General features: G+C 41.2%; 2 protein-coding genes across 2 annotated transcripts in view; both read right to left on the bottom strand.

Moving 5' to 3' along the window:
- Nucleotides 1-8,048: 8,048 nt before the first annotated feature.
- Nucleotides 8,049-38,380, bottom strand: pcp4b (Purkinje cell protein 4b). Its single transcript, XM_018662091.2, has 3 exons — nt 38,077-38,380; nt 18,709-18,760; nt 8,049-8,781 (listed from the first exon to the last, which is right to left on the bottom strand). Exons 1-3 carry the CDS (start codon nt 38,083-38,085, stop codon nt 8,651-8,653), a joined length of 192 nt encoding a protein of 63 aa, XP_018517607.1. The 5' UTR covers nt 38,086-38,380; the 3' UTR covers nt 8,049-8,650.
- A 21,442-nt stretch (nt 38,381-59,822) lies between these two features.
- The window catches only part of igsf5b (immunoglobulin superfamily, member 5b), a 15,338-nt gene continuing 6,993 nt past the window's right edge, over nt 59,823-68,167 (bottom strand). Inside the window, 7 exon segments of the mRNA XM_018662066.2 lie at nt 59,823-60,563; nt 61,559-61,623; nt 62,594-62,682; nt 63,429-63,453; nt 66,394-66,466; nt 66,468-66,517; nt 67,090-67,255. Coding sequence (XP_018517582.1) covers nt 60,453-60,563; nt 61,559-61,623; nt 62,594-62,682; nt 63,429-63,453; nt 66,394-66,466; nt 66,468-66,517; nt 67,090-67,255 — 579 coding nt within the window. The 3' untranslated portion in view covers nt 59,823-60,452.

The raw sequence follows: 68,167 nt of genomic DNA, 5'->3' as shown, positions 1-68,167 counted from the left end.
AAAATGCAGTGCCCCTCCAAATATATGGATATATTCTATGATAATACTGTATAATTTCTCCCTCAAAAATACATTCAGTTCAATTCAGTGGTAAGAAGATACAGTACCCTCTGTAGGTTCCAGTTTTGCATTCTGTATTCTTTGACAATATATTCAGCAGTGTGTTGGATGTATTCCTGGGGGATTTTAGTCCACAGTGGCTCAGCAGCATCATGCAGTTCCTGTAATGTTTTTTTTTAGCCCAGGCTGCTCTGTTGGGTTAGGATCTGTGCAGGCCACTGGAGTAAACAGCACCCTTGTGGTCCTGGAGCCATGCTGAGTTGATGACATGGTGTATTATGTGTACAGTAATATAACTTTAAACAGAATATCTCCATACAGCACAGCTTTACAAGTCATCAGAATAAAACTGTCTGTATCATATTCTAACTAACATCACAGCAGTCTCTGGAGAAACAGTTTGACTGAGAAGATTTTTCCAGGCTTCAGTCACGTGGTTTGGGATCGACTGACTGTCTTTTTGTCTTTTCGTCAGCTGATAGAAGTTGAAGCTGACCTGCAGCTTTAACTCATCTGCTTTGAGGTTTGAAAGGTTGTGCAGTCAGAAATGTCATATTGAGTTGTTAGTGAGTACTTTTCCATCTACTGGCCTGAACCAAGCTGGCCATTCTCCTCTGACCTTTGTCATGCTTTTTTTAAACAACATTCACAGACTGTATGTTTTTTGCTTAAAGCAAGATTCTCTGAAAACATGATGTGAGTTATCGCCACGGGCCTCGGGTCTGTATAACTCTGAACGGAAGATGTGAGTGGACCTGACAGGTCCTGAAAATAGTAACATATATACATCATTACAGCACATAGCTCTGATACAAGCACTTTACCGGAACTTAACTACAAATTTCAGGCGTACACAACCACAATGTTGGCGGCACAGTGGTGCAGTGAAGTTTGCATGTCCAGGCTGTAAATGTGTGGGTTTCCTCCAGGTGCTCCAGCTTCTTCCCACAGTCCATAGACATGTAGGTTAATTGGCAACTCTGAAATTGTAGGTGTGAATTTGCACATGAATGTCTGGTTGTCTCTATATGTCAGCAATGGGATAGACTGGCAACCTGTACAAGGTGTCTGATTAACCTCTTTTGGCTTCAACTCCCCCACAGCCCTCAAAGGATAAGTGGTATAGCTAACGGACACTACGCTTAAACAAAACAGAGCCTGCTTAACCTCCTTTGAGGGTTTGTAAGATGTTTTTCTTTCATAATGCGGTGGAGAAAAACAAAGGATAAAAATTATAAGTGACAGTACATGGTATAGTATATGGTCTCATGAAAACATATCATCAATCAGATCAGCCTTTGAAGAGGACTTTGCAGCTGTGAAAGTGAGGTCTCATTAGAGAGGGAGAAAAGCAGGTAAAAATAGCAGCTGGTTTCTGGGGTTACGTCACAATCACAAGGTTAGTAGAGCAGCAGTACTGCCAGGGGGTAAGGTTTCTAGGACAGTGTTCAAATATGAAGATGAGAAAATGTATTCTACTACGCACAGCGTGAGATAGTGAGATGGCGGAAAAAAGAAGGCACTGAAAGAGTGATATGCTTTTGGACAGCAGTGTCCCTTAAAGGTTTTTGTGGGTGTCTTGGAGATGATTAGTTTTCTCTTATCTCAGGATCCTTTGACCTATCACATTATCACCCTGCAGCACAAATGTTTATGTTCACACTATTTCAGCATCTTCCTTAAGTGCTCACAATCTGACAAGAGGCATTATGTTTTTTTGATCGCTGCTTGTTCTCTGAAATGATGTCCTCGTGCCAGCCTGAGCCACAGAGGAGAAGAAACCACTGACATGATCTTTGTTTCCTCCCCCCTCCTCTGTATCATCTGCTAGTCCTGCCAGGCTCAGAGACTTTACGCTGCTCACTCATTATGTGCTGGAGCAGCTACAGCTGCAGCAACTGTCACCCCTGTATCCACGCTTAAAGCAATGGGTCAGTGGTCATCAGATGCTTCTGAACATTACCTTCGCCCTAAGGCTCCAGATATCTTTACTGATGAAAAGGCCATGAGCCATTTGCAGGATTATTTTTGCTCACTAGTCAGCTAAGATAATATTTTTAAAAGTATCAGTGGTTGCTGCTGGGCTTATTTCATAAACTTCTCTTAGATTATTCCGGCCTAGTAATCCCTCTGTAAGCAGTAATTTAGGCTTAGCAATGTCATAAATAAACATACTGCATGCTGTTTATTTACAGGGGCCTTTGCTCCAGAACACTGCATACAGCTTGTGGTTTGTTTTGGGACTTTTTTTTGGGACCAATTAACTGTACTGACTGAAACAAAAGTTGTCCAGTTTGAAACATCAGATTGGTTTCCTCCTGTCACACCAGTAAGTTTATGTAACTGTAACTGTACTACCATTAGTAGTAGTTGTAGTTCTGGAAGTAGTTGCATTACTGGAAAACACGGTCTGATGCACAGGAATAAAAGCAGTTGTAAACAGTAAGTAGAGATGTAGTTGAAAAGTATTAAGGTAGCAAATACTGATGGTAAAATATTAATACATTTAAATCAGATTGATGGGTTGGCCTATTAGCTTTAGCTATTGGTTTTAACACTGTAAATATGTCATAACAGTGCCACATATTACTTCTCATATTACATAATAAATCATGATAAATATATGTTGCATACTGAATCATGTCTCTGTAGATGAAGTCACTCGAGTTTGAGGCTGCTGTTTCTTTACTGACACTATTGTTGCTAAGAACATGTTTGGGAAATGCCGTGTACAAATCAAACTCATTGCTAATCACAAGTTCTGAGTTTACAAACTTAAAAATTTATGCAATAATTAACTTTGATGTAGATACTGAATGCCTAGTGTTCACTATTCCCTGAGATAACATGGATCTTTGCTTTACATAAATAAGTGTTAAGTAAACACAGAAAGTGATTAGCTACTGTAGCCAGCTGTGTATGAATCTACTACTGCTGCAACTTGCCAGCTAACCAAACTATTGCTATGCAATTAGGATAATAAGACTACCTGACTTTCCCTTAAATAATTAAATCATTGGACAGTACAAATAGAGCATGATACTATACCACTATATACTCGGCACAACTGAGAAGTTCATGAAAACAGTATATTTTCATTATACATTTAAATGAGAACTTTTGTGTTGTTGTGCTGTGTTTAAAAACATCATTAAAACATGTTCATTGAGCTTTTGTTGCTTTCTGAATGGCTTTAGATCTGTAAACTCCACTCGTCACTACAGGAGACTATAATGAAGACAAGAAGAACAGCACAAAGGTGTTTTTCATGTGAAAACATTAAAACCAACTCCTCAGGCTCCTGCCTGTTTTTCTGAGTTTCTGACAACAAGGATCCAAATATGAAGTTTTAATCAGGCTTTTTGAGTTTTTTTGCTTTGTTCTTGGCCATAAGAAGTAACTTTTGAATGAATCCATCAACATTCAATTTCCTGTCTTGTTGCTGCAAGAGCTTTATCAGTGGAAAAAACTTCATTGTGAAAACGTCAAAAAAATCAAATCAATCAGGCAAAATGCTGCATGTAGCCAACAGAGAGAGGAGAGAGTTGCTGATGCTATGTGCTGATAAACTCAAATTATTTTTGAAAGCTTTTACAGTTAGTGTATGATGAAGTGAAATGCTTTTCCAGTGGAGGCATCCGTCATTTATACACACAGTAGGCTGTTATTTGTGACAGTGAAATTCCTCACTGTTGGCTCGCAGGCACACACGCTCACTGATTAGTTCAAATCTGTGTTACTGTTAGTGTGACAGGCTACTAATGACTAATGTAAATTTAATAAATCAAACCCAGTGGAATCATCCATCTCCACATCTGCAGGAGTCGTGAGCGCTCAGTCTTATAGGAAATACCCACAGCTCTCACCAACCAGACACATGACACAAAACACCAAGGATGCATGAGACGGTCAGTCTCCATTTTACTGTAAAACCTGTCACTTATTTTCAAAGAAATACATTCAGATGCATGTGTAAGTGGATGTGTGCAGCAGTGTATGAACCAATCATGAAAATGTCAGGTTTCATAAGAACACAGATGATTAATTCTCATCAGTAACCACGCAGTGTGAAATTGATTTAGTAGCTGTCCGGACAAAAGCAAACAAAACAGTTAATACGCCATAAACACTGAAATCATCTTTGCCTTCGAAACAGACTACACATCTACGCTACAACTGCATTATACACTCACTGAGCACTTTATTAGGAACACCTGTACACCTGCTTATTCATGCCATTATTCAGTGCTAACAGCGTGAATCCATGGACTCAGCCTGCCTGTCTTACGATTGTTGTTGACCAGGTTCATTCCTGTGTGGCCACAATTTACCATCTTCTAATGGATTCTTCCAGCATGAAAATGCACCGTGTTAAAGCAAAAGTCACCAGATCCAAACATCTGGGATATGGCAGCATGAATGTGCAGCTGACAAATCTGCAGGGATGATGTGATGCAATCATGTCAACATGAATCTCTAAGAGATTAATTGAAAGAACTGAGGTTATTTTGAGAGCAAAGGGAGGGTCTACCCAGTATTAGTGTGGTGTGCCTGATAAAGTGCTCAGTGAGTGTATGTTGCTGACTGAGGGGTAAAGAAAATGCCCCACACACCACCTCTGCTTATTAAAGATTTATTCTGCTGTCTGTGGGAGTGATAGGAAGAATAGAAGGCACACAATGAATTTCACAGTTTCTCAGTGGAAAGTGTGTCAAAATTTTCATCCTAATAGTTTCAGTGCATGTATCAACATATCTTTATCTCCAGTGGGGTTGATCTTCGTTCCAGAAATGGTCTGTTGTATATCCTTGCTGTATTTACTAAGACTACATGAACGAGTCCCCTTCTGTTGTGTCTACAGCATAAAGGAAGGTGTCTCTGTTGACTTTAAAACCCCACTTCAAACATGAACTTCAAAATAGTACAACTCTGCCTGGAGACCGAAGCGCTGTAATCTATCTCTTCGCTCTAAGTGAGAGAAATACACCTTCCAGCCAAAACCCCTGGGGCCGAATGTGCACCCAGAGGTGATGACACAGTTAACTGTCAACCTCCCAAACTGCCTGTCCCCATCAGTTTAAGGAGCAGAGGAGAGGATAGGAAAGGAGAGGTATGAAGAGGAGACAGGAGTAGAAAGGGTTAATCTTATGCAAGATTGGAAGGAAATCTCCATATGTTAATGTTATGATTTAAATTCTATTACCACACACTCACACAAACACAAGACAGACTAGCAGAGCCCTGGGAGGACTGTTATTCTCTGAGGGCCTTGGGATTACATGGCAGGATCCTATTTAGCAGTCATCTGAGTGGAAAATAAAACAAGCAAGCAAGCAAACAAACAAGGAGCTGCAGTGAGTCTTTTATTTCCATGAGACAGTGACCTTCACTAAGAAACTAAAGGTCAATGCACTGTCGCCATTTATGGAGCAAGACTGTGTCACAAAACCTGCTCTGTATTGATTTATTAGCAGGAAATGAGACATAAGCAAAATATGGTAATGGCACTGACATTTCTGAGCATTTTCTATGGAAATTTAGAGCCCACATAAAATGTAATGGGTCCTGAATCTTTTCTTTGTGTTTTTGTTCTGCACTGTAAACCATATGGCTGTGGATGTCAAGGAATCGGGTGCACTTATCCAGGCAGTTTAATCATCCCAGGCTTACAAAGCTGATCTGCAGTGAGGATCAATTCCCTGGGGTGCAAGTGCCATCACTGACCTTGTTATAATACAGTTCAGTGACCCTCCCCTATGCAGTGTCATGACCCTGATCATGTGCAGCTTCTTCTTAACATTTGATAGTTTAAACTCTTGACATGCTTGACACCCTTCAGTATCTAATAAAGTGTAAAACTATTTCCACCCTCCCCCTCCTCCTCCTTCCCCTCCTTCCGTTGTGCGTGAGTTGTTTGTTGTTGTCTGTGTGTGTTTGTGCTGCTGGGCGTGGCTTCCTGATTCCTGCTCCTGCTGTTTCACCTGCACACCTGCGAGTCGTCATTTCATCAGCACCACAAATCACCACAAACCAGATCGTTCAGCCTGCTTCAGTGGTGCAACGGCACAGTCAACTCCCTTGAACTCTGCCGAACTTCTCGTTTCCATCTAGTAGATGTTGAGATATTTAGCTGAATAACTGCTGGTAATTCTAGATGAAAAGTTATGGGCCCATGAAAATCAGTAGAAATCGTCCTCTGAGGACCATTGATGTCTGCACAGAATTTCACAATTTCATCCAGTAGTAGTGAGACATTTCAGTCTGGATTGACAGACAAGGTTTCCATGAAGCAATGCCAAAAATTAACTCTGCTGTTCAAAAATAATCCATAGAATATAGTTTGCTGGGTAGAAAACCAGCAAATGATGACATAAGATAAATTATGCTCATATGTTATTCCTTTGAAATGTAGGACCTTCAGGCTATAAGTCTTACAGTATTTTTGCCAGAGCTGGTGTTCTCTCACGTTTCCTCATGCATACTTATGAGGGAGTCCATGTAATGTGCCTGAGCAGTATACTGTATAATGATGGAAACTTTGTGCTGCTCTGTGATCAGCTGTAAAAGTAGTAAAGCTTGTGTTTGTGACAGCTGCTTCCCCACTAGTCATTTACACAGAGCTGAAAGAAAGTCAAACAAAGTATGGAGCGACAGCTGGGAAACTAAGACAAGAATCAGATGCCAATGCTTCCACAGACTGAAGCTCAGAAACATAAGAGAGACAGAAATATCCTTTCTCATTATGAAATGATGAAATATCAACCTATAATCCTGAGCTAAAATATACAGCATTAATGCAGGTGTATGTTGTTGACTGGTTGTTTTAAAGTGCCAGAAGCTGAGAACAGCTCAGTGGGAATCAGTCAGTTAGCCTGGCGCTACATGGAGAAGGTCATCAAGCTGAGAAGGGAATAGTTTCAGCCGAGCTCATTCTGAAGAGGTTTCTATTTATAGTTTGTTATAAGAACATACACTCACAGAGCACTTTATCAGGAGGACCACACTAATACTGGGTATGGTCTTACTTTTCTCTCAAAACAACCTCATTCAGTTCATGTTGACATGATTGCATTGCATCATTTCTGCAGATCTGTCAGCTATATGCAGATATTGATGCTGCCAATCTACAACACCCCAAAGGCGTTTTATTGGATTCAGATCTGGAAACTGGGGAGGCCACTGAAGTACACTGAACTCATTGTCATGTCAGCATTATCATACTGGAAGTATTCATTAGAATGGTCAGCAACAATACTGAGATAGACTGTGGCATTCAAACCATGACTGACTGGTATTAAGGGGCTCATCTCTACACCATTACACCATGCTGTTGATGCCAAATTCTGACCCTACCATCTGTGTGCCCCAGCAGAAATCCAGATCCATCAGACCAGGCTATATTTTTTTCTTCAACTGTCCAGCTTTGGTGAGGCTGTGCCCCCTCCAGCCTCAGATTTCTGTTCTTGGCTGACAGGAGTGAAACCTGACGGGTTTTTCTGCTGTTGTGGCCTCAAAATTTGGCATGTTGGTCATTCTGCAATGCTCTTCTGCTCACCTCAGCTGTAAAGAGTAGTTATGTGAGTTACCGTAGCCTTTCCATCAGTTTCAGCGAGTCTGGACATTCTCCTCTGACCTCTCTATCAAAAGGCATTTTTGTCCACAGACCTGCTGCTGCTCACTTTTCTGTGTAAAGTCTGGTTGTGTATGAGATACTCAAACCAGCCTGTCCAGCACCTAGAATCATGCCATGGCCAAAGTAACTGAGATAACATTTTCTCAGACGTTTGATGCAAACATTAACTGAAGCTCCTGACCTGTATCTACATGATTTTATGCATTGTAGTGCTGCTTTGTGATTGGCTGATTGGATAACTGTATGAATAAGCAGGTGTGCAGGTGTTTGTGAGCGCCCTTCCGCTATGCCTGCAGAGTGTATGTTAATGCAAAATATTTGACATGCTTTAATTGGTAATTACATGCACTGTACACAGGTTCCACACAGAGTCTTTATTTATTCAATGTACATTGATACACAGCTTGATAGTACCATGCGGGTAAGAAAAATGCCTCTGGGTGAAATATTCTGTTCAGGATGGAAAGCTCCAGGCTACGTTTCCTAAAAACAACCTTCACTCTAACATCAGCTTTTGCTCCATCTAGTCACACAAATACAGGTGATTTTGGGGAAACTTAGCCCTAAGCAGTACAGAAAGGGATGGCGCAGGTTTAACTATGAGGCTGGGATAAGTACAAAAAACATATTCTAACACAAACACCAGCTAGACTTCATGTTATATGGGACGTATATGGCAGGACAGAAACCAGATCTTTATAACTTTGTCTGTTACTTATTTGTTGATACAGCAGTCAAATAATAAATAATAGTAATTATAATAATAGGAAATTGAAAATTCACAGACATGTCATATAATTAACAGGCTATTGCATTCTCTACCCCCCAACCCCATCACAACCCCCTGGAGTTCCAACAGGTATGAATTTGTTTACATGCAAATGTCACACCATCGTCACTGTGCCATCGCTTCCACCTGCCATCTCTACACACAGTGGCAGAGCAACGTGGTGCTCACTAGGACTTCTCATCACGCTTCTTCTTCTGGAACTTCCTGAACTGGGACTGGATGGCGACCGCCGCCTTTTCGGTCTCAGGGTCGTCCATGTCGATGTCAAAGTCCTCCGGGACGTTCGTCTTGGACGCATCTGGAAGGTGAAGAAAAAGATGGATGTGACTCACAGCAGTGTACAAAGGATAGTTCAAGTCACATTACTAAGTCAGGTGAACTGACATTTGCTAAACCCCTCCCCTGAGCAGGGATTGTCCAATCATAGCTTTGCAACCTCAGGTTGCTGGGAAATGATGCTCCCAGTAAAACACAGTGTTACACAGAGAAATGTCCTCTAGCATTTCTCATCATGATAGTGGAGCAGATCTCCTGTGCAGGAGCCCAAGCAGTTGTTTCCCAGGTCAAAAGCCATGAACTGATCTCCAGTTCTTAATCCTCCCTGGGGCTCAGCACAACACTGGCCATGAGGACGTGACTGTAATCCCAGTAAAAACTGACACAAGCAGGTTTCAGCAGGCATTAAGGAAAGAATAGTGTTTTTATCTCCTCATCAATGAAGTCAATGGTCAATGACAAGTGGAGAGGTAAAACTACAGAGGAATACTGGACCTATTAGACATGAGAATTGTAGGAATTTCAATTGTAGGAGTAAAGTATCAGGGAAAACAAGCCAATCCTGGTGTCAGTGGTATTGATTAAAAATGTGTCAATGAATATGTTAACTCTTTGCGGTAGCAGAAAAACACTGTAAGATATAATGAAACAGGGATATTTAAGATTTTTTTGAGGACATTACAAGCTAACATTTACCCAAGCATATCTGTCACTGTGGCTCTTCCTGTGACAGGTTATGCCACAAAGAATCACAAAGACTTTGTGTTGTTTATGTACTGTATCTAACGTAAGATTATTTTCATTATCGGTCCCTGTTTAGCCATTACCAGTCCACAATGACTCAGATTAATGATTCTCAGACTGAGATGAAACTTAATCATCAGTTAGCTGTTTTTAGCCTTTTTAGTTTTCAGAGGAACTAATTGTTTTTCTACAAAGCTCAGCATGGGGGTTATTCCATTCCTCTGCCTCACAAGACTCCTGCAAAGGATTGATCTGCTTGAGTTTGATCAGCAGAGCCGACTGTAGAGAAGCAACCATGACAGACAGCAAAAGGGGGAGGGGCAGGTTGTGAGAGGAGTACCGAAACAGAAAAGCAGAGAGGCGACTCATGTATTGACTGTGCAGCTAATCCTTGGGTTCCCTTGGGGCTGAGCTTGAGTACCTCTCTCTTGCTGTTCAAGGAGGAAACACTAACTGCTGTGTCAAGCCAAGCTTTGAATCCCGCATTAATTGATATTGAATTTTCCGATGCTCTAATGCCTGCTGTTTTCATCCCAGCAGCATTAGCTATTGAGCTGTGCCCTCTGCCGTGTCAACACCAGACATGTTCATAATCTTTAGAGAGGTCTAGATTGTCAGGGTGGAGAGTGAACGCAGAGGCAGACACTGGTGTCATGGAATTAACCGTTTATAGCAAATACTAGACTGCAGAGTAACTCTTAAATACTGTTTATAGTTTGTGCATCAGAAATGTGGTATCACGTCCTATTTTACGGCCAAGTGCAATTTTGTACAAAATATAATGCAACCATATCCTCATAGTGTGTCAGGTTATTATGTCCCATTGTACACCTGCATGAACATGATTGAATGATACTAGTCTCGTATTCGCACTGCTGTGAATGAAGCATGAATGAAATCAGCTGATGACAGTTACTTTAAGGACGACGTCAGTGCACTGCCTAAACTAATGCTGTGCTACCTCTGTTTTTGTCTGGACAACAGTGAATGAAGTTTTATCAACACAAAGGAAAAAAGTGTCTTTATCCACAACCTTGCACACCTTCATTTTCCACTGCAGTCTTCATCTGTCAGTCTGCCACTGCAGCACAAAGTTACTTTTGATTTCTAAAATAAAATCACCAGACAATGAAAATGTGTTGGCATCCATCTAGTTTTCATCCAGCTAAAAGCATAGTCATATAGGCTATTACTTTGAGACTTTCAGCCTACACCTTATTTTCCCTTTGTTTTTCTGCCATCCTCCCTCCTTTGTGTGTGTATTGTTTGTCCCTGTTTGTTGTGTGTGTTTGTCCTGCTGGGTGTGGCTACGTGATTCCTGCTCCCACCTGCACACGTGACTCATCACCTCATCAATACCACAAGTCTGCTGCAGTATCTAAAAACCCTGGTTCCTCCCTCAACTCTTCTCCAGATCGTTCTGTCCGCTTCAGTGATGTGACCAGACATTTCTCTTGAACTCTGCCTAATTCCTTGTTTCCTGTGCCTCAGTTCTCCAGTCACTCCTGTTTTATGTGCCACATCCAGCTGCTTGTCTTTGTGTTTGGATCACCTTAGCCACTGCCATACCCAGCCCCAGCCTTCAGCCCCCTCTGCCACAGGTTTCTGTACATTTTTTGTAACCATACAGACTAATTATGTTTAATATATCAGAGAAATCACATGCATTCATCAAAAAGAACAAAATCATCATGTTGACAATGGGTTTGAGACCTGGGGGCAGATTTTCATCAGTTTTTGTAAGACAGGAGACAGCGGCTGAATGTGACAGTGATGGATTTCTAATTCTCATCATTCTCCTCAGTTTGAGGATTCATCTCCTCGACAAACACACACACACACACACACAACAGATTTTCAGACCTATTACTTCTGGCAGCACTTTCAGTGTCCCTGTCTTTACCATTAAATCCTCCAATTTGAACGACCAGATACAGTCATTCGCTTGTCCCTACCAACAGATAAGACCCATAGGAGGGTACCAGTGGTTGCAGGACCTTCCTTGTTATGGTAACAATAATAAAAGAGGTTAACGTTGTAAAAGATAGTGGTTTCAGTTGACATAAGTATTTCCTTTCAACCTGGTCTCATGAAACTGTGTATGAAAAAGTTATTTCCTGTGTCATTTCTACGCATTTTATTCTTTTCATGCATTGTATTTTAACATTAACCCTTCCCCTGTCCTAATCCTAGCTAAAAGGACATTAAATGGCACACAAAAAGCTTAAACTGTGTAAAAAAAAAAAAAAAAATGTCATGAAAGTGGATCAATACATGTATGCAATCCCATCCCTACATTATTCCTGAAGGTTAGAGGACCTTCGTCATCATGGATAAAATGTCAGTTCATGCAGTTAATGTTGTGGAACAGTTGTGAATAAAACAAACAACGCTGACACAATAAGTTTCACACAGGAAACAAACAGTGGGCTCCTGTGTGAAAGTTGTTGTTGCTTTTTGTACTGCATCATCCGACTTCCTCTGTTGCTCCCGTCATTATTACTAAAGCCACAAGAGGTCACCTAACAGTAAAATGTAACTATGGGGTCGTAATAAGCTACTTGTGCAGATGACCCATGGTCTTGTTTTTTACAGGAGGGCAGTCTTGTCTTCATCTAATGGGAGTATAATATCTACTGTCATGGCACCATTCTGGATCATCTTCACTGTGCTTCCAGTAAAGAGGAGAGAAATTAATTTTGTTATAGTGTTGTGTGGTAGCCACATGCAACTACATCTGAAGCTCAATGGATTCACTTACCTCAGCCATGACTTTCCTGCAAGTTGGAAACTTTATATTTTAGATGGGATGGGTTCCTATAAGTGACATGATAAAAACATCCTTGGTTGGCCATGTTTCAAAATCTCTTTTAAAAGCTGCTCTGAAACCCAGTGAAAGCTGGGACGTCTTATTGATTTCACTGCTTAAAACCAGTTGAGCCATGAGAGGGATTTGTTGGAAGCTGAGGATGAGACGCATTAAAGAAGGACTTTTAGACCTTGAGACAGAGAGAGGCCATCTATTTGGGTTTAAGAAGCTGCAGTGTGTAATATATTTGTTGCTTAAATGGACTTAAAGTGAATCAAACACCAGAACTGCGACCCAAAATTAGCAAAAATCCTATTGTGTTTTATTAATTTTTCCTATCTACAAAAGAGCACGAAGTATCAAGATAATAATTTTTTTATTCCATGTTCCAGATCTTTATTTTCAAAAAGCAAGTTTTGAAATTTGGGCTGTTTGCAGTATAATTATTATTATTAACCTGTCAGAAACAGTGCCAGTGGTGACAATGAAACAGAATATGGCAGCTCATGTTGGAGGCTGACAGCTCTTTGACTGTTGTTAATTTATACCTGTGAGAATGGAAGTGCTCAAAAAACACTGAAATAACACTTCAACTGCGGAAACACAGGAATAATGAATCATTTTCTTCTTTCTTCTTTCTTTCATTTTTTTCTAGCAAAAATACAAAACATTTGAGGGTTGCAGTTGCCAAAATATGATTATTTGCTGCCTTTCTAACTCTTTAAAATGCAATAAATGTAACACTCCAGACGCACAGAACCACCAGCAATTTTAACTTGTGAATGTGAATGCAAATGAAAGTCAACAATTACGCTAAGTGGTTTCCAGCATGAAAGACACGACCTGTATTAGATGGCGAGAGCAGTGCCTGCAGCGCTCGACTCTCTGCAAATGAACCCCCACACAAAGAAGACAAAGCGTGTGTCTTATACATCATGGATGGAGTGACCTTTGAGTTTAATACTTTAGATGTATGTGTGTGGAAAAGCGAGCATTTAATCTTTTCCGAGGTAAACACAAAGAAAGATTCTTCTGTTGCCATGCTTTCTGTCTCCAGGGCTGCTGACCAAATTGGGAGGGTAATCAGTGGCATTGGACACACCTGGGCCTGCTGTGTCGCATGCATATAAGCCAGAGCAGTAGTCAGTGCTTGGGCAGATCTTCTCATACCACACAACACTGCTTTGTGCTTTTTGTTTCTTGATCTTTATTTTTACACGTTGCAACACATTTTCACTCAGCTGCTTCCTACACTACTGACTACAGACATATACAGATACAGATTCCCATCTTCTCTTTTGCATTTGTTTTTGGTGATAAATAATATTAAAAAAAACAAGGTAATACATTTTTTTGAAAGAGTTAAAGAGCTGAGCACATAAAATTAAGCAAAAAGACTACACTACAAATCTTTACACAAAAAGCCTGTTTCCACTTTGTCATGTTACCTCTCAGGAAACAGCTTCAGCCTTAATTCAGAAACAGATTTGTTAAAGGAGAAGCAGCTGCTACATTGGCCACAAAATGTTAGCTATAGTATAAGACATCCACCATGTAAAGCTGAAGGATGCGGACTGGTGTCTTACATGTTTTCAAAAGACATAGGAGTGTGTGTGTGTGTGTGTGTGTGTGTGTGTGTGTGCCTGCCAGTGTTTGTGTGTCTACAGTTGAAAGTCATTGTGTGCGAGTCAGGAAAATATCAGTGACCTCTAAGGCCTTGAAGCGCCACAGGGGCAGCAAAGCGTGAGAGAGAGAGACGGTGATCAATATTCAAATACACATAAAGGAAGGACTGGTTGTGTATTGATTGATACTGACTGTGTGCTTGGGTTTTTTGGGTTTTTTTCAGCGTGTGTCAACATTTGCTTTGGGGAGGAAGCGTCTGTGTAACCTACTTGGATGTGGTTGCACATTTCGAAAAAGAAAGCAGAAAATGTGGGATGTTCAAAGACCTACAGAGGAAATGTGTGGTTTCAGCTCTTTTCTAGCAATGACTGCTTCTGAAACAGCAATACGCTGTGTGCATTTACTAACAATATCTGACAGAATAAGACAAATTCATATGGTTATAATTGAGTACAGTAAAGCTAATTAAAAAGTGTGCAGAAAATGGGTCATCTTCACTTTGAGGAGCCTGTCGCAAGCTAATTATAAAAGGATGACTTTGATCTCTTAGGTGAGCGGATTTTGAAATTACGCCTGTGCCTGGGTGAAACAGAGGGCTGTTGGCGTAACAGTTTCCACATTGTTCTTTGACAATAGTCTGAAGATAGAGAGCAGCATCTGTAAATGCCCCACATGAATGAGCAGATGATTATTTCACATATGACAGCATCTTAACAGACGATTATCAAGTGTAATGTTCCCGTCAGTGTGGTTTGTTTGTACAGTATGATGTAAAGCTGTAGTGAGGCTGGGCTGCCCCAGCTGTTGCAGCGACAGGGACAGTCTGTGTGTGTTGTACTTGGACTCTTAAGGTCACTGAACATATGGAGCATATGGCTCAAATGCGCAACATCTGGACGCCAACCATGTCGACCAATGTCACAGGAGACGACTAAAAGGCTGAGACTGAGCCTGTGAAAGTACTGTTACTTTCTAGGGGAGAGAAATAACAAAGTACCTTTACTCAAGTGCTGTATTTGAAGTATTTTGGGGTATTTAGGGGTACGTCTATGGTTTAGTTATAGTTACTAGTTACTATTAGCTGGGAGTGTGGACATGACTGTACTCTGATAGGTCACATTTGTCACTTCCTGTCCTGCTGTCTGACGTCCTATATTCCTAGTGTTTCAGTCAGTATTTTCATTTTATTTTGAAATACTCACCTCTTATCTCGTTTCACATATTTCACTTCCTGCCCTCCTGTTTCCCCCACCCGTATGATGACCTGCTCCTCAGTTCCTGTTGATAAAATTCAACACTACCTACAGATTCTTCAAATTAAAAGCCCCCATGGATTGGGAAGGATTACACTTTTAATGTGAAACATTATACTCCTTCCTGTGTGGGCAGTGAAGTAATTAATGATTGAAAACTGAATTTTTGTACAGCAGCAGTGTGATAATATTTACATTGTTGTACTGATGTAATTAGAGCTTCAGAGATGTATAGAGATTATAATGACTTTATGAAGAACACAATCACAGAGGAAGTTTTTTGAGATGCCATTAACAGCAGATCAGTTAACAGAGGCCTATGATTACAAAGAATGGGAAATCAGAAGTATAAGTCTTTCTCTTATATAACCCTCTAAATATAACAATGTAACACTGTTTAAGAGGCCTTTCTGCATGAGTAGCTTTTATTTTTTATTATATTTTGCTGCTAAAACTTTTCCTTATGTAACCTTTTGAAGTCACATTTATTTTTACTGCGTGGTATCACTACTTTTACTTAAGCAAAAGATCTGAATACTTCTTCCAATGACTTTATCACACAAAGGAACCGGTTTTCTTTCTTATTTACTTTTATTCACAAAGAATAAACAACAGCAGCAAGCAGTGACTGTCTCCTGGCTCCAAGTGTCTCTAGTGCAGTTTGTATTTTGGGTCTTGAGGTAAGCGGAGGCGTGATGCTGCAGCAAGGCGGAAAAAGTCAGATTCAACTGCATCCACTTGATAAACATTCAATCATGTGCCGTTATCTTCACAATAAACTCTCCTATTCTCCAGCTTCCCCATTGCTGCCGTTATCTGGTAAACAGCCTTTGCTGCATCACTGAGGTGCATCACAGTCGCGTGTACTTGTACCTACCCATTTCAAAATGAGTCCCAGTGAATATGAATACATCTCTCTGTGGCCGTCCTTGAGCCTGTGAGAGGTTGTTTCTAAAGACTGTGCTCTGCTGTGTGCTGGGGGTATGCAGAGTGGGCGAGAGTCAATAGCAGCGTTACTCCCTCCTCGCCCACTCTGAGAGCGCTCGCTCTCTCTCCCTCCCTCTCCCAGTGTCTCTCTATATTGAGAGACACACTTCAGACACGCTGGGAAAGCAGTTTTTTCCAGGTATCAAATTAATTGTCAAGGTCAGACAACAAAGGAGTGCTTTGTGTTTGTGTGTGTGTGTACTGCTGCTTGTATACTTTCCTTCACTTTCTCTTTTTATTAAGTGAATAGAAAGGTAGCCCTGAATCCTACAGGCAGTGAAAAATTAGCTTCCTAAAATGCAGTGTTTCATCTCAGTCGACTGCTTGAGGTAAACTCGATCCCATTAATTGCTGTTGGTGAATAATGTTGCTGAACGGTGACTCTGTTTAATAGGGCGATTTATTTTTTTCAGAGAGGGTCAGCGGTCACCAGAGATGGATTAAAGCTTCCTTCAGTCACAAATAATGTTATGTTTTTTCAAGCATCCTCTTCTAAGCAGCTTAAAATCTCAGACTGTGATTGCATACATTTGGTTAAGATAAAAGATAATTTGTTCCTCTTTGAGATGGACTGCGTATTCATTAAATCAGAAAATCCAAAAAAAAAAAAAAAAAGATTATTTGAACTGGGTTGTTGCTCACTGTCACAGATGCCTGACACTTGCATGCGAAAATGAAATGGTGAGACAGTAATGTCTTTTTGACCTTGGCAGCCTTTCAGATTAAAAGTCAGTACATTTTCTCAAAGTGCAGCAGTAACACTAACACTGATCCCCTGAGGCACTCCCAATCCTCCTCTAAAGGCTAAAAGGGCAATAAAACAAATTTAAAGGCAGTTAACATGCTGTTCACCTGCACATTTGACTGTTTTAATATATCATTACCTGTATGGTAATGGTGCAGGTGCAAAAAATAAAGATAAAACTCAGCCAGTTTATGAAATGATTGTCCAGATTGTTCAACTTGCCTAAACAGATTAGGGTGGACTGCAGGGCCAACGGTGCTGAATACACTGTGTGGAGTTGGGTAACAGTCCATTACAAATGCTTGATGATGGCCCAACAATGGCCTCTGACCTGACAGCCCAGGACCTAGCTCAAAAATGAACTAAAATAACATTATAAAAATATATATATGTCACATGTTTGGCATGACAGAAGCGATGTCTGCCTTAAATCAAAGCACGATTTAACTGTTGTGCACATGTAAAAGAAAATACAGCATCTGCCAAAGGTTTTCTTCTGATAAATAAAAATGCATAGTCTGTTACTGTCATTTAAAGCTTCTAGTGTGAAGAATTTCTACATTTCAGACTGTGGACTTTAGAAACTAGATCTTTTCACAGCAGTATTTCTGTGTGTCAGATAAAACATTTCATCTTTAGACAATCAAACACATCTATGCAAAAATCTGTGTTTATAGAAGACTCTTTTTAGATACAGTATTACTCTACTGACTTTTTTGGATAAAGCACAGAGCACATTCTTTTATGTAATCAAAACAGCTCATTCTTCTTGCATCCATCTCAAACAGTGATGCGGTGCTGAGTCAGGACGACGTACCAAATCACTGCCATGATTTAGAGGAGGTGAAAGCAGGGAAGATATTAGTTTTCTCGTTGAAGCCTTTATTCGCTTCGCTGTGATAGGTTTAATGACAGAAAGCTCAACAATAAACATGATTTGTAATGCACTTGGTGCATGGAGCTGATCTTTATTTCCCTCAGGACTGAACTGATGCAGGCAGTCTATCTCTGCTCAGGGAGGCAATCATCAGAGAGTTGGATTTACAGAAGCTGATGGTCATCTCAGTTTTGTCTCCTGGCGTCTGTATTATTTTACCCAGCTGAGTCAGGACATTAAAGTTGAGAGCATGCCTCAGCTTGGTCAAGTGATTTATATTAACGCTGTACACAACCGCTGGGTAGCACACAAAACTATATTAGCAGAGTTGATTTACTATCAGGCAGAACATGTGCTAAAAAAATCTTACAGTAAATACAATGTGTATTTTTGTTTTTTGAGTAATTACTGATGGCTAATAATGTACAGCCTCTGAATAAATGGCATAGCTCTTGCCCTTGTTCCTGCTGAATCAGTCATGACTCCAGGGTATCACACAGAGATGCAGAAAACTTGTTATGAAATGTTCTTGGTGTCTAAACTCTTGTCAGATCATGATTGGATCTGACGGAGAGCCCTGAGGTCAGGTACTCTGAGTGTGTATGTGTGTGTGTGTGAGACTGATGATGGCAGCTGTCCTTCAGACCCCACTGCCGTCAATCATGCGACATGTGCCTTTTAAAGCTCATCTTGGATAAATGGGCCACATGTACTGTAAACTGTGGTCCATTTACCCTCCCTCCCTTCTCATCCTTTCATCACGTCAGATATTCTCTGTCTCTTTCTGTCTCCCCCATTTAATAACATAACATTACTGATGCAAATACAAGTGAACATCTTGAAATTAAACATCACAGTGTAGGTTCTTTTAAAAGATTATTCAAGTCTTGTAAGTTTTTTTTTTTTACCTTGTCCTCCAGATGTCTTGTTGTTGCCAGCAGCTGCTCCAGATCCTTGTCTCTGCAAAAACAGCAAAAAAGCAAAAGAGTTAGACTTTTTTTGTCTTCAGAAATGTAATCCACCAGACTTCAGTGCAACAATAGACGATTTCCAAAAATCCTGTCATCATTTCCAAATGAGCTGAATACGTGCTGCTGTTCGGTGCCCTTTACTAATTAAGCCACGTCCTCCTGATTGTTCTGACATCTACTGGGGGCTGAGCTGCCACCTAATCTGTTGGCACGCTCTCTAAAGCCTCTACTCTGGAGTATTTTAGCCATTGGGGCCCCCTTGTTCTGAGGAGACCATGCAGGCTGCAGGCCCTGTGACAGCAGAAAGGCCTAAAGACAATATACAGTAAGACCAGGAGCAACACGATACCTGAGGTGTCGCTGTTTACTGTGACATGGCACTATGACACAGCAGAGGTGACCTCGTTCCCCTGTCTTTATGTTTTACTCTGCTCATTTTGTTGAGTTTAAAGAGAGAGTTATGTAAGGTATCAAATGCATCATCATTGTGTGTGTTTTTCCAGGATATATATATTCAACAACATGAGGTTTTTCACAATAAGATAAGAGCCAAAGTGAGAATAAGCTTTAACACAAAATCATTTTGTTTATGAAAACATTTATGAAACAATGTACCCTGTGGTATCAATATATACTTCTATTACACGTTCATATTATATTTGTATATGCTTCATATATGAAGGGTTTCATCCAAAAATAGCATGAAGCCTATACAGGAAGAGAAAGCATGTATCTCAAACTTCCTGACTGTAAGAATTCACGCTACTTATGCAGTGTTGGTTCTTCTTTTCATATGGACATATCCTCATTTAAATTCACTCCACATCACAAGATACAGAGGTGTAAAAATGGGCAGACTGATGGATGTAAATGAGAAAATCACCCTCTGCACAAAAGAATCTAACATCTCCTCCACACAGCCTGAAGAGCAGCGTCTCAGCAGGTACTAAACACTCGCCCGCTAAACAAATGACTTTTCAGATGTGATGTTGCATAACGGTGAGTAGCCACGCTTAGCTGATATAACGTAATCATGATACTCTTACATACTAATGCAGCAACATTTATCTACATGTCAACTATCGTTATCCTGCAGCAATTCATTTGCCATGCATTATTACCTCTGTACCACAAACACGGTTTTCTCTTATTAAACTGCAAATGGGCATCAATCTCCAGAGAAATAACACACACACGGCTGTATTAATGTATGTGTTCCCTATTTCTTCTGACACAAGGTGTGAGTTTGTCAATGTACACTTAAAAATAGAGTGAACACAAGGGAGCTCGAAGAGTTTCACCTCATAATGAGATGAGCACCATCTGACTCTGCAAACCTAAATGTTAAATACATGGTGTAGATGACTTTAAGACCTTTGCAGAGAATTTGTGTGTTTAGAGATTAATTTAAAAATTTATATTGAAAAAAATTGAAATAAAATCTCCTTTTGTACGCTGAGGTCTGCAGGGTTCAGACAGGTGTCGACAGCATTAGAGGCCTGAAAAGGCTAAAGCAGGTATTGCACTGGAGAGGAGTACAGGAGTGACACTCCATCACAATGAGCAGATTAGGCAAAGCTATTCTTAGAGCCATATTATAGTCCTGGTTTTTAATATGCAGCAGAGCGAGAGAGAGGAGGGATATCGCAGGGAATGATAAAGGAGCAGAGGGAAGTATGGCAAAGAAAAGGAGCAAGGATGGATTGAGGAAAGGAAGTAAGGAGGAAGAGCTGTGGTGAGAGGTTACAACATAAGCTTCTTATTAATTGTGCAGTGTTATGGTGGCACAGTGGAGACATGTTTAAGTGTGCACCATGGCTTGCTTACATTTACCAATATTTTGTGATTTTGTAAATACTTTGTGACACCAGCCACTTTTTAGACAGCCTGCCCAAGGCAGGAATGTTGTGTCGTTATTCTGCCTCGGCACCTGTCTTGGGTGCTGTCTTACACATAGCTTAGCATAAAACATGGAATCAGGGAAACTGCTATTCTGGCTGTCCAAAGATAAAAAAAATCCAAAATGTTTAATCCATGCAAAAACCTTTGAGTATAAACAACATGGCGTCATTTTGTGCTGGTGGTCTATGCTAAGATAAGCTATCTGGTTGCTGGCTGTTGTTTCATATTTAGTTGGTAGTCATGAGAATGATGTTGATTTTCTCGTCTAATTCCCTGCCACAAAGCAAAAAGTGTATTTCCCCAAAATGTTTCACTACTCATTTAAACCAATAACAACATTTGCAAGTGTTGTAAGAATATTTCCACTTGTTTCTGCACAACTGGGCTTGTTTCATGTATTTTTTAAAGTCAAGCATCATTTGTCTTTATTGACTTTCTTGTTTTGAGATACAGACACGGCTTTCTGAAACACATTGATTTCCTTTGGGCATGAGCTCACTGAAATGATTTCACTGTGCTTGCTTCAGGAAAATAAGATTTTAGGGCACAGTTACAGACATAAATGACTTGATAAGATGGAGATTTGTTGCAGACCGCTCACCACAGTACTCCATGCCAATGCAGCTAAGAATCTGATAGCATCAAATGATCCTCTTGTTTGCTGCTCCTCTGTATCAGCCCATGCTAATTAATTCAGCGTTAGTCATCCCCGTTTGTAACTGATGTCCCCAGGCCTGTGTTTGGGACCGCCTTGGTGGCCCATTTATCTTCACAGCCACAACCAAAGAGCAGGTGGGATTCAGAGGGAGTGCAAAAACTCCAAACTCCAGCACTCTGTCACTGCCTCACGAAAACATTTGGTATGTACATAAATTATAAAAAGTGGACACCTTAGAGGAAATGCTCCCCTATGGAAACTCCCAGAAATTGTCCAAACTGGATAGTGAGTTAAAATTGATGTTGTTAATATTTTGCATCAAGGATTTGATTTACACACAGTGTTAGTGGAGGTTGGAGGCTCGAGAGTCCCCACACAATCAATGTGTGTCAAGTTGAACCTGGTATTGAATGTGTGCGGGGAGGAAAAGTCTCTCATATGAAATTATTACAGGAATTACAGTGTCACTCTCCTTATCATCAGCTTGCACAGTTTATTGCATGCTGCCAGACAGGTTGTCAGCTTGTGTTTTCATATGCACAGCCTGGGTGGGAGCTGTGATGATGGGATTTTTTTTTTCCCCTGAAGTGAAGAGGAGAGGAGGATGAAGAGAAGAGAGGAGAGGAGAGCAGGATCAATATCTCCCTCTGCAGTTAAGACGTACTTTTACCAACATTGGCACTGGGAAGATAAATGACCAGAATCAACTCTCTGACTGCCTCCTCTAGTCTGGAGGAGAAAAAAAAGAAAATAGGAGAAGAAGTGGGGAGTTAGGACTGCAACAGTTAGACTATAAGTTTCAAGAACCTGATGGTAGTGACCAGAAACTGAATTCCCAGACCTTAAAATGCCTTTTTAACTTAGTTTTAATAGTTTGATATTTGGGGAATTATGCTTTCTCACTTTCTTGCCACAAGTTAGATGAGAAGATAGATACAACTCCCATATCAGCCCAGGTGTAAGGCTAACATGAGTAGCTGCTTAGCTTAGCTTAGCACAAACACTGGAAGCATAATGGAAATAGCAAGCTTGGCTCTATCTAAAGGGTATTTCATCATTATTTTTGTTTGTTTGGTCCAAGCAAAAACCAAAGTACAAAAACAGTTTGTGGTTTTCATGCAGGCTCATGAACTGTGTATAAAAAAGGAGGGCTATACACAGGACTGTTCTTTGGCTGGGTGCAGTAACTTCCTGCAGTCTTGGCGCTAAGCAACCAGTATAGACGCCAGTTCTTTTGTTTTACTTAGGTTTCTGTTCTGACACAGAATAAAGCAAATTTTTTTGGCACTATGTCATTCACATAACACTGAGCCATCTGGTTCACTGAACCAACTGTGCCGACATTAGCTGCAAGCTAGCTAGAAATGGATGCATCGTCCATGTGTATGGGTGTTTGTGTTTCTGTGAAAGAGGTACTGATAAGCAGACTATGTTTTGCCTTTGGACAATCTCAAGCTAACGGTTTCCCCCTGTTTTCAGACTTTATGCTAAGCTAAGCTAACGATCATCCCGTTCTAGCTTCAGCAGTTGACAGAAAAGTATATTTTCTAACATGCAGAAGTATTACTTTAATGATTTGATGACTGATATATGACAATACCATTATTCCCTCCAGGAATAGGCACCTCACCCCTTCCTGTACTGTTTAATTATTAATTTATTTATTTAAAAGTTCTTTTTTTCCCATATTACTCTTATCATCAGGGCTTGACATGACCTGGGCATTTTGTAAAATCTGTGAGACGAAAATCCTATGCAAGTAAGATGTATTATTATTTTATTGTAATTCTAGCATTTCATATGGATTGTTTTCTTTCTTCTTTCTATTTTTTTCCTTGTTCCAAAGCACTGGGGAATAGGCACAGTAACAAAACTGAGAAAAGAAATGGTTTCATTTAGGTAACGTGTATCTGGCTGCCTCCTGAGGGATTTAGCTCTGGCGACATTCACCGAAACCTTTTCACAGCTATTCCCCCACTCGTTCAAAGGTTTCCCATTTGGTCATGTCAGAAGGGTTTCCATGCTTTAATAGCTGAGGAGTTGAGAAGGCATCGTGCTATGTGTCCTCTTTTCCGAGGTTCTCTTTCTGCATTATTAATTCAATGCTTTCAATGAATTTCAAACAGCGTGTGCCTCACTTTGATGCTGGGGAGAGGGGATGGGTGATGGGGGGGGTTTGAAGCATCCTCGCGAAGCTCCGAGCACAACAAACCCCAGCCTTTTGGGAAGAAACGTCTAATTTGAGCCTCGTCTTTGATGCAATTCTGAATTTTCATTATTTGAAGTGTGTGAGATATGTGCACACAACACTACAGTTTATGTTTACCTGTTATGCCTATCACGATCATACCTGTTCTCTCTTTCCGGTTGTCTGTCAGGAAAAACCCGAAGTGAAACTATTATCAAATTGCTTCGCGGCGCTTCACATTACAGTCACACAGCTGAGCTCTCTCTCTTCCGGACCCCCTGCAGCTCTGAACAAAAATCAGAGCCAGATAAGAGCACTGTTTTGTTCTTCCCTGTTACTAATCCCAGTTCAAAGAGAAGAACTGAGTCTCTCCATCAGGCTCTTGTAATGGCCATGAAATGAACTGGTGCTTGCGTTGGAGCTACAGTAGCAGCTCCCAGAAGCTACTGTAGCACCAGCTGAGTGAGAGAAGAGGAGACCAGTCAGTCCACACTGCACTGCATCAGCACTCTCTGCAAACAAAACTGGCCTCAAGCTCATCTGGTTGAGTTACTCGTGTTTGCTCTTGGAGACATAACGTTGATGTAACATTTTAGCATCGCTGCAGCAAGATTAATATTGTACTACACACATAGACCAATTGCAAAGACAGTATAAGTTTGGCTTTCCTTTGAGGAGATTCATGAAAAACCAACTTAACTAATCACTTAGAGACAAAATATTCTTCATGTTCTGTTTCTTCAAATCCATTTGAACTGTGTGATATAACAATAGATTCACACTTGAGTCACCTTCCTCTCATTTTAGCTCTTCTCTGAAAACCGCAGGTCTCACTGTGCTTCTGTTGTTCATCTTTATGTTTGAACTAAAAATGAGCTACCTGTTTATGGCTGGATGAGCAAAGAGGTGGAAATTACAAATGACTTTGCTGATTCACATCTGTTCAGCTCAATATAAAGATTCTCAGTCACTGGCCAACCAGTAGCATCACAGTTAAAATCAATATCAGTTAGCGATCATACATGGTTGGATTAATGGGCTGACTCTGACTTTTATTCAATTTCTAACAAATAATGTCACAACAAACAATTATTCTCATTATCAGTTAATCTGCTGATTATTTTCTTGATTAATAAATTCATTGTTTAGTCTATGAAAAGGTAAGAAACAATTAAAAATGCCTATTGAAATGCTTGTTGTCTCACATTAATCTGGTTCGATTATCAAAACAGTCACTGTTTACTTTCCTGTTGATTGACTAGTTGATTAACTGACTCATCTTTTCAGTTCTAAAAACTAAACTCCGTCCGATGCTACTTTGTACTTAGCTTAATATAAAAATAGGCCCATAAATGAGCTATTTATGAGGATAAAAGACCACCTGTCATGACCTGTTATTTATTCCTTCCTTAAGCATTTAACCAGGAAGTAATAAATTAGATATTATGACCAAGTCAATGATGGTGCTTTTAGGAAAAATTCTGGCAAAAAGTTGGAATGATTAGTTTTGGTGATCAGTATACACTGTTCAGTTTGAGTTAAAGAATCAGTTACTGAACTGACGATGCTTGAAATGTTTTCATAAAACCAGCAGTTGTAAAATTTTATCCACCCATAATGACCAACAAAATTTGAGTTACGAGGTTTTAATGTGACGGCACCTCTGAAAGCTTCAAATCACTGCTCCCCCATGATAATCACCATGTTATACTCACAGCAGGCTCTGCGGGGTTTAACAGGTTACAACTTGGCTTAAAGTCAAGACGAGACTTGAGGTCATTTTGTTTATGGCGAGAGCACCCGGCTCAGCACAGAGGTGATGAGAAACTATAACGCTCTTGGGGACGGCGGAGGGAGGAGGAACGATTACGGCCGAGCTGCTTTGGAGCCGAGCCAAGTGTAAATTGCAATAACAGCAGCTCGATGAGTAAGATTACTGAGGGGGAAAGGGGCTATCCTCACTCTGCAGATAAACCTGCACATGAAAAAACACACACACACGCTCACACACTGGTGAACAAATCATTACACCTGTGGACACATGCACATACACAAACACAGTTTCTCACGCTGCGAGGAGGAAAAACAAGTAGATGAGAAACCAATCAAGCAGGGAAAAAAGCAGTAATTACATGACGTTGACAAGGGAGATGGAGAGCACAGAGATACATATTGTGCCTCGCATTAATCATTAACAGGCTCAGAGGGACAGAAGGTCAACAAACAATGTTTTGATGTGTGTGTGTGTGTGTGTGTGTTTGTGTGCCTTTAGGTGAAATACACACATGCACACACACAAGCAGAGCTACTGTAGCATACTGCTGCATCACAATGTGTGCCTCCAGGCTTTCAATTAGGATATTTCAAGGGGAAAACACACACACACACACACACATGCATACAGTAAGGATGACTATACAAGTACACACACACACAAGCACAGGGCGAGTCAAGCAGAATAACAGAATATCCTCTGTGCGTATACTGTAAGCACACCGCACATGGTAGAAATGTAAATATGTTTTATTTCTGATTGGGCATCTCATCGGAAGGACAGAGAGGGAAACTGAGGTTTTCAGAGAGATTCCTTCAAAACATCCTTAAAGTATCTTTTCATTCTGCTGAGAACGAGCCTTTATTTCCCTCACTCAAAGCCAAACTCAAGTCATCTGCCCTGCAGAATATGATGCTGGAGGCAAGCTGACTCTTTGCACCCACTCTTTGTTTGATTCTCCATCTCAGAAAACTAACTCAGTTGTAATTGAGGTCTGGTAAATGTAAGCAAAAATGGAATTAATTACACTCCAGGTTTTTCTTTTCCCAGTGAATTTCAAGATTAATTTGCATTCATGCCCAAAAACCAAGGCTGTAATTTCAAATTTAATCTCCACATGGTGACACCTTAATAAAGCAGAGACACACAGACACAGAGCATTATACCAGTCTGTTTATGTGTAATCCTGCAATATAGATAATAATTTAACATTTTGGAAAAGTAAATATTAGGCTCACAGACAATTACATGATATGAAAACATGAATTACTCGCCTGTGAATATACAGGAGCTTAAGCTCTACATCCTTTGACCCAGAGCAGCCTCTGGCAGTCTGTGTGATTGGCTGATCCCTTTATTTGAGGTGCGAAAGCTCAGGAAAATTGACCACCTTAAGAAAAATTGGCTTTTTTGCGCAGAATATTCAGTTTCTGTTATTAAAATATATTGAGACATGAGTGTGTGTAAAGACCTTAACTCTCAGCAAATGAATAAGCACATTTGCCAAAACAAAAAGACTTTTGTGAATTTTGATAGATATCAGATAAAGTGTAACATAATGAAGGGTATATTGTCCTATATGATACACTGACCCTGTGAGGCACTGCTTTAAAATCACAAAGTCATCATGTTGATTAAACGCCTTGGTCTCACTGGTGCATAGCAGCATATCAACACTTTGAACACACTGAAGCATGTGGGGGCGAAGAAGCCTTGTTTCCATGACAGTGACATGTTTATATCATCCATGACGGCGTGTTAACTCTGCTGCTGCCGCCTCTGAGGCGACGCTCAGCAAACGGAGGAATGCTGCTGTCTTTGAAAGCCCGCACAGTAAAACACTGCTTCCCTTTTGATCCTCTAACCTCACTCTCCTCCTGCCTCTTCAGCTCTTCAGAAATCATCCTGCTCATCCTCCGTGTGCAGGCAGTGGGAGTGGAGTGTGAGTGACTGTGTGTCTGTGTGCGCTCTTTACTATGAGTGTGTTTGTGTGTGTGTGTGTGTGTGTGTGTGTGCAGCAGGGTTGTGTGCTACAGACCACTCATCTGTATGAGCTCCATTGGCAGTTACATAAACCATACTGTCATAAAGGCTACAGGGCATACTGAAACACTGCCAAATCAGTGCTGGGTCAATAACTCCCCGCTGCAGATTTTTTGGATTTTCTTTCCTTTGTTGGGGAGCCAGTACAAGTCTGGTTGAAAGTGAGGAGGAAGTGGGTGGGTTCTTGCTGTTACAGCGCAGCACAGAGGTCAGTAATTACCATGAAACATAATTACTGACTTTCCCTGGGACCTTTTTTCCTCTGAAAAGACAGACAGTAGTTTGACCACAGTAATTAGAACATAAGAAAGGCATTGGTGAGCCATGGAGAAGCAGAAATTAAGGTTGAAATGTATCTAAACTGCCAGTCAAGATATGTGCCTGGCACCTCTGTAGCCTCTGGCGCTGAGAAAATGGCAGCACACTATTTAATGGTGACACCATTCATTTAGTTTGATTATTCTCATTAAACCATTCGTTATGCTAAAATGCTCTTATGTCTTTTCCACAGTCTGTTCAGGGAATGCATCTACTGTGGGTTTTGGGAAAATTATGCCATTTTTCAACAAGCTAGCTCCTGTTAATCTTCATGCTGAGCGTGGGTGTGGGAATGACACCGAGATGAAGGTGGGTTGGTATCTTTTTCTATCTACAAGTGAAGCGTGGAGATGTTTTTGGTCTCCGCAGCAGAGCCCTAGGGACAGGTGGGGGGGAGCTGATTTGCTTGTCATAAACATCAGCTGTTTGATGGTGACTGGCGATGCCAGGGCCTTGGCACAAGCGCACCACAAGGCACAGAAACTCAGCTGCACACTTCCCATCCCCCATGTGGCAGCCAGGACTCCTGAGGTGACACTCTGCTGAGGTGAACAGTTGTTAGAGGCCCTGATGTTGAAGATGATTTCCCATTCCTTTTTTTCTCGCACTTCTTTTTCCATATTAACAGTATTTTTGCCAAGCAGTTGTAGCTTTCACTTTCTCGTACGTGCAACCGCAGCCACTGTCAAGCCACCTCCACATGCTGCGCACGCCTGTCAGTGTGCGAGACATGCATTCAGTTGTTTTTGCTTCCTTCGTATTCCTCTGAGGTTCAGGCTGAGGAGGGCTTTTGGTAAAATTATGAGTCTATGCAAAAAGCAGGCCAGCTGTCATGCAACCAAGGAGCCATCCCGAGAAAAGCTCTGATCAAACTGCTTGCACTGACTCACAAACTTCTTTAGCTTTTTTAAAAATCTAACATTATTTTGGAGGGGTTTTTTTTTTTTTTTTTTTTTTTTTTTTTTGCAATGCAGCAGAAAAACGCTTGTCTAATGCAGTCAACACCAAGCCAAGAAGTACTAATGCCTTCGTGGCCCAGAAAAGCCTGAAATCACAAAACTACAAACGACCCAGAGAATAAAAAATCATTTGTTTTCATCTTAATACAGCTGGTGCTGTGGTAAAAAAAATACTTTAATTCACAGCAGTTTCCACTGAGAGAAGAGCTGAGGGAGGGAGAGAGAGGAGGAGAGTGGAGAAAAAAACACATTACAGCTCCTCTTCAAATTATTTTTTCAAACTCCCGTCTGTTACTCAACTTAATGAGCCTTGAAATTGGCGAGATTACATTTTTCGGCGTTGCTTTCATTAGAGTGGGTGTCACCAATCTCAGGGGATTGGTTTCCTCACTTTGGGACTGTACAGCCTGCTACCACAGAGCGCATTGCGGTGATGAAAGGAGCAACAAACTAACCAGCAGGCCAGTAAATAGATGAGGGAGTTCCCTGTGATCAGGCAGGGGTTTCGGTTCAATCAGCCAGCTGATTTACAGAAGCTGTGCAGCAGGGTAAAGCACTTCTCTCTGCTACAGATTTAATCATGTAGTGAGTGTGAAAATCCAGTTTTTACTTAAATCACAATAAAAAGAATCAGCCAAATGAAGTGAGATAGCGACACTTGTTCTCACAAATGGAAATGAGGTGGGCTCAACAGACAGTTCAGTTGAATTAAAGGTGCTATAGGATACGTTTTTGCTTTCACTACGTCAGCAGTAACAACTATTAACTTGTTCATTATTTTGTAATCAGTGTCAGAGTCCAGTTAGACTCTTGCACGTGGCATCCTAGATGTGAATGCAGCCCTCCTCCTCATGCAAAATTATATTTTAATCAGGGAAAAGCTGAAGATGTTGTGAGATGGCAGTTCCCTGTAGTTTCTTGGCTTAGCTCGGTTGCGTGAAACGTTGAAGCATCTCGCTGTTTGCGAGCAGATGAGATGAGAATGAGAAAATCAATATTGTGGATCCTGAAAGCTTCTTAGTTTGTTAATCTGTAATAGCTGATTCATAAGCACGGCTGACATAATGCGATGATTGATGTTTTGGCTTCAGCTACTTCATCTGGCTCAGCAACACTGACCATTTTGGGCTTGAGAGCAAAGACCCAGAGAGACTGGCTTGTTTAGAGGCTGGCCAGCCTGTTGGCGGGCAACCCTGTTGCTTGAATCCAGTGCCAAGCGCCCATCAGTTGTTGGTGGGGATGGGGCGGTCGGGGGGGTCCGCGTGACACAGCAGGCGCTCGCTATGTAGCCAGGCGACCCAGATAGCGCTCCAGTCTGCTTTTTATGGGCCAAGCAGCAGGAGAGTAGCTTTGCAAATGAACTGAAAAGAGCAAGGTGTTCAAATTAAGACCCTAATTATGAGGAATGATGAATCTGTCCTCAGTTTGAGCTGTCCCATCAGAGACGGTCAGATAGAAACGTCCTACAGAACAACTTACCAGAGAAGAGATAGCCAGGTATTTGATGTGATAATAATAATGGGAGGAATGTGTTTGGATATTATTCAGCTTATATATCCTCTCTCTATGCTCAGGAGATTCCTAAATACCACAGATTCTGGAGTATAGCTTGGTAATTACAATCAAAGTAGAGCGGTGGATGAAAAAATTGGTGGAATAATGTAATAATACTGTTCTTTCGTTTCTTGGGTTATTTTAAGACTTGGCAGCTTGCACAGTTCAAGAGTTTCCTGCCACACTCAATGGCCATTAAGAATTTAAAAAAGCAGAAGTAGGCCACAGATGATTCAAGCAGAAAGAACATAAGACCAAACCGCCTCTTCGTATTTCTCTTCTTCAACTGTAGGGCAGAGAGAAATGAGTCTTTGGCCTTCCAGTCTTTTGGTGAGAGGAGAAACCACAAGCTCAGGTTCATGAGCAGAACGTTAAGGTTTCAGTTCAACAAAATTCTGAGAGAAAGAAACTGCAGAATTACCTAAAAGCTGCAGGAAGCTATTTGACTGACGACGACTCCTACTTTTGACGAATAAAGAAAACTAATCGAACTACAAACTGTGCCTGAAAATGTTTTGTGTTTAAATATGAGTGTGGTGCTCTGTCTTATAAAACAGTTCCTCAAAAGCTGCAGTGAATTTCTAGTGACATCTGCAGAGGGCATGTGTTGGCTTCCGGCTTGCGCCCACTCAGACAGTAGAGGTCTGTGACAGAGTTGCTTTGAGGGGAGACAGCGATGGAAAACCTGCGGGACATGAGGGTCCTGCAGAATTTATAAAGACAGAGTTTCACTGCTTTCATCTGATACTCAGAGCTAATGTGTTTAACATCGGCCCACAGTCTGCCATCAGTCCAGAAACATTTGCTTGTGTCTGTGTGTGTTTATTTGGATTTTTATATTATATTTATATGCCATCAGTATCCAGGAGCATAAACAGTAGTATATGGATCTACTGAGTATTCAGGAAGCAGGTCAGTCCCAAATTAATTAAGAATTCGATGCTGGATGACAGACGTTCGCCGTCAGCTCGTGATTTATGTCTGCTTGTCAAGAAAATCCACGTTCCACCTCAGCGCTAACCGCTACAAATCCCTGCCCGCACTGCCCGCTCATCTCCAGTACTCTTAAATCCAAAGAGACAAAAGGTGAACATTGAGCAGCAGGTTTTCTTTTCCACTTCAGCTGCTTTTAGAAATGAGCACAGCAGTTAGGCTCCATTTAGTCCATTTATGGAAGAGCAGAGAACAACATCTATAAATTACAGTTTAGGTATACTAACAGGCCCAGCACAGTGTTGGAGAAAACTGATGGTGGTCTAACAAATCTCTGAATCCATGGTTTGGTTCAGTCCTTGATTTTGAGCCACAAGTTGCAGTTTTGACTAACACAACAACAACAAACAAGACATCACCTCCATTTATGTACAAAATGTCCTGAATCAAAGCTTCAGTCTGGAAATCTGACTGTTTCATTGTTCATCAGAGTTGCCACCAGCCTGGTTCAGATATCACACCAGCTGTTCTGTGTCTGACTGTGGTTGTCAGTGCATCCCAAGACTGATAAGCAAATTCTCTTTTTGACTTTCTAGCTCAGATTCTGTCTCCATAGAGAGTTTTTTTCTCTGTCCTTGAACACACACAAGTCTATCTGACATTGTGATTCACAGTTAGATAACCTGCAAAAGAGTAGTGTAACCCTTGGGCCAACAAATTTTTTAAAAAAGAAAAAAAATTGTGAATTTGTTGACGCCACACCACCACTGTGGCAACATACTGTATAATACCATGAATTCCTTTTTAACCAAAAGAAAAATTACTATAAGAACACCAATGCAGAGCCTGAGGAGCCATTTGAGAGGGAAAACAAGTTACATATGTATGTGCCTCAGCAGAGATTTTTCCATTTGCCCAGATTTTCAAAGCGGGGGGACCCTGCAGTCACAAACCTGTTTCTGTAACCTCCTTGCTTATTAGGTTGGCCCACAGACCCCTGCAGTCCCCCAGGTGTTCCTTGCAGTCTCAGATCTGTGGAGTATGATGCTGTAATGATTTTGTGGGAGGTAAATTTGCAGCGTGCAGCAGTAATGTCGCTCTGCTAATTCAGCCCTTCCCCACCCACTCAACCCGTAAGGTGAATGAGTGAAGCGTTCACACTGGCACACGCACACGTATGGTGCACTATAGCTGTCGCTGCTGAAGTGAGTGATTTGTGGTGCACACACAGAGCAAGGACGACTGTAGCTTTTTTTTTCTTTTTTTTTTTACACAGAGATGACGCCCATTATCATACATTAACACATTTTATGGTTGTCAAACAGTGTTTTCATATCCCAATCTGTTGTGTTACAATTTGAATACTGATGGCTAGAATGTTAATGTACAAATGTTTGAACATTTTTCAATTTATCAATACTTTAAATTTGTAATTTTTGCATACTTGTAGTTTAATCTGACAGCAGTTCATCTCAAAGCAGGATGAAAAGAGCTCTGTAAACACCTTCCAAAGCACTTCACCAAAGCAACAAGCTTAATAAAGATGTCAAATTATTTTATTGATTCGCTTTACATTGTGTATCGCCTCTGCAAGACGCAGTCCATGAAACTGAGAAACAGGGGCCCATCAGCCCTGTGTACACAGCCGGCAAATTTATGGCTGCATAATAATCAGACAACAGCCACACATGCATTACAAAAAGTGTTTTCATCCTAGTCATTTAGCCACCCAGTATGTAATAGTTTCTCTGTGCGTTCGGCACCAATCCAAGTGATTTATGATGCTGCGGTTCAGTAAATTGCCATTCATATCTTCTTTGCTGTTGATAAACATCATGTTGGTTGATGGAGTGTTTGTTGATTAGAATCTCAGGGAAAACTAAACCTGTTATGAATCAACATGAAGATAGGCTAATGGTATTAGACCGTTCATGTGATTGTTTTATAATGGTGATAACAGAATTATTTTAGCTGTTTAAATGAAGCTTTCAACGCTTTTAATTTGACACACTTCTCACATTTACACTTTTTTGGTTTAATTTTAGAAATGTATCTTTTCATTGCTAGTGACAGCCAGTTCACTACAACATACTAACTGCAGTAAATCACTGTGTGAGTATTTATTTCTGTAAATTCGCAAATTTAGTCCATTTAGAAGGCCACACCAATTTAACCCTGTGCACCATTAGGATGAAAAACAATCCCTCCACCAAGTGTGGTCCATCTGCCTGTTGGGCAGCGAGCGAGAACGTGGCTGACAACATCAGAGGTGACGACACAGCAGATCTACACAATCCACAAAAGTCCCCTAATCCAGCAGTATGAACTAAAGCTGCTTAATATTTGAACATAGGGCCAGACCAGTTCCTGTTGTAGGTTTACCAAGCTGGAGGGAGTAGGACAGACTTATTTGGCTTTTGCGGAGCATAAATGCAGATTTCTGCCCTGAGATAAAGCAATGCATTTCAGGGATTAAGCTCCTTGCACTACTCATGGTAAAAACCCGCTGATGGACGTTTTTTAAATGGGATGGAGAACAAATGCTTGAACTCTGAGATGAAAAGTGTTGAGAGCACCAAAAGAGAGTTGGGGAAAAAGGCATTCTCCAAAGTAATTCCTCACTTCTACCCCCGGATAATGACCACAAATGAAAATGGATGTCATTACTCCCACGGCTTTAATAAACATGATGCATCAGACTGAGGTGGGAAATGCATCCACTTTTGTCTGGAGATATTAAGATGGTGGATTTATTACATCCCCTGCTACATTTCCTACCCAAAGCTCAGTGCTGGGCCTCTTGAGTGGTATCGTGCAATCCAATCTGAGGACTGGGAGGATGATGATGTGTGAAGATGTCAGTCCAGCATTACAGGAGACTAATGGAAGGAGCTGCTGCCTCAAAACACATGACAGATCATTGTCTTCTTCTCAGCGTGATCATATTTGGACAGATTGTTGTGTGAGGAGAAGCACATTTGGTCAAAAACTAAAAGATCTATTGTGATCAAATTCAGGAAATGAGTGAGCTCCAATGCTGCTACTTCTCGCTTAAACCCACAGAGTGCAGTGCAGTACAATAGGCTTGCTTTGCTTTGTAAGCAAAGGTCCCAGCCTCCTAACAAACTGCGAGGCTACTCAGAGTTGCCTGATGTGTGCTAATGTGATGACTTCATCGCTACATCCATGGTCGGGGTTATTTCAGTCTAAGTACTTAGAGAAAAATCCAATCTCTGCTTAAAGTGGATTAAACAGCTTTTTCTGTCAAATTTATGTTGCCTGTCCATGGGCTGTTGAATTCAGCCAAATTCAAAGTAAGGCAGGGCTAATTCAGAGTAGCCTGAATGCTGCGTATGATTTCTCACTGCAGTCATCCACATGACCAAAGGCTTTTCTTATCATTAAAAACTCTGAATCTCCAAAGAAGCTGGTGCTTGTAATAATGATCTGGCAGCAAATCAAGGTTAAGTTTATGCTAATTTCCAATCAAGCTAATTAGCATTTCTGTTCATTCCCAGCTGGGCCAGCTTGTTCAAAAAAAATGTTGCAGGTCATAAAAATTAATGGTGGGGGGGCGGGGTCTTGAATGTGAGCATGATTTTCCAATTGCACATGCTGATCACACTGATGCAATCACATGTGCAAGATTGGAAATACCTGCACACAAACGCACATGCAGATCTTACTTATACCTTCTCATGAGCACACCCATCACATCTGTGTTGGTATGTTAAGTTACAGCAGTGCGTAACAACAATGTTAATTAGCACAGAGCAGAATATGGATGGGAGGTTCCGAGGTAAGATCAATAAGATCTCAGAATATCTTCGACTTAATTTAGACGCCGTCTTCAAAGTCTTGAGCTGACAGAGCTGATGTGACAGTGACAGGAAAAACTAATTCTCACAGGAAGCTGCAGAAATGAGGGATTGGCTGCCGCCTGATGAGCTGTTTTGGCTTGAAGATGGCTTAGTTATGAGTCAGTGACTGCAGGAATATAACAGCGGTGTGCAATTTTGTAGTCTGAAAATACCTGTGAGTCAACACAGGTTCAAGCACTCTTGGAAAATGTTCCATGAAATGTGCAGTAACTCTTAACAGTGGCTTTTCTGTGCAAAGTTACCTAACCTATAGAGACATGCCAACCACCTACAGGAAACTGTAGCAGCCAGTGATTTGTGGTGTCTCCATGTTAACTTGAAATTCTAATCCTGCTGTCTTTGCATTCATACTTAACAAATTGCTTGGTTACAAAAGGTTGATGTTCCTGTATAGTTTGCATCAGGTTTGATTTCTCTGTAATCCAGGAGAATCAAAGTGGTGAACACAGCTCCTCAGGGAGGTGAGAGACCTCAGGCTGACTGACTGACATGGTGGTTAGTGACTGTGTCAGTGGCTTAAACTCTACTTCTGAATCTAACAGAAAAGTATTAAAGTTTCTGAGTCAGCCATTTTCCACCATCTGGAGCACCTGACAGTTTTTCAGTCTCTTGTCAGCTTGTTTTTTTCCTCTCTGACATGAACACACTGACAGGAGTCAGAGGCTTCAGGGACTTCTGACTTGTTCTGCTGGATTTTAAAAGGTTTTTGTTTTTTAAGTTGTTGACTTGCTTCATTTGCCAAGAGACAGAGAGAGAGGACAAAAAGTAAAAATCTAAGGTGTAAGGGTGCGGCAGTATTACCTTAGAGTATTGTGCTTGTTCTGAGCAGACATGTACAGATGAAGGGAGGTGGAGGGAACAAGAGCAGAGCGTGTTGGTGTGGTGGATGAGGGATGGGGCGCCGCAGTGCTGACCACTGCGAGACTCATCCACCCAGAACATGCTGAGCAGCTCTGCTTCGGTTACTGGCTTCAAGTCAAGTTTAGAGACCGAATGCGTTCATGACTTTGACTGAGAACAACTCCACTCTGCAAAGTACTCGACAAAACATATCAACTATAAGCAGCAAAATCACCCCGTCCATTGCCTCCTCCTCCTCCCATTCGCACCGGGGTCATGTTCTCCCTTAAAATGACACCTCTTTTAATCAACAGGATATGGCAGCTTCTCTTTACTTTGCACATTATTACCAAACAAAAGGCTCAGGTGATTTTTGCTGCCGGCGAGGGATTCAATTATTCAAAAGCTGTTATAGCTCCTGTTGTGTGTGCACCCTGAATTCATCTTTTATTGAGGCGGCCAGGGAATGACTTGTTATAAACAGCTTGCGGGGAGGTATGTTGATGTCTGCCATCGATCTGTTTGAGGAGAATGACAGACTGCGTAACCGCTAGACTGCAGGATTGAACTCCTCTAACACCACCTTCTACCTGGAGGCTGTTGTAGGTGTGTTTGGATATCTTTTTTTAGTTTGAAGTGTTGGGTCTGAGGAGGTTTACAACTGCTGCTCTGACTCACAGCTTATCCTTTGTGCATACATTTACTCCGACACTATGTTTTCCTAACTTCATCCACAGGGATACTCAAACACAAATTTGCATGTAAAGCAAATACACTGTGCACCCATATATATGTGCAAAACAAGAATATTCCCATGACTTCAGCTGTACTTAAATGTTCCAGAATAAGAACATTTCTGGCTTCAGTTAGTACTGTGCTCTCTAATGTGCAGCAGAACAGACTATAAATGACTTGTTAAAGTGTCAAAACAGGGGAAAGTGTCAAGGCAGCGTCGTTCATGTTCAGTCTCCCTTCTTTTCATGCGACACAACAATGAGCAGCAGCAGTGACAAGCACAAATCAGCGACAAGATTCTTTCAGAAATAGTTTTTCTTTCCAAATGTTTTAGTTTATACTAATTACATTTGTTGAATATGAACTGAACAACTGGTACTGACTGACTGACTCACTGGGATGCAGATAATGCATGACAGTGACAATCAACTGACAAGAAAAGAAATAAATAAATAAATAAAAAGTCATAGTCTGTTGATATGATAAAGATCAGCTCTCTGTAAGACATGATCATCTTTGAAGAGCTCCTGTCAAGTCTGCATCACCACAATGTTATAATAATTTGTAAAATACACCCTCCTCTGTCATTTCATCAATCCATAATATGTCCCAAATTAGTACCAAAACTACACAGACTTAAAACACTAGTGGTGACATTAACAGAATTCTCCAGGGCATTTAATAATGAACTTTAGAGCTCCCTCCACTTCCAAATGAATGGAGCTGAACATCTGTGACTGTATGGGATTGGGGGGGGGTTGAGCTGTGGGAAAACCTAACAGCGGTTTTCCATTGCAAGCTGTAACCCCCCTGTGGTGTTAGATCACCGATGCCCTGGAGTGTTGGGTTATTCATACGGAGAGATAAACCTACAGCAACATACAGGATAGTTGGTACAGTCACCTGAGGGTAAAACCACCTGCGCTGCATTGCCACAATATACTGGCAACTACAGGCTGTTAAATAAATGACCAGCGACTCATTTCAGCTGATTTTCTGTTTTCCTACAATATGAGCGACTTTAAAGTATCGTTTCCTTCCGTTTAGCCGCGTTTCTCCAAAATTCGAGGAGTTACAAAGTAAACGCCGCTCACGCCAAAATCTCCCCATAACCTGTTCACACTGTACTCCTGTAGTTGCTGTCAAACCACGCACTACAGTTCTCATCATGACTGAACGTGAAGTATCACTGTAGTGAAAAATAATCGTCGTTATCTATCGTAAATCCACTACACTGTCACTCGAGGGGGAGTAACCAACAGCACATTGATGCGCCCTGGTGTTCCCTGATCGGCGCACTTTGACAGAGCAGCTGTGCAACATCTGACACTGTAATGAGTCACATCCGCGCTACAACAAGAAACGTCGGATGAGAAATCTCATCAGTTAACAGAAATCCGTCGACAGCAGCTGTTAAATCTTTCATTAATGATGTTTCCCTGTGCGCATTAGCGCGCGGATCGTGCGTAACTGGGTTCATCCCAACTCGTCTTTGTTTTAAAATCATAAAATAGTCCTACCTCGCTCATGGTGGAAGGTGATGTCGAGGTTTCTCGTCTGCTTCCAGTACGTGAGTTGCGGAATGAGAAGTTTCAGCAACAGTGGTCTTTAAAAGAGTGGCTCGCCGCGGACCGAGAAGCTTTATAAAGTGTTAAGCCCAACTCCTCCGTGTCATCACGTCACCAATAAACCAATAGGAGTGCCGTGGGCAAATGTGTCTCCCAAGTCACCACCCAACTCCTTCAAATATTCATACGCTGTGTAAGCCCTTTTTCGTCATGAGCAGCCAAACGGAGCTTCTCTCTCCCGCTGATGAACACCCGCTTACAAATGTGAGCGTTGGGAGGCATTTCATGCACCAGTCACCGAGTCATCAATAGAAATTGTTATTTCATAACATGTGCCATTGTCACTCCCACCTGAGTGTGTGGTGTGTGGGTGTGAGCTTCATAACAAAAGCTCTAAAGTGAAAATATGTTCCGTCTTTGTAACTTCCCCTTGTAAAAACATGAGTGTAGTTTGTCTGTGGTGGCTTTAATGTCTCTATAATGCCAACAATTCAATCACAAATTTGCTGTGATGTCTGCCTGGCTGTCTTCTCACATTTATTACACAATTATATCCAGTAAAGGTTTACTGTGGTGTAATAAGCTAATTATATTTTCTCTGGTGCATTCCCAAATAACAGCATGCTGAATTTATTGCATCAGAGAGACTGAGCTTTGTGTTTTAACTTTATTAAATTTCTTTGTTGAAAGAGAAACAGCTGGTGATTTATCAGAAGGGATGGTGCCTATTTCTAGTGGGCTTGTGTAATCCTTTTGCATCAGTCTCACAGCATCCGGCCATATCCATTCCCCCGTTTTCATCCCAATTGAGGTGGCTAATTATCATTTGTCCTAAATCCATACATCAGTTTGTATAATTCAGCACAGGCTGTGTTTGTCAAATTGAGCGTTTAAATCGCAAGATGCAGCTTAAATGCAAAACCCAATATGCAACCTCTCTATCTGGTTCCCGCACATATAAATGGAAATTGTTATAGACAAAGAGAAATAGGGCTGAAACTCTGATGCGGATGCAACTTGAAGGCTGTTCAGCTTCCTTATGTCCTGTCACTGGAGCTCTAGTGAAGTCCCAGTGGAGTCTTGATGGATGGGAGAAGAGGAAACCGATTACAAATGAAGCCTAACATCTCTGCTCCTCTGACCTGACCTGTGTGTCTCTGGGTAACTGTCAACGCGCCTGACAAGCTTGGAGCAGATGTGCACTGAAAATGGCTTTTTGGGTCTTTGTTCTGCAGAAATAGTCCTCAGATTTCTCTGCTTAAGATAGTTGGAGGGAAGGAAGACACTTCGTTTTGCCAAGTCTAGCAGATGGTGCTGAGGTTTTTGTGGAAGCTTATGAAGTTAGTAAGGCACAGCACAACCTGTGATGCCTGCAGTGTGTAGCATTATAGCTGAGCTAATGTTGTCCTTCACAGTGGTCAGGACACCTACAGCACAGCACATTAACTGCAGAGAAGTTAGGGGAAGCTGGTCAGCTCACGCAAGAGGTGATGAATCAAAGTCCTGTGGTGCCATGGCAATGTGAGGTTTATGCAGGAAACAGGAGCTTAAAAAGCTCAGACTGAAGAAGAAGAAGCTCAGTTATATATAATGTTGACATGGCCGTGTCTTGTACAGATCTTCAGTACACTTGAACCTGCCTCCTGATGTAGGCCCTCCAGGTCCACACATAGCTACCCATAACTCCCCTCTCTGCGTAGATCTGCAGAGATGTTTCTGTGCATCTTCACAGAAACACAAATTTGGCTACGGCTAAGAAAAGATTTTTGGCATGACGAATCCATCCTCAGGTAAACTCTGAGTCATTGGTGACTGCCCATCCCCTCCTTAATATTCAGGTGAAGCTTTGGGATTTAAATCAAGTGTGTAGCCACCTTGCAACATAACTGTTAAAGTGTCTGACAGCGACAATTTAAAGGGAAATGAGCGATAGTTTAAGAGAGTGAAGACAACTGGTTTTGTCCACAGGGTATCAGATGAACATTTTCAGAAAAAAAACAGCTGGCTGTTCCACAAGAGACGGTGAACACCACCTGAAGGCAAGATGTGATGTTGAAGTCAGAGGAACAGAGGATTGTGTATTAGTGGGTAGAGGCAACACACAAAAAGGGAAATGGATAGTGGCTGTGTGTGTGTGTGTGTGTGTGTGTGTTTAGTCTTCTGTCCTGCTGAGTAACTGCCTGATTAAAATAGCTACCTGAATAAGAGTCCCTGATTAAATGGCTGTGATGTAAACCCGCAGGGCTCTGAGTCCAGGACTGATAGCCACTTCTCTGCAGGTTAGTGCAGTACATCATTCGTGTGACATCTGAATTGAGTGCTCAGGGCATATAGGACTGCCACAGCAAAGTATCTATAGTGGTAAATGCTGAACTATGTACATTTAAAACAGATTTTAAGAAAGACTCTGCTTTTGTTGTCTCAGTTCCAGTGGATTTTCCCTTTAGAACACAGGTTAAGTACGCAGTATCAGAATGTGATCACTTATGCCCAAAGGATAATGCTCATTTCTCTCAGTTGGGAATCAGGAATCAGAGGTCAAAGGTTATTCACAGAACACTAGAAGTGGTAGCAGTTCAGAGCTGACAGTGAGTTGGTCTCCCCAAGTAGCTAATACAAACACATTAAAGGCATTACTATCCCAGATGTGAGTCTTATCCTGGTTTTGATCTCATTCAGGATATGATGTTTACATGGAACATAAGAATTCTGGTTATTTATATCCTTGTGTGATCATAAGAGTATCCAGGTGTCTGTGACTGCAGGTGTGTCTTGATTTCTCAGCCACTGTGAGATGATGCAGAATCCTGGATAAAGTGTTTACATACCACAGTATCTTTGTTTCTATCAGAGTACTCCAGGTACTATATCCAGGTTTCTGAAACTAGGATTAGCTGTTTACATGTTAGGTAAGTTAACAAAGTCTAAACATACTATCGACTTCACAAACAGACTATATTTCTCTCTCCTGGAAAATTACAATAACATGTTATATAATAATATCTTGCACACTGTTTATTTGAACTTTCTCTCGTGTGCCTGTGTTTTCTATGACATCCCACCGTGTGAGTTTTTGATGCTGTTCTATTATTGGCTTTTTCCATCTGGGATTTGACTCATGAATTATTCCAAAGTAACACCTTTATTGTGCTTTGTTGTGTTGAAGATACTTCTCCCTTAGAGAGTTGCACACTATATTTAGTCGTGTGTGTGTGTGTGTGTGTTGATGATGTGATGCATACATATATGTAAATGTATGTTAAGTAGGCCTTTTGTAGACCTTTGCATACATTTCTGAGGTTAAAATGATTTTGCTGTTTTGTTTGGAAGCCCCAAAATATACACAGTAAGCTCACATTTTCTGTCATTTAAAGTTACACAGTAAAAACATCCATACTTTTTTATCATATCAGGATAAACACTTAAAGATCTATGTTCTGCAGTAAATTCATGAATCAGTCTAATTTCTTCAATTTGAAAAGATGTAACAATAATAGAATTGCTAATGGATAACTGTAAACATCTGTTTACAGTGTATTAGTTTGTGACTTGGCATAATATATTTGAGGAGTGAGGAGAGTGAGACTTGAAGACTCGAAGACATCAAGTGTGGAAGGCAAAAAAGTTTATTTACAATTTAGTTTAAATTAAGAAAAGTCACAGCAGATTGAAAATGCAAAAATAGAAAAACTAGACCAAAAAAACTCACCAAAGCACTGAGACAAAAGGAAGGGTATATAGACAGACAGGAGGTAGGGTAGGAATGCACATTTAAATTAACTCTATTAATCTGAACAGTATCAAATCAAGTTGGAAAAAAACAAGTATGAGCTGTATGACAACAAAGGACAATGTGTGGTCATTACTTGAAATGACTTATGATTGTTAACTGGACTAAAAAGAAAGAAAATATAAAATAAAACGCCAAACACATGATAGTTAACAAACCTGGTGTGTGTTCGATCATGTTACTCCACCAGCTCTCTGATATACACAGAGAATCAATCTCATCTTTATTAAAGGAAACGCAGAGAGCAGTTTTTCCTTTCATCTCTGTCTGTCTGAAGAAGCCAACCTCAGCCCAGCAGGTTGCTGCACAGGAACAAAGAGTGGCCTCAGTGTCCTTCTTGCCGCGGGGTGATGTGGATAAAAATAAACGTCTCCACAAACTCCGGCAGAAACTGTACAAGTACAAATGATATAAATAGCGTGAATGATACAGTGTTTATCATTATCATCACTTTCATCATCACCAAGATTTTACAAGCCACTGTTTGAAAACGTTTGCAAAAGTATTCAGAAGGATCATAAAGTACTGTCAGTCTCTGCTGTTGTTTGTGTAGCAGTTGTGCGAGTGCTGAGAGCTGCAGATCTTTGCTTTAGCACAGTATCACTACTGCATGTTGTGAGGGCCTCGTCCTACTCCAGTGGGATTCACTTCCTGCAGTTCTAAAGCACAGATAAATAAGATGAAGTACATAAGAAATGCGGAGTGAGGAAGGTGTACTCCGTGTTATTAGGCAAAATATTTACATGTGCAAATAAATCCTGACGATCTAGTAAACCATAACTCTGTCCTGTGGGTAGGTAGAGTCTGTTATGTTGCTCCTTCACCCTAAAAAATAGCGGGATTTAAAAAGTTTTAGAATCTGTTTTGTATTATTGACATTCAATGAGATCCACTGTCCCTTGTTTCACAGAGAACAATACAGAACACACAGATTCATCTTGGTGACACTGGTGCAGACTCAGTGACAGCTTACAGAGTTTCACAGTACACACAGCATGAACAACGGGAGCAAAGTGTAAAGTATAATTCACAGTCACTGTGCGCTGCGGGGAGGGGGGCATCATCAGATATATGATGCACAGTCGAGTACACAGTACAAATCAGTCCACATGTGCACATCCACCCTGCAGCATGGGGAAAGTGATTTATCTTTATCATTATGTTATTTCAGACTCCACAGAAGGAAGCTGAGCTGCGATTGCAGACTGCTGCCTGCAGTTAACCTGACCCCTGATATGTATTACGAGCACCATGGAGAAGAATGAGCCCATGGCTTTCAATTACGCACACAGATAATACTGTCTGCTCTGACTAGCAACGATAAACAACATCTTTCCACATTATCATTTAAACTGGACGTACTTTCCCTTCTCACTTCAGTATTGTAAATGTTGCTGTCGGGACTGGAATTAGCCAGATATGATCTTGAGAGAAATGTCCGCCTGGTGTAACTAGGCTGTAATTAGTGCAGCAAATTAAATAAATAATAAGTTTGCAAAAGACGTGCAATAGGCTTTCAGTTCAGCCCCATTGTAGAAGAAATTACCAGTCTTTAAGGATCAGGAAAGCAAAGAGTACAGAACATGTCACGCGAGCAAGATGACACTGAATGCAGTGAGATAGAAGATGAGATGAAAAGGAAAGAAAAGGAAATCACCTCCCTTCAGGAAAGGCTCAGGAGAGGCAGAACAACCAACTCAGAAGAAGACGAGAGAAACGATCAAAGGCGCCTTTGAGAAAGAGTGAAAAGAAGCAAAGGTGGACTGGGACAGCCGTTGAAGAAGATAAGAAGATACCGAGCTAAAAAATATCTTATACAGTCTGATATGAAAATACAAACACTGATTTTGGTCAAGCTGAGAAAGCAGGCGACTTGAGAGCTGATCCAGAGCAAAAAGTAAGTGGAAAAGTGGATGTGATGCTCTGTGATAACTTGAGGAAAGAGCTGACTGAGGACAAGGAGAACCTGCAGGTGTAGAAAGAGAAGGAGAAAACTGGAGATGATGAGTGTGCAGGTGCTGCCAGAGCTCGCCCTGTTGAAAGGCAAAGAGCAATGTTGATGGCAGGTGTAGGAGGCTGCTGCTTGTGTAGCTCGGGCTGGACATGAGGAGATCATCCTCACAAACTCCAGCCCAGTATCATCAGGAATTACAATTATACAATTATACGTCTCTCGATCGAAGAGTGAAAAGACTACTGACCTACCTAGTGAATAACATTGATCATCTGTTGGGAAACCTTGGGTCCAGACATTCATCTGGATGTTACTTGGCATGTGCCACCCCTTGGCCTCCTCCAGGACAATGCTCCCACCACACCACAAAAACTGCTCAGCAATGTCTCAAGGAACACGAAAAAGGGCCAAAGGCTTTGACCCGGCCTCCAAACTCCCCAGATCCTGATCTGATGGAGCATCCGATGGGAGGGGCTGGAACGAGCCAGATCCATGGAGGCCCCACCCTGCAAAACACAGGACCCAAAGGATCCGCTGCCATTGTCCAGGTCTATGCCCTGACAGATCAGAGCTGTTTTTGCAACATCAGGAGGACGTAGATAATATAAGACAGGTGGTTGTAATGTTGTGGCTGATCAGTGTATTGTGAGACTGATAGTAAAGGTGTGGAGTTGAGGATCAGTGGATCATACCTTCCCTTCCCTAACCCTAACCATACCCCAACCATCTGAAAACATTGACATTAACCTTAGAAAATTGTTGTTGCTGTAATTGCTTTTGCAGAATCATCCTGTATCAATGATCTTCAGGACTGCAAACACATGTAATACAGTAACAATCATCCATCCAGCTTTTTACAGACCCCTGTTTGTCTGCGTCTGGTCAACAGTAGTTTATTTCATTACTTTACACAAAAAAGACACATATAATAGGGTTTTCCTGTACAAATTCAAAGCTTAAGCAGTATCCACTACTGCACAGGTTAATAAAAGTTACAATTCCACATTTCATTCTTTGTTGTTTCACGTGTAATGACATGACATACACCTGGATATACAGTAAATCCCATCCAATCAGTGCTGGAATTCAGACCTGGCGTGTTTGGGACTGAGCCGATACAACAAGAATTCATTTCCGTCTGTTAGTCTATCTGTGGGCCAGGGGCCAAGTCCCAGCACGAAGCTTGGAGGTGCAGAGGAGAGGCAGCTTCGTTTGTCATGTATCAGGTTGTTCTGTTTGTAGGCCTCGGGCCATCGTATCGCTCGGCGCTACATCTCTTGTCTCCACCCGTTTGATTAAAGTACAGCCACCACAGCGACCAAGTGCAGCTTTTTATGATTCTGGTCAGGGGCGCTGGGATGCGTGAGTGCAATGTGCTTCTGCTGGAATAGCACAGAGTGATTTGCAGCAAGCTTGTATAATCAATTTATATGGTTCGTAACCAACATGAATATCTTTTATAATTAATATACAGTGCAGTCAAGGCAGATCTCCTCACTCTGTCTCCTCTATCATTAAAGAGCCTGTCAAGCAGTGCTGGTACATGCTTTTCCAATCTAAATAAAACATCAGGAAATGCACATAATACTAGAATCTTACTTTGACAAAGTGTTTGGGAAGGAGTTAACCTTTTGCCTTTTAGCCATTACTGCCTTACATTTCCTTCACACTGTAGCTTTTATATGTGGTCAGCCATCACAGATGGATGGATACACCTCTTTACACTCTCTAAACAAACATTGTGTCAAAAGAGCCCAGGGACATTCTCCTTGTTTTTTTTTTTTTTTACAACTGTTGTTGGCAATTTATCGTGAGCACGGCCGCCACCGGAGAGCACGAGACAGCTGCATAATGAAATCTCACACAGGGAAAACCTGACAGCTCCGCCTGCCTGGGATACTCCTCTTCATGATCTACAGCTATTGTCCTCTCTCTCTCCGTCCACGCTTGTCTTTTGTTTTCCTCTGTATGTCTTTTCCTCATAATCCCCTCCTCTGCTTTCACACGCCTCATCACTGTCCACACGTGTGATCCTCCTTGTCTCGGGGAAGCGTCAGCTGCTGTGGCCAGGTCTCTGTCTGCGCTCAGTGAAACACTCCACCTTCTCATCAGAGCACACAGACCCATTTTTATAATAAGTGCTAGCTGCCGGGCACTGAGAGCCACACAGCCAATCAGCTTCTATTAGCACACAGCTCGCTGAAGACATGGTGATCTTCTCATTAAACCCTTTGCAAGAAAGCCACAACATATCTCCCAAAATGCTGAACTGTTCCTTTAAAGTTTGACCAATATGCTTTTAGAAAAACCAAATAAAACCGCCTGATTTTTAAAATCTATTTATATCTGACCCTACAATGAGGATTCTCAGCTGTGTGCACATGCAGCACATGCACACATGCTCGCACTTGCTGCCTCCCTCCCCATCTTGTTCCTTTCCACACACGCACCTTCTTCACCTTCTACACATGTATATTTTTCCAACTGTGCAGCTCTCCAGCTGCCGTGCCCAGTGGGGGATCTCTGGCAGAGCACAGACAGTTCATTTCATGTCTCATCTCTGCACACTGCAGTTATTAGTGCCTAATTACTAGCAATGTTGCCAGTCAAAAGAAAGTGATGATAGGCTGTCTACATGTCAGGCGCCAGTTGAACGTCTGCCTGACAGGGAGAGACAGCGATGAATGAAGTGGAACCCACCAACTTGATGTCCTGAGAGTGAATTTAGCGCTCTTTGCCTGTTGGTGAGGTCTGGAATCAATCTATCTTGCCTTGTCTGTGCTGCTGATCAATACCAATTGTATTACAAGTGGTGCAGGGCCAAACCAATGTGCACTGTCAGCACCTGTACACAGATGGATTGGTCTGGGAATATTGGCAATGCTGCTGCTTATTCATATCAGGGAGAAACACGTTGATAGTAATTGAATCCATCTTAAACCAATCCTTCTCATCATGTATATCAATAGCAAATTAAGGATAATTGTATTGTCATTTGATCGCAAAGTCAATTTTCGGATGGCAGGGGGCTTTGTGTATCATGACAGGCAAAGAATCTGGAGACACCACATGTGAAGAAATATGAAAATGAAATAAGCAAAGCGCTGAAAAACTCAAAAACGATGTGAAAACTCGGCTCCTTAAAGAAATAATTTGACAGTTTAGGGAATACACCTTTTGGCTTTCCTGCCAAATATCAAATTGCACTTTCATATCTGTCTGTTACATATAAAGCAACAGTCAGGAGATGGTTAGCTTGGCTTTGCATGGATTAAACAAACTCAACATACCATGTTATTTACTGAGCTTTAGAAGTGGTGGTGGGCAGATTTCATTTAGCTTTGGACAGAATCTGTTTCCAGTCTCTGTGCTAAGCTAGGCTAACCTTCTCCTGTAGTTTTAATATTAACAATAAGATAAGAGAGTGGTAGGAAACAGAGGCATTTCCAAAAAATGTCCAACTATTCCTTTAATTACTGCATTTGAGTCAGTTTTGTTTAGTTGTGTTTAAATTTTCACTGCAAAGCACTAGGGTCAACATTAAGCACATTAATAAGTTAAATGACTTGACAATAGTTGCAGGCGTCTAGGCCATTACACCAGTTTCTAACTGGATGTATGTGATGTTTTCCTCCTTTTCCATGAACTTGTGATGTTTGAGAAATGTTTTTGTTCAGTCTTTCTGCTCACACACCTTTTTCTGTTGAGGGACTTAAATCCCCTGACCTGCCTGAACCCGCACCTTTATTGAAATATTAGTCAGTTTCACAAGTTAACATTCTCGTTAACTTGTTTAACAACACAATATGTATGTTGTGGTTATGCCTCTTGAGAAGGTAAAATCTGACTGATATTCATGTCAAAGAACAACTGAACATCAATCAGCTCCAAATTATTAATTGATGCCACTTGGTCAAAGTGGCACTAATTTCAGAGCTGCTCTGTGATTGGCCACAGACAGCAGGTGACAGGGTATAAAAGGTTTTGAAAGAGCACAAACTGGTCCTCTTCAGGGAAATGGAGGAGGGTCAGTGTTTTGTGTACTTTAAAGGGTTTTTTTTTCCCCCATGCAGAGGACCCTTAGTGATAAAGAAATTGTTTTTGTTCTTCCTTTTCATTGCCAGTCTAAGTTTTTTTTTTTTTTTTTAACAAGGTCCATCCTTCCCACTCACACCACCAACCATCCTCAAGTACAACAGCCACAAATACAAAATAAGTATTATAACATATATTTAAAGCAATCTCTTAAACTTGTCTCTATTTGATGTGTTTTGCCACTCTCAGTTTTGGCTCCTGTCTGCGAGATATTTTAAAAAAAATAGCCCAATAGCAGTGCAGTTTAGTTGGCACAAAGTGAGATGGAAGGAGGTGCTGGGAGCTTTTAGCGTAGACATGAGAAACAAGGGTTATTGCCATATTTATACCATCATCTTGGACAGGAATTACATGAAAATATCAAAGAGATATTTGTATGGATGGAGAGAGCTGTAACAATGTCAATTTCTACAAAATACAAAATTATTTGTGGATGCACTTTCAAGCCAGGAACACTTAAGCGCCTTTTACATTACCAGGACCACATTTATGGAGCTGTTAAAAGCAGCTGTTCCATTACGCTAAAGTGTTTTTATTGCCTTGTGATGCTGCGCAGAAAACAGCAACTCTGTAAAACCAGAACCGTACAGCCAGAAACAGGAATAACAGAGAGCAGGCAGTCTTTATACAAGAATAGCTACATAATAAAAAGTTGTGAGTCTGAAAACGTCAGGTGAAATCAGACAGTACATTGACACATTGGAGAGTTTCATCTGGAGGTAAACAAACGCTGTGTTTGGTTTATCAGCTTTTATGCTGTTTGAGAGGATAGAAAGAAAAACAGCAGAGGAAGTCTGCTGGCTCACTGTTTCCTGGAGAAACAGGGTGATTCTCTGTGACTTTCATTTCCTCAACAGAGAGGGTGTAAAATCAAGATGTTCAAGAGCATGCACACAAAAAAATCCACACTGGAGGAGGCGTGCAATTATGTTGTTTCACACTGTCCTTGGCTCAGCAGGGAAAGAGAGAAGTCACAGATTCTCCCATTAACTGAATAACGGTGTGTTTCAGCCAAGACCTGAGAGAGAGAGAGAATGAGTCAACTCAGCAGCAAACGCAGCCGTGACGAGTCAGTGCTTAATTACTACACAGCCAGAAGACCTTGGTTTCCTCCAAGTTCCCGGTGACATTATTGGAAACTGGTTCTGAAGATTACTTCAAGCTGTATTTTATGAGACATGAAATTGCTGAACGAAGCAAAAGACCTTCTGAACAGGAGCACAAAAGGGTCTGGCAGGGCATGAGGGGACATTACTGATGGCCTATCAATACCCATTAGCTTGGAAACCTATTAATTATCTCTCATTCACCCAACCGCCCTGGAGGAAAGAAGTTGACGCAAAGAGACCGAGACAGACCCATTTGGGATGCAAGAACATGCAGAGACTCTCTGAACCTAAATATGACAGAGGGTTCTGTTAAATTAATACAAACTGGTAGGAAAAGATAAACAAGGATTTTATTATCTTCATCTGCAGCAAAGATGCAATTAGTGCAGAAAGACCCAAAAAGTCGTCACTGGTAGTGTCTAGACAGGCTTGTAAAGAACAGAAGGAAATGCATTTCAAGACAAAACAGTCTGCAAAAGACTATAATATACATGTATGAATATATTAAAGTGGTGAGGGTATGACTCTTTATCAGGATAGATTTCCCAGGTCTTTGAAAATGGATTTTCTTTGTTTTAGGTTTTGCCAAGAGTGTTCAAATTACCAGCGTTGTTGTTGCCAAATGGTCTGGCAAGATAAGCAGGGTCCTCAAATAGTCAATTTTTCTCCCCGTTCTTTCAGGAGATTTTTGGCCAGGCCTGTGATTTTTTTGCAGGTTCAGTGGTTTGTCAGCCCTCAGGGAGGTTCAGAGGGAACTTCATCTCCACAGATTTAATGGAGGCGAGCAGAGTCTGTGTTAATAACTGAGATCAGTGATTAAATGAAGGTACTACACCCTGTGGTTACTGTCTTACTTTCTCATAGATTCCTGTCTTTTCACCTTCAGTCAGTCCCTGTTTCTCTTTATAAACCTGAAGAAGAGGTTCATCCAGTGCCATCTGTACCATCACACACGTCTATTATTCCTCCATTACTTTATGTTTTTTTTATCCAGTCGGGGCAGTTCCCTCTTTCTCTGTCTGTAGTCCAAAACCTTTTAACTGATCTGATGGTTTCACTCTTTGCCGTGGCAGTTCTTCAGCAGACAAGTGACTCTGTGTGTATATTGCTATGGTTAGGCTCTGCCTGTGTGTGTTGGACCTGACATCTAGTTTCCTCCTGCCACAGACTCAGCAGCACACCTGAGGCCAATCCACTAATCACCACCTGCAGCATAAGAACCCAGATCATCCCTCCACTCCTCCCCAGATCGTTCAGTTTGTTTAATGGTACAATGCACAGCTAGCTCTACTTTGCAAGTTTCCTTCCCTAACCCAATGTAACCTGATGCATGCTCACCTCTGTCGTTTGACTAATCTGCCAAAAAATCCCTCCTGTCCCACCTAAAGCCTGGCACACACTAAACAATTTTTGAAATCTTACCTGATGTAGAAAATGTGAGACACCACACACATGACAACAAATAACATCAGATTTCACAGCTTTGTTCTCTAACACACACAAACTGTTTCTATCCACCGACAACCAGAGTCTGGACTAGAAATCTTGTGCGGTTAAATGCGACTTTAGAGTAAATAAACATGGTGGACGACGAAAATACTGAACATAACGAACCACACAACAGGAGAATCCAGCACAATAGTCGTTACAACCAACCAATAATCAGGCCTTTGCTAACTTCGATCAGGAATTATCTTTTAGTGTGTACCCCGCTTTACCTGACTTTATTCCCCAGACCTGCCTACCAAGCCCCCAGATCCCTTGCCTCAACCTTCCACAGCACCCTGAAGTTGAAAAGCTTATTACACCTGTGCAAAGTAGCCATCACATATATCTTTCCTGTATCCAGGCAACTCGCTCTCCCACTACCATGTTCCCTTGTTGCTCAAATTCCATTTCATCTTTATGTTGGAGATGGTTTGGATCATTGGGCAGCATCTCGGGGGGGGGGGGGTATTTTACTACAGCGTATAAGCGTATTCACCTCAGGCTCAGGGAGGAAAACCACCCACACTTCATCTGCCTTACACCTCAAAATAGTGGAAAGGAGAAAAATCAATGGCATGCTTTACACACTCAAGCATTAAAGGAGGTCGACAAGAATGTGGAGGATTGCAGGAGGATTTGTGTTTCTTGCAATTTTGTAGAAGTGTTTACCAGATCCTAGAATTACCCATTATGTTTTTAGACTCCGAGATAAACATCTTTTACAGACTGAGCACAGAGCTGAAATTTGTTGTACAAGTCTGTTGTATGTTTGGATCCTGAACTGCAGTGTCAGGTGAAAAAGTGCAAGTGGAGAATGTAGTGTAAGAAGATTTCAGCTCATCACAACATGCTAGTAAAGCTTAGTCCTCTGCAGAATTTTATCAAATGGCACAGCTGTCTTTTTTTATTTTTATTTTGGATGATCTCATATGCCCTCTGCCTGGACACCATGTCCTATAATTCAGTGTTTCTACAACTCACAGATAGGTTTATAGCATTTCAAAATGTCCATAGACTGCATAGTACTTTGCATGAAGGCCTGTTTTTCTGTGTGGAAGCCGTGAAAATGAACTTGACATTCAAGATTTTCAACACTCAACATCCTATTACTATAATTGGAGAGCGGTTTGTGTGCATGTGTGTGTGTGTCTGTCTGTGTAACTAGAAAGCAGCTAAGGGCACAAAATTTTGAAGGAACCTATTTCTTAATGAGGCCTTTCAAACACACCAAGTTCAGTCATTCCCCATTCCAGTTTGGTCATTTCCTTGTTTCTCATTAGCACGTATACACAGTAATACTGTGACGAGGAGTTCAGTACAACTCCACTGAACCCAAGGTGCTTTAGTGTTTGTACTCTCCTACTGTTTTGTTTGGTTTTTTATATAAACCCTAACAATGGAAATATGTTGGGTTTTTTTTCAATATTTATATTTAAAACCCTGTAGTTTATACAGATGTAAACATAGTTTATGTACACTGGACGAGTTTTACGTCCTGGCCACCATTGAAGAAAAATGTTAAATTTCAGCTGGTTCAACCAACTACATCACTGCAGTGAAAACTCATGTATTCCTTATTACCAAAGATGATTCATGAATCACATTTAATTACACTGGACTTACCAGTTAGTTTGATTCTGTGAGCTAATCAATTTAAAATACTTTGCCACAGTATCATTTTACATAGGTGTGACCTTGACCATCATAGTTACAAACAAAGGTCCATCTCAGGTGTTGCATGCACATACTTGTTTATAAAGTTACTCAAATCAACAGATATCGATGATCGATGGTACAGAGTCAAAACAACAACCCTGGTGACGTCAAAGAAAGACCCAGAGGGTGCTTTGTTCTCCACTACCTCTGTTCTCTCCACGCTCACCTCTGGTACAATGTAATTTCAAAAGCCATTTAACAGAATTTCCTTATATTCAATAATAGTTTCATTCATTTTATTCCCACCGCTGGCATACTAATTTTCTTATTGCAGACAAATCTTGTTTTCATACAAAAGACAGATAAACTTTGGATTTTTCAATTGCCTGGAGACATCTGCAAGAGTTTAATAATGATGTCCAATTTAAAAATGATGTCATACATTTTTATTCAGTTGATTTTCTCTTTGTGTGAAAATCAAGGAGACATTTTTCTTTTCTTCCCATTAATGTTTTGCTCTTGTTTTTTGGAGGTTTCTTTAAATGATCAAATCACAGCGTGCATCGACCACCATGTCCTCTGGGCTATTAGGAGGCAATTGAGCAGTTCCCTCTTTTTTAACTGAAACACACAAATCAGTGGCAGCAATGTGACAAATGCATTCACTGCATAACTGATGGCAGTTTAGAATATTGCAGCGGCAGCCTTATTTGTTTAAAGTCAGCTAATTTTTCACTCTAACAGCTTTTGACATACATCTTGCACTTGTTTGACAAACTCACCGCAACAGCTCCCACTTGAGGGCGAGCTCCAGCTTTCATTAATAAACTGCTCTCATTGGATATTGTGTTTTAGGTGTATGCACTCAACCAGATGTGGCAAATCGAATTTCATATGCTGCTAGGCAGTGATCACACGAGGCACCAGTTTTCTTCACTTTCTTTTTTACACGCAGAACTTCATTCTACCACTGATATATTGTCATCGCTAATGGCAATAGCAAAAACTGACACGTGTCTCTAGTATTTTCACCTGGTGAGGTTGTGATACCACTGCATTTAGTCTGAACAGAACAGAGCTGGAGCTCCAGATGTTGCCACAGATACTGCAGATGAGAGCAGAACCTAGAGAAGGAGAAACATTAGAAACAGCAAGACAGCCAATTAAATGTTCTGACATGCCAGAAGTCTAATCATTCAGAGAAATAGTCTTTTGGCGCTTGGACCCCAGCAGGAAGTAGATCACAAGGGGAAGCAGTCTAATCCTAGTGGTGCTTCAGATATGCTGGAAACCTCCCCCTCCTCCCACACTGGACCTTCCTTTACGAAAGGAAAGGAGAGAATGCAGTCCCACAATTCCTTGCACCAGCAGTGTTTAAAGAGATGCACCGTCGTAATTGCACCACGGCAGATCCACAAACATGTAAACACAACAGAGCTCCTGTTTTATGTTTGTGACATGATCCAAAACTTCTTAAAATCCTTTCCCTCTCTAAAAATATTATCTTCTCTGCTCAACAAACGTATAAAAAAGGTCAGCACACCCATAACAGGAAACTAAATATTTCTGTCTGGATTTAATTTACTCTGGACCTCAGATTATTTTAATGGCTTAACTTAATGGCATAACTTGTTTATTCCTCATTATATTATTAGTGTTGGACAGGAAAACTTATTGCATTGTAGCCTCCAGCAGCTCCAGAGTTTTCTCTGTACGTCCTCCTTGTGTTGTAATAGTTTAATAGTCTCTCCATTTTAATATGTGCTCATAGTCCGACTAAGATGGTGCGCCTGGTGTTGTTTGTTTGTATTCAGCTTTACTGTAGTTGCTGTCCACTAACTGTACCAGTGATGTCCAGTACATGGCAGAGAGGAAGCCTCTGTGTGTTTGTGGGGATTGCTTTACCAGGCTACCGTACAGGTTGTCAGATTGAGCAACGAGTCAGAGCCGGATTTTTACGACAAGTGCTTTCTCTAACAAGAGAGTTGGCGCGTAAGTCTTTTTGGGTGCCCGTACAATGACAGCTGGATATCATTTATCAGGACAGCGCTATCAGGGGACGTGGTCTGCAGAAGCGCTGACATGCTGAACTGCAACCCCTCACCCCCCACTGCCTACGTTGTTGCCATTTGAGCCCATCCATGACAGACAGGCAGGACAGGACACATGATAAAAAAAAAAACAACAAAAAGGTCTGAGGAGTTTGCACAGGACTGATCAGTTCACCCTCGGTAGAGTTATGGCAATAATGGCACAACACAAACTAAATTTTTCTAAATCAGTGCAAACGTTTAAACTTAAAAATCAGACATCAGATACAGCTTCTCCTTTTACCTGTGGCACACTGTAGTAACAGTTTACAGATTCTGTAACTGTAACAGTAACAGTAACACATGCCACTGCCAGGTTCAACCTGCTCAGGTTTCACCAAATATTAAGTAGTATAAATGAATATGTTTTCTTTTTTTATGCTTTAATTAATGTACTGTACCTGAAAATTGATTCAAGCAGCTTGTCAACTACTGTATTATGTTTTGAAAGGTTTTGGCTCCCATGATGTTTGACTAGAAAAAAAAACTTTTTTGTCCAGTCATAGATAAGTAACTTTTAAAGTCTGTGTAAAACAGTAATAGTACACTAATAATAATCTAACTTTGTGATAGTCAGTGAATTCCCGTTGCCACCAATCAAAGTGTATAAAACTAACCGGAGTGAAACTGCAGAGGCAGGTGTTGGTGGTGTTATCCTCAGCTCTCCATCAGTGTGACAAAATAAGGCAACGACTGAGCTGTTCTGAAAACTCTGGCATCCAGGGAAGACAAATTTGTGGGACGGCAGCATAACCTGCTAGCAAATCCTACATTAACTTGCAATCAAGCAAGAGGAGCGCTGATGCTAACACAGTGCTGCTATTTATAACAGTCACAGTGTTGGGGCGGGGTTATGCTGAGTGGTGGCTCCAGTGCGTCATCGAGCCACTGTTTCAGCCCCACCCATAAAATCCTGAGAATGAAACTGATGGAAAACTAAAACGTCCAACTCCACAATGCAGTGATACATAGTTTACAGACTTCACACATGTTTTAAGGAACTATTTTATAACATAAATAACACATTTGAATTTGCCTTACACCGACTTTAAAAACTGCTTATTGTTGGCGAGCCATGAAAATCATCAGGTCAGTGAACTAAGGTTTTTTGTGGCAAAAATGAATATGATCCAACATAAGAGAGTGAGTCACACTCACAGAGGTGAGGGAGAGAGACTGGACGGGATTGGAAATATCTCAGAGGCATAAGAATTGCTCTGCTCAGCTGAGCTGCAGACTGCGGCCACCGCTGACACCTGCTGCACCGCCCGTCAAGGCCAGTTAATCAGCCACAGGAACCCCATGCAAAAGTAACTCTATTATAATCTATTTTTCTATTTTTTAAATACCATTGAACATTTCTTAACTGTGCTCTGCGGTGATTAACAGGCAAATGATTGCTAAATCCCATTAAAAAGCTAATAAAGAGAACCCCATGCTAACATGGTCATGTCAAGGATTTTAGCTTCAATTGCTGGTAATGGCTCTTGAACACATTATACAGTGGCACAGAGTTACTTTTGAAGGCCTGTAATTTAGCAGGACGATGCTCTTGAAAGCATTGGCTTTCAATAATGAGAGGAGGTGTTAAGTTATTCATCAGTGGGGCTCTACCAGTGCTGGACCTCCTGAGCCCAAACAAAGCATGAACTGCTTAATTTGCCCTGACCACTGCCAAGAGGGGCCATTTAATTCAAGTCAATCAACGCAGTGGCATTCTGAAGCGGCGGAGCTTTTATGTGTCACTGAGGTCTGCTGTGCATGAATAAATATTTATAAAGCTGATGATGAAGTGCTCTCAGGGTTTATGTTCCATTATCATATTCATGCTGGAGGAGGAACAGAGGAGTCCTTGTGGCCCCATGTATTCAAAGGTCAGTGATAACTGAGCCACAAAGGTGTCACCACCTTTGTGTTGGCTTAGGCTTAGGCTTAGGTGAGGAGTTTCTTTTTGGGTTTTTTTTTTTTTTTTTTTTGAGCACCAGCATTTTTTTTTTTTTTTTTTTTTTTTTTCAACTGTTCCCATTGAGGACAGAGCGTACTCGGCCACATGTGACCACCTATGGAAAAAGCGCTGCACCCAGCATCAGAGCTTCACCATTGAGTGGTTCTAGCTGAAAATCTTTGAACTTTTCAGGAAGCCACTAGTGTCATCACTGTAGCTCCTTTTCAGGTAACCAGTCAGATGGGATGGGATTCAGTATGTATGATATTCACCATAATGATCGTGTCATGCTCACACATCCTCCTTGGTTGTCAGATTGAGTGACAACAAGCTCGTCCAATCCCAAGTCCCAAGATCCAACGGTGCCAAATAAATGGCATCCGTACCACAGCAGTGGTGAAGTGCTGGGATGAAACACTCCCCTGCCCCCACAAAAAAACACTATTAACCCACTCACACTCTTAATGTATAGTGTATAAAGTAGCAAAGTAACCTTTGTTTCTCTTCACCCATCAGAAATTTGAGCCTATTCTTGACATACAGTGTAATCCTAATAAGCATTTCCTGCGTATCCAAAGACTGATGTAACTTATTCATCTGGGCTGAAGACCTTCACTGTCCAAACATATTAAACGCACCTCAGTGAGCCAGAGTGTCATGCCGGGAACATGGGCAGCATCGTTTTAATCATTACAGTCACACACCACATGCTAGAGAGCCAAATGTGTGTTAATCCGCAGATGAAAATAGTTCCAGAAACTACAGTGCCCAGCTGTTTCATGAAATTACGTCATCTTTTTTACTAATAAACGTATATATTTGTGTCAGATTTAGTCTTCAGTATGAACAAGTGGAAAGTGTTGTGAGACTGAGAAACTGACTGTTGGTTTTGGTCTTCATGGTGTTTGTTTACATTGACAAAAAATATACAATGCCACCAGCCTCAACCTTTAAAATGGCATGAAACAGAAACAGGAGGTGATGCTACTCCAGCACTAAGATATTTGTAAATGTGTGTTTTTAATGTCCTCGCTCTGCTCAGAGTCTTCTCCTACAGCAGAGCAGTGACTGGACTGCTAATGGACCCTGACGAACAGGAAGTGGAAAGCAGAATATAACAAGCCACTGGAGACATCATGTCGTACTCCAGAGAGCCATTAGAGAAAGTTTCCATTTATTTATCCATACACCTAAAAAAAAAAGAGAGAGAGCAGCGGCTTCTTGCTAATTGCCAACAGAAAACTGTGGCGGTAGCTGGGGAGCTGCACCCTAGCAGCAGACTCCTCTTCCGTCGTCCCTGATGGTTCTGTTCCACTCTGTAATTTTCTGTGATGCATGCAGAGAGGAAGGAGATACCTGCTGTACTGACAGGTGGTCCCTCGCAGACTCAAGAAGTTTATATGCTGACGTAAGAGTCAGCACTAGAGCGGCACTGGAGACTGAGCATGTGCAGTGTAACTGTAGTGTCACACAGTGATGTGAGGAGGCGATCGGTTCAGTGACAGACGGGAGGAGCAGGGGAGACGGCGAATGAGTGACAGGGAGTCCAGAGGATGTGCTGTGGTTATGGGAGGTGAAAGTGAGGGACCTTGTTACAGCCTCAGTGCTGGAAAGGCAGACACTGTCCAGCCCTGGCCTGGCTGGCCCCGTGAGCTTTAGATGCCTCCAAACGATACAGGCACACCACTTTGTGAAGCGTAACTGACACCCATGGAGAGCCCTAAGTAAGCCCCGGGGAAGGGTAAGGTTAAGCTGGAAAACAAAATACTAAGGCAGGTCATGTAATAGCCCTCTCATTTTGCGCCTGTCTTTGTCAGAAACCTAATTTATTTAATAGCCTGCCGCTTGAATGCCAGGCGAGAAAACAGAAGGCAGCGACGATGAAAGCTTAGCAGGAGACGGAGGAAAAGAGAGAGAGAGAGGACAAACACTTTCCTCACATTCACTGGCGAGATGTGATTTCCAAAGTGAAGATCTGTGTCAGCCATCTGGTGATAGAGAATAGCAGGAAACTATGTCAGCGTGCTATTTTCAATAATGCAAGCATGCATGCTGTCACTACATAATTGACAAGGGGAGATTTCTGCGAAATATCAACTTCTGTGTGTTTATTGTATATGCCTTTTATTCACTTCCTACAGTCTTTCTCTTTCTGAAAGATGCTGGAAAGCCAAGATAGTGATGCCTTCAACACTATGGACACAAAGAGCTGTTTCTAACACACACTTGTGTCTCTCATCTGGCTGGTGACAATATAAATGATACCAGTTCACCCGGAAATACATAAAACAGATTAATGTCTGTGTACACCTCCAGTGCCAGCTGTCCTCGTTCTTGATCCTGACCTCTTGCCACCCTGTAGATTCCTCTTTCATACTACATTACATTATTATATGATAATATACAACCTCAGAGCTGAGCCCAGTGTAAATGACTGCATTTGTTTTCAGCAGAGTTTTGTGTTTGCAGAGATTTAGCCATTCTGTCATGCTCTGGGATTGCAGTCATATTCAGCTCATCAAGGTTGCCAGCAGAGATAAATCAGGTCTGAAACTAAAAAAGGTCTGCATATTGGCCCTAAGTGAAATGAAAGAGTATTTCCCATTCCTGCTGATTGCATGCTTTGCCATTTCTTTCAAGGCCTTTGTAGTTGTGGGAGGTGACAAATGACATCCAGAACAACTTGTTTCTGACATCATCAACCAATAAATAATTTAATTAGGTAATTCACTGTCAAATATTGTTGCATAAATGTGAAAAATAATGCATGGAGCATGAAGTACAGCAGTGTGTTACATTCCTGTGAGTCCTTTCATGACCACGAGCACTAGGCATGTCATCTTTTTAATGCAGGCCGGCTCCTTTAATAACAGCAACACTGGTGAAACTAAAGAGTGTCTGACAGATTCATATACCTCCATCTCCACCCCTCCACTCAACTCCATCCTTTACTGTTATGAAATGCAAATGTTATATCACCCACTTCATGCAAAGATAAATCTGTTATTCTGTGTATTACTACACACAGACAGCCTCGCCACCACAACGTTCTCATTGAGTGCTAATTTGCACTCCAGCCTTTATCACTGATGCTGCATTTTATAACCATTTCCTTACCACAGCTGGGAAATTAATTGAGTTTGAGACGCCACCACACATGTATGAAATGGAAAAAGAGACATATAATGGATTAAAGCTTTCCTGAAAACAGGATTATACCAAAATGGCTGCACAAGCTACAGCGCTACAGTGCAGTATGATGAGGAGAAACTCTCCCTTGGGTCATGAGATAGTGATATTCCTCCAATTCAGTTCAGTGTGAGGTACTGTGGGATGACAGTATATCTACAGGTGAGAGGAAAATCATTTAGTGTTATCAGCAGATACTGAAGCAAGTCATGTCAAACCCCACCAGTCCAGTACCATGCAGCAGTTCCCCTGAAATCCTCCATATTTCTGTGTCAGATTACCTGGTGACAAGATCGCCATGCGCTAAGAGTGACGTCCATAACAGGAGGTTTAAAACAGTGAAAGTATTACACACTGTACAGATAATAAAGGATCATTCTGGTTTAGTGCAACAACTTTTATTACAGTAATTTTGTAATTTTGGCCATTTGTTTCTATCAGCGATGATAACACTGTACTCACCAAATTATTTGGTACATTCACGTAACAACCCAGTTTACTTGACCTCTATTCTACTTTCCATAGCCGTGTGCACAGTGGTCACATGATGTTTTACCTCCAAACAAAGTGGTTAAATCACCTGACTAAACTTTTGGCTGGTTTACAACCTGTCTGATCATTGTGTGTCAATATACTTTTTTTTTTAAGCAGTTTCACTGTTTCAGTTCCTCATCATGATACTGTACCAGAGTAAACGATAAACATAACGATAAACATAAGACCCAAGTTGTGATGGAAAGTGTAAAGTGTAACAAACAGTTACAATTTAAAGAAATGCACAAAAAAGCCATGTATTAAAAATAAAAATACAACTTACATTTATGAGGACTCATTTAAAGTTTCATAATATCTTTGCTCACACAGCTCAAGGTCACATAACGTTAGCTTCTCACTTCACAAAAAATTCAGTTATACCGTGCAAACATAGGTGAGTTGCTCAGTTGTAAATACTACACATCACAATGACATACTGTTTTCATTAATGCAACATGTATGACATCATGATAAACATTTAGACTGTGGTAATCCTCCTGACGTTCTGGGAGTCTCGCTCTGACAGAGTCACCTGCGCTTGGCTCTCACTGTGTAGAGACAGGCTGCTGGAGTGCACAACATCAGGGACCTGGAGATCACATCACAGTTAGCCCTTAGTTACAAAACACCAGGTAGTTTCCTGCTGCACTGCAGACGGACAACAGTCACAAGGAGAAAGCTACAAACTAAGATTCCTGTCCTGAGTGTGGCCGTGACACTGTGGGTGTTTCTCTGTGTCGTAATTGCCAATAAAGTCCAGTGTACGATCACCCTCAGGCATATCTAAAGACAGCTGGAAGACAGATATTGCCTTAAGGGCCTCAAAGTGGCAGTCTTCTACCTTCCATTCCTCCAGATAAGATAATCCTATTACCAAACTTAAAGCACTGCTTCATTACTTCACACACAGTGAATCAGAACTGAACTTGTGACCTCGAGTCAGAGCTGCTCCACATCAGAGGTAATTGGGAAAAGAGGCTAAATAAACCAGTCCAGAGCACCAGTCCCTCCACCTTTCTTTATTAGACAGTGGGAAATTACACAGGGTATCGATACAGTGTGTTATCCAAAATCAATATGACAGTCAATTAGTCAATTACAGGTCAGGACAGGAAAAGTCCCTGAGGCACGACTGCCTGATAAACATTGACAGTGTAGGATCATGTTAGGGCAATGACAATATTTACAGGGGACAGAGTCGGTTAAAACATGTTTATTCCTACGTGTGCAGCTGCACATCATCACAGTATTTAGATCACACACCACAGTAGTGATGGAGCCACTTAGACGTGCCCTGTAAGCTACAAACAGGGTTTTTTGTAGAGTCATGAAGTGCTCTACAAACTTGGATCTACCCAGTGATGGATGATTTGAGTTGTCTGATGGGAGGCCAGCTGAGGTGCTAACAGTGTAGCAGTGCAGTTCCCGCCTCCTCTCATCAACATGAGAGGAGGTAGCAGGAGCTCCAGCTGCAGAATGACTGGATGTATTATTCAGCTTCAGTCGATTTCTGTCTCTATCTGTCTTTTTCTTTCTCTCTCTCTCTGTCTCCCAGCCCTCCCACCTTCTCTTTCTCTATCTTACCTTCCGAAAGCTGACAAAGGCCATCTGGCTACGAGTTTCAATGCTTCGCTCGCTGTAATCTGCATCTGCAGGGTGAAAAACAGCGATTTAGCCTGATCTAACTGCACAGCTGCTCTGATCAGCTACAGCCAAATTTGGACTTTAAAGTAGACCTCGGTGAAATTCAGGCGATTTAGTGGCTCAGAGATGTGAACAAAGTAAACACAGCAACCAGAGTTTAAATGTTTCTGTGTGGAAAACAGAAGACCAAATCAGCCCTTTTATCACAAATCATGTACACTTGATATTACAGCTCACCATCCTGTAAACTATGCTGCACTGTTTTAGAAATCTTATGTAATTTTTTCTATCGTTCCAGACATTAATTGACCTCCACTAATTTCTGTGAAATATCAAAATATATTGGCAGACTCTTGAAATGATGTTGTGTAATCTATCACAATGAACATCATGTCTGTATTAATTTCTGTCAGTTGCATTAACATTGTGGAGAAAAGAGAAAATAATAATAATAATAATAATAATGATAATTAAACTTTAATTTTAGTGTGATTAATTACACAATTTTACATCACACAACTGGTGGATTTTCATTTAGTCTGGAAATTAAATAAAACCCTAAAACTGTGGCATGCATTCAAAAGTATTAATCAAGTAATTAAGCAGACATAATTTGTAGCAGAGGATCTAAAGTTAACACATGAAAACGCAGTGCAGAGATTTGTCACAAATATCCACTGTAAAGGTTTTTGAGGAAACTACAGACTTGATAAAACTGTCATATTAGGCTGAAATCATAACAAAAACCTCAGTATTTCATCAAGTAATTGTTGATTAATAGTAATAATTTAAACAACCTTATTAAAACCTCAGCAGAAATATTGAAGTAGTGACTTACTGTAACTTAATGCTGCAGTTTATCAGATTAAACAGAAATATTTGTCTGTACCCTCAGATTATTACTGACAGCAGTGTTATTGTGTTTTACAGCTGTAGTGGAGGTTTGTCCAGCTGAACTGTATGTTGTTTTCTCACCTGTGGAGCCCTCAGTAGAGTATCCCAGGTTGACCTTCCCCCCTGTCGCCCCAGCAACCGGGCTTCTCCCAGCCACCAATTGGTCGATCCTGCAAATGCCCAGATGAGCGGTCCAATGGAAAAGATAACCTTTAGCTGAGATATGGCAGAGCCACTTTGTCAGAGGCTGTGCCGCTGTGAACAGACTATTTTCTTTTCTCACAAAACTGCAGTATATCAAAGGCCGGCTGCATTGTTTTCATCATAAAATGCTCTGACAGATAAAAAATGAACATCATCATCATTTTTCACTGCATTTTATTAGACCCAACCAAAGTACTCAACTCTCACTGCAGCGTGCTCAATGGAAAAGCTATAAAATGTATTTCAGCTGCATGAAAAATGCTGACAAATATAATGATAATGAGTCTTCTTAAATGAGCTAATGACAATTTGAATCTTAATTAAGTTGTTACAAAATGTAATAGCTATTTAAAGCATGTTATTTCAAATTCATGTCTCCACTTTTCTTTTATAATGAGGAACAATAAAAGCCCACTAGTTCTCAGAAATAACTTCTATGTATTAACGGGGATTCACGCTGAGTCTTCATTATTATAGTAGCTTATGTAAAGTATAAATGAAGCTCAGTGCAGCCAAGACTGCGTGTCTCTGCTTCTGTCACAAATTAATGGCAGCATCTTTCTCCACAAGAAAGTCGCTTTCACATAAAACTCCACAGTTGATCTTGTAGTTCTTTTTAGTTTAGAAAAGTGAAGAAAATACAGGGTTTTCATTGTTTAAAAATAGCCTCATAAAACAAAAGGAGTCTAGAAAAAGAGCGTTTAAATCTTACCATATGGCTTCCTGCGGGCTTGATTCTGAAAGGTAAAAAAAAAATAAAAATGAGGCACTAAGTTTACAGAACTACTATGAGCTATCAGCTGCTAACTTTATCATTTTCACTGCATTGACCACAGAAGCATTGTGCTAACTCACTGCATCCACAGCAATATGAAAGCTGTAAATATCCCGCTGTTTATTAGTTTTGGGTGCTGCACTAATATTGTAGCCTCCAGTCAGTTTGCAATTCGACAGAGAAAGCTGGAGCTGAGTGTTAATGAGTATTTGCAACACGGCTTCATGGTCATCTTTGCCAAAGGTCCTCCTGGCCATGGCGAAAACACAACAATTTAACAATGGTGCAGATGGTGCTTGCCCCAGGAGAGATATAAACTCTTCCTTTTACAGGGAGAGAAATTGCCTTTGTCATTATATTTTAAATCCCCACTGTCATGCTGGCCAAAGTCTTTGAGGGTGACTATATTAGATCCCTTCCATTTTTCCAATAATTACAAAGCATACATTACTCCCCATTGAGGTGGATTACCCAAAGAAAAGCTTAGTGACTTGGAAGGAAGCCACATCCTCTAACATGTGAAACATCCTCGTGAAGTTAACTTAACTTGCTTAGGGATGTTACAGTAAAGGTACCAGACTGAAGCAAGGACGATGGCGAAGGAGGTATTAGACGTTTCAGGTACAGAATCGGCTGCTGGAGGAGAAAGGTCACACCTGCTTTATGATAATCCCTCAGCTCTAAACCACGGACATGATTTGCAATGGTCCAGAATCAGTCACAGGGATTACGCTGACTTCTAAATGTGTGACTCAGGGCCACTTTTTGTTATCGCGCACAAACAGGCCTGCTCCACCTCCTTGTGCTAGAACAACGATCCCCTCAGAGATGGCACTCCAGAAACATCTCTGCAATGTTCTGCTTTTCCTGGCCGGACTCTTTTTTTCCACCGCTTTACTTCGACAACTCGCCAAGGTATTGACCGCTCTGCTTGGAGAGGAGACAAGTAGTCCGGCCACATCACAAATATCCTAGGTCGGGTTATGAGCTCTAAATGAGTTGCAGTAAAACTGTCTGACTGTGTGGTGATTTTAAACCCTTATCAGTGGGTTTATAGCATTTTCTGACCCGTCTGAGACCTGGAGGGCTGTGAAGGAAGAGGTGGTACTGCCTTAGTCACCTTTCGACTTTAAAAACAAAAATTCAACTCGTCTCTCTTAAAGAAGTAGTTCAGCATTGTGGGAATTATGCTCAGTGGCCTTTTTGATGAGGAGAAGATAGGTGAAGGTAGTTAGCCTAGCTTAGCATAAAGACCAGAAACAGGGAAACAAAACAAAAACACATCTAAACCTCACTGATTAACATGTTATATCTCATCTGTTTAATCTGTACAAAAGCCTTAGAATAAAAACAGTAAATTAGATATAACATGTAGGCAGTTTTTGCTACCTACCCTGTTTACAGTTTTTACGCTAAGCTAACAAACTGCTGGTTTCAGCTGGTTTTCAGTGGTATTGATCTCGTGATCTAACTCTCAACAAGAGGGCTAATGAGCAAACTGTCTGACTTCCATTAGATCTGTGTAATAAGATGCACCCGCTCTGTGTGGCACCTGACTCATCTGGCAGGAACCAGGTGTGAGTCAGGGCACTCACATTCCCCAAGGTACAGTTTCTGCCAGTGTAATCTTTTTAGCAAACAGGTTGATAGCCTGTCCAAGGCAGCTACATTCCCACCAAACAACTGTCAACTTTTCTTCACATCTCAGTGGCCTTTATCAGCCTGTCCCACTGATGTCACTAACAAGGTTCAGATATACACCCAGGACTGAGACACAGTCCCTTTGTTTATGCAAGGGAGGCTCACTGAAAGTACAGCAAGCTTTATTAAATCAAACACCAGCAGTGGAAAGACCACTGGTCCTGCTGGACTGGAACAACTGTCACTTGGTTGTTACTTCATATAAAACATTATTGAAAGTACAATAGCACAAACTTTAAACCAGGTGATTTTAACAACAAACAAAACACAAAGATATACCACATTTCTTTTCTTCTGTGACTTATTATTCACTGTGAGTGGCCCCGTAATTGTCCAGTTTGTAATAGCCCAGGGAAACACAGACAGAAATTTGCACTGTGTACTGGATGTGATTACAGATGAGGCAGAAAAACATAATGCTAACATGCTTTTTTAAACTTATGGTTAGTAGTTAAGGGAAATATGAACAAATATCTCTTTTCCTCTCAGCCTGTGAGCGTGTATGTGTCAGTGTTTATGGTTGATTGACAGCGGAGCCGGCAGGCTGAGGCCCAGCAGGGGAACGTAGTGACAAAACTCACCCTGTAAACTGTAGCTTACAAGTCGTGGGCGGGCAGTGTTTTGATATCAGTGGTAGAGTGGAGAGTAAGGACCACACCAGCATCTAAACGGACCAAAATTACATGTGCAAGTACATTTTAAAAGCTGTTTTTATTTACTGCATCTGATTATCTCTATGCTCAAGCAGAAAAAACACGCTTTAGCTGCTTTGCACAAACCGTTTAACTGGTCATATGCCTTGCTCCTCTGCAGTAGTTGCTGCAGGGAGAGGATCAGTAGTCATTATTCCTTCCTGTCCTGATCTTCCCCGTTGTTTTGGGATTCAAACTGCCAACCCTGCAGTCATACACATACCACTCTAACCTTTTTTGCTGCCACTGTTTCCTGAGAAGTAAAGCTTTCTGCTGACAACTAATGTTCTACCTTTGTCAGAAAAAATATTGCGTGCCCTTGGTGAAGGCCGGCATGGGGCAGTGGCGAGTCACAGCGTGTAACCACCTATCTTCTTCATTATCCTTTAATCACAGTTTCTGCACTGGAAAGGTGTAGGGGGGAGGAGGAGGAGGGAGAAGGCGGGGGAGCAAGTGACTTTTTTTTTTTTTTTCACCTAGAGCAATTTAAGGAAGAGAAAAGTGCCTACTTGCTTGTCTCCTTTGTCGGCAACAGAGGACAATGCAGATGCAGAGCAGGATGAGCAGCAGAAGAGCAGAGAGAGGAGGCCGTTACTGCCAGAGGGACCGTGCAGTCCTGCACCACCTCTGAAACTGAGGAGAGAGGGTCACATCAGTGTTTTGGGAAAGAAATGCTGAAGCAGTGTTGTTACTTTGCAATTCAATTACAGATCTGCAGACATAGTGTAAAGAAAGCTGTGTTTAATTTCCTGCTTTAATTTGCAATAGTAGTAGAGAGTGTTTCCTGGAGGAAGCTGTTGTGAGTGGATTTCAAGAAAATGTTACAACCACAACTTCAAAGTAAACATTACTAAGATAATAACACAGTATTTGTATTTTTAAAGCTGTGGGGCCTTCGAGAGGTTTGCAACCTCAGCTGCAAACTCATGCAGTGTTGATCTGGCAGCGACTTTCTATCCCACTCTCCTCTTCAAATAATAATGCTGAGTGATGAATCACAAGCCCCCCCCCCCACACACACACACACACACACACACACACACACACACCCCAAAAAAGGGAGAGAATAAAATGAAACACACAAGAGAGACAGATTAATACACACAGAAATGTAGAGACAGAGAACTAAACCAGGAGTTCATGCACATTTCTGTGCATGTGCACGTTATTTAATGTAAAATAAGGTTGTTGTGTTTTAGTCTCACCCACTGTCAGCCGGACGCTGCTCTTCAGTGGTGTGGGGAGGGCAGACACGGAGGCCAGACAACACACATGAGAGCTCTTTGTTGCCGTCACGCTGAGGTTGCTGCTCACAGTGAAGAGGCTCTTCCCCGACTCTTCACTGCTGATGTTGTATTCACCCTGGCTCACCTCCACACCATTCCCCAGAGAGAGGGAGGATTATTATCATTTACAGTATATTCTGATTGGGATGTCTGCTTCCTGGCTTGTCAGAATTTTGCAGAGTTATTCTGTAAATACTCCAAACAGAGCTGAACTTAAAGGGACAGTTCACCCACAAATGTTTACTGTACAGAACGGAGGGTGAGTCCATCTCTGACAGACTTGTATAAGTTGTAAAAGAAGAGTTTAGAGGAGCTGAGCTTTTGGAAGGTGATGGTCTCAGATTTGTTAACATTGGTTCATCCTAAGGAACAAGAGTAAGAACAGCTTACATGGACAGCACCACTACCACTCTGACATCATCTGCTGACATTTTAGATATTTGTGATAGAAGACTAGAAACATATCAGACATGTCTTTTCAGATATAATGACATTATAATTCATAGACCAGATGATTTCTGATGCAGACAGATAAAAGAATAAAAATAGGGTGCAAGCATTGACTGGTGGCGCTCATGATTAACTTTTAGTTACCAGACACACAGAGCCACACAGTCTGGACAAAGGGCTGGAGTGAGATGAACGTACTGCGAGCAGAAGTACATTATAAGTAGGTTCAGTAAAGATCAGTCAATCAAATCAGCTTCTCTTATCCCCTCTAGAAGCAGAAGCAGTTTCCAAACTGACAGTTTCCAAAAGGGACAGGAAGAAAGTGCAGGGTTTGTTTGTTTTTACTGTGAGTAAAATGTTTTATTAAGCTTAGAGAGCGACAATAAAGAAAAGTTTTTTGAATGTAATTTATCGCCTCCTTGAACAATCTAAACCATATATTATGGTACATTGTATTGGGGTAAGTTACAGTTGGAAAAAGCAGTCAGGTCAGCCAAAAATCACAAATTTGCCTCAAAGGGTTCTACAATCTGTACAGCGTACAACA

The sequence above is a fragment of the Lates calcarifer genome, linkage group LG21 (genome assembly GCF_001640805.2).
Source record: "Lates calcarifer isolate ASB-BC8 linkage group LG21, TLL_Latcal_v3, whole genome shotgun sequence".
NCBI classification, from domain to species: Eukaryota; Metazoa; Chordata; class Actinopteri; family Centropomidae; genus Lates; species Lates calcarifer.
Note: the sequence above shows the minus strand (reverse complement) of the source record. Positions and strands in the feature narration are given on the sequence as shown.

Excerpts from the sequence above, each read along its gene's own strand:
- pcp4b (XM_018662091.2), bottom strand. Across the intron at positions 8,782-18,708 it reads CAAGACATCTGGAGGACAAG|ATGCGTCCAAGACGAACGTC; the intron begins GTAAAAAAAAAA and ends TTCACCTTCCAG.